The sequence below is a fragment of the Nuphar pumila genome, chromosome 14 (genome assembly GCF_984573655.1).
Source record: "Nuphar pumila chromosome 14, dmNupPumi1.hap1.1, whole genome shotgun sequence".
NCBI classification, from domain to species: Eukaryota; Viridiplantae; Streptophyta; class Magnoliopsida; order Nymphaeales; family Nymphaeaceae; genus Nuphar; species Nuphar pumila.
Genome location: NC_143262.1, coordinates 13,030,659 through 13,091,204, shown reverse-complemented (window position 1 = coordinate 13,091,204; position 60,546 = coordinate 13,030,659). Strand labels below are relative to the sequence as shown.

Here is a 60,546-nt window from a genome sequence, read left to right as displayed (position 1 = left end):
ATGACTACAAATTTTTTTATTTAAAATGTTAATATAAACAAGGGCTGGTTCCTAGAAAATGAAACATGGAGAAAATATCTGTACGGTCAAATCACCGAAAAACAATGTCTAGCATCAGTGCATTCGAGGCATGCACATCTAAGCTTTGCACACCCACCGTATATGTAAGATTATTGTTCTTCTGATAATTAGAAGCACATTTCCAACATCAACTATTTAAATTTATATTGAGAAAAACAAAATTTTCAAATCTAGCTTTCCATATGAGCACGTTTGGAAGGGAGAAAAAGTCGAGCAAATATAAGTGGAAAAGAAACAAAGTACAATATTTGCAATTGTTCCTATCCTAAAAAACCAATTTTTTTATATGAAAATTTTCACCATATTTGCTGATGATATTGTTTTGATTGATGAGTCTAGAGCTGGGGTTAATGCTAAGTTAGAATTATGGAGACAGACATTGGAAGCTAGAGGTTTTAAGTTGAGTAAGAGTAAGACTGAATATATGGAATGTCGGTTTAGTAAGCAACGAAGTAGTGATGGGAGTGTAGTGAAGCTTGGTGAGCAAGATATACCGATGAATGATTATTTCAAATATTTGGGATCCATCATTCAAAAGTATGGAGAAATTGATGGAGATGTAAATCATAGGATAAAGGTTGGGTGGATGAAATGGAAAAGTGCTACTGGAGTGCTGTGCGATCGTAGAATGCCATTGCGGTTGAAGGGAAAGTTTTATAGGACGACTATTAGACCCGCTTTACTATATGGTACGGAATGTTGGGCTGCCAAGAGACATCATATTCAAAAAATGAGTGTAGCTGAGATGCGGATGCTTAGATGGATGTGTGGAAATACAATAAAAGATAAGATTCGGAACGAAGAGATACGTAAGAAGGTAGGTGTTGCACCCATTGAAAATAAGATGCGAGAGAATCGTTTACGGTGGTTTGGATATATTCGGCGAAGGCCTAATGATGCTCCAGTTAGAAGGTTGGAGAAATGGGAAAATATATTAGTTAAAAGAGGTCGGGGTAGGCCTAGGAAGACTTGGATGGAGATGATAGGAAAGGATATGAATGCTTTGAACCTCACCGAGGACATGGCGTTGGATAGAAATGATTGGAGGAAAAGGATTCATGTGGAAGACCCAAAATGAATTTCTTTTTTGGTTCATATCGCTGACCCCAATTGTTTTGGGATGAAGGCGTAGTTGTTGTTGTTTGTTGTTGTATGATAAGATCCTCTCTCTCTTCCATTTTCACGCCTGACAAACAAAAGAAAAATTTTCATACCAAAACTTCTCGTGTAAAAATTTTCTTTTCTTTAAAAACTTTTGCTCACTTGCAAACCTGGGCGTAAAGTTCCCCAAAACACGAAAATTTTAAAAATCATATTTTTGTAGCGGGCTTTTGGAGGCTTCTAGAAGCTTCCAGTAATTATGATTGTCAGTAGTCACTTCGTTTAAAAAAAAATGTTAGTTGTCGCCAAAATATTTAGGAACTGCTCCTATGAAGTAGTGAAACGCGCTCGATCTCTGAGACATGCCCGATCCATGGACGTCTGGCAGAGAACGAGACTCTCGCTCTCTCCACCCTACGCATGGCGCTCAGAGCATGGAGGCATCATCATCCCTTCTTCCCCACACCATCTTTGCTCGAGTTCCGCTTCTCCTCCCACCGCTCTGTGCCCAATCCCTCACCTTCCAAATCCGTCTTCCACAACACCAACGCCACAAATATCCTCTCTACTCTTGTGGGTACCTCTCAAAACCCCTCAATTCTCGGACAACTCCGCTCTGTGCTCGAGAAAACCGGTGCCCTCGAAGATCGAGCCCTCCTCCGAGAGACCCTGAAGCCCGGCAGGCCGAGCGTTCTCCTCTGGAATTTGGTCATCAAATTCCTCTCTGTGAATGGATTTTCAAAGGACGTGGTTCACCTCTACGCTTTCATGAAGGGCAGCCATTGTTCGCCCGACGAGTTCACTTACCCTTTGGTGGTAAAAGCGTGTGTCGCCATTTGGGATCTGAAATTGGCGGGAGCGATCCATTCTAGCGTGGTGAAGTTGGGGTTTGAGCGTGGCTTCTTTGTGCAGACGTCGCTTGTTGATGGATATTGCAAATTCGGGCTTATGTGGGCTGCACGCCAAGTGTTTGACGAAATGGCGCTGCGGGATTTGGTTAGTTGGAACGCTTTGCTTTGTGGGTATGCTAGGAATGGGGACTTTGGTTCAAGTTTTGAAGCTTTTAAGCATATCTTGTTAATGGGTCTTACGCCCAACGTGAGCACGTTGGTGAGTCTGCTTCCTTTGTGCGGCCGGTTGGGTGCTGTGGAGATTGGAAGATCTATTCACGGCGTTTCTATTAAAATCGTGTTTGATGGAAATGAAGCTTTGGTGCCTTCTCTCATCGCAATGTACGCCAGTTCTGGATGTCTAGCTATCTGCCGTCAGTTGTTTGATCGGGCTGTCAAGAAGGACGTTGTGATTTGGAATTCTATGATATCTGGTTGTGCACAGAATGGACTGCCTGGTGAGGCCTTTGCTTTTTTCAGAGCAATGCTTTGTGCAAATGTGAAGCCTGACTTGGTCACTTTGGTGAGTATAGTTCCATCTTGTGGTAATCTCTGTAGCAATTGTTTGGGTGAATCACTTCATGCTGTTGGAATTAAGCATGGGTTTCAGTTCAACATATCCGTTGGTACAGCCCTTTTATCTATGTATGCAAAGCTTGGTGAACTGGATGCTGCAGAATGTATGTTTGAGAGAATGAGTGAAAAGAACCTGCTCTCTTGGAATGCTATGATCTCGGGCTATGTTCAAAATGGAAGGCTGAACAAGGCATTGGATGCTCTAAAGAAAATGCAGTTTGCTGGTGTAAAGTTTGATATGATCTCAATGGTTAGCCTTGTCTCCATATGCACCCAGCTGCACGACTTGCCATTGGGCAAGTCTGCTCATGCTTTTAGTCTCATAAATGGGTTTTGCGCACATGTTAACCTGTTGAATGCACTTCTGACCATGTATGCTGACTGTGCTGATATTTCTACTGCTCTAATCATATTCAGAAACATGCCTACAAGAAATGTGGTCTCGTGGAATGCCTTGATATCCGGGCATATTCGAAATGGAGAATTACTTGAAGCCCGCAACCTTTTTCAGCAAATGCAATTCACTGGCATGAGATCTGATGTTGTTACTTTTATCAATATTCTTCCTATTTATTATAATGTAGAAAACTTTCTTGAAGGGAAGTCTATCCATGGGCTAACAGTCAAAGTTGGATTTGAAGCTGATGTTTCTCTTGTGAATGGACTTATAACCATGTATACTAAGTGTGGTGATCTAGAATGTGGGTGTTTGTTGTTTGAAGGCATGACTACAAGGAGCATTGTCTCATGGAATGCATTGATCACTGGATATGGTATCCATGGCTTGTCCAAAGAGGTCATGGAATTGTTCAATCAGATGCAGACAGAGAATATGAAGCCTAATTCTGTAACCCTGCTGAATATTTTGCCAATATGCCAGCTCCATATACATGGAAAATCCATACATGCTTTCGCTGTTAGAGCCTGTTTTGTATCTGATGCTTCTTTACTTACATCTTTAATATGCATGTATGGTAGGTTTGGGAATACATATGCAGCATCCTTACTATTTGAAATGGCTGATAAGAGAAATGTTGTTGTGTTGAATGCAATTATGTCTCAGTATATTCAAAATGGACGTGCTGAAACTGTCATGGCCACCTTTAGCAACATGCACCAAATGGGTGCTAAACCTGATTCCATCACAATTTTGGTGTTGTTATCTGCCTGTTCTCAGTTAGGGAATCTGAATCTTGGAAAATGCATAACATCTTATGTTATTCGGAAGGGTTTCAATGATGACATTTATGTTAGTAATTCTCTTATAGACATGCATGCCAGATGTGGAAATATAAAAATCTCGAGAGCAATATTTGATGGTATGCCAGAAAAGGATCTTGTGTCCTGGAGCACGATGATTGCTGGGTATGGGATGCATGGGGATGGGTGTGCTGCTCTTGCTCTTTTCTCGCAGATGAAGCAGCAAGGTTTTAGGCCCGATAGTGTCATGTTTGTCAGCATTCTATCAGCATGTAGTCATTCTGGCTTGATTGAAGAAGGTAAAATGCATTTTAGTTCTATGTACACAGAGTATGGTATCCTTCCAAGAGCTGAGCACTACTCATGCATGGTTGATCTTTTAAGCCGGTCAGGTCATTTGGAAGAGGCATGTGATTTTATTAACATGATGCCTTTTGAGCCTTCTGCTGGCATGCTAGAATCTCTGCTTGGTGCATGTCATGTCTATGGAAATGTGGAACTTGGCAAAAGGATTTCCAGAAATCTTTCTATGTTGGGCCCTCAAAATTTTGGATCATATATGTTGCTTTCTAACATCTATTCAGCTGCTGGAAATTGGTTAGACGCTGACAGCCTACGGGTTGACATGAAGGAAAGAGGATTGACTAAAACACCAGGTTTCAGTTGCATTGAAGCAACTAGCAGGGTTAATTCTTTTATGACTGGACATAGAGCATCTTTGTAGTTCTGGGACTGGTGAAGATGGAAAAGCAAGGTAGTTGGAAAGAACTACTATGCAGCCTGTGTTTCATCCAACCCTGCAATGTCAATTACTGTTGCTATTATCCTGCAGAGGAACGAAGATCTGAAACTCTGAGACAAGAAGTGGTAGGAGGACTAAAAGAAATGCAGAATCCTAATCAACTTGAATCTGGAGAACTGCAATATGTATAATGCTCTTTGATGATCAGGAAGCTGCTGCATTGCCTATTCGTTTTCTGTATGTCACTATTCCCTTCTGAGTGGTAGTTTTGCATAAGACACTCGTGATTTATCAATGATGGAAAAGCAAAGGGGTCGCTGAGGGACGGTTGGAAACTTGGAAGAGCTTATGACGGTCCAACATTTATTCAATGTGGTTGAGTAGAAAGTCTAAATTATTTTCAGTTTCATACAGATAGATGTATAAGAAGCATGAAATGGGGAATCGAGTATTGCAATATGGGAAAATGACTTGGAAGACCATAAACCTTGTATATGGTGTTGCTAAATTTGTCACAGCTAGATGGACGACACCAAATGATTGATGGTAAATCTGAAGTGGAACAAGTCTTTCCCAACTGTAACTTTTTTTGGAGAAACATAAGGAGAAAAGGAAACTTTCAGCATATGAAACAAGTTGGATTCAAATACAGAGCTTGATGATGCATTGGATACAATGGTAACATACCACAACCAACAAGAAGGTGAAGTTCTGCCTGTCAGGAACCACCTCAACAGAGTTTCAACCTTCACTTAGAGGTGCCCAAATTAACGAATGCTTGTGCCTTACGTTGTAGTGGAGACTGGAGAAGTAGAAACTCATCAATTTGTAAGGCGTCAAGTTTATCACTTGGAATTAAGGCTGGGAAATGACACGAGCAGCTCGTGGTTCAGCTTGTGTTTGGCTCGTAAGGAGCTGGCTCGAACTTGTAAAATAGGCTCGGCATGTTGAACAGAAGTGTTTAGCTTGGCTGGGCTCAGTTTAGCTCAACTCATACAGGCTCGTTAGTAGTAATGAATATATTTTAGATATATTCTATACCATGCAATACAGTGTGAAAGACATAGTCAAAGTGTTTGGCTTGCAAATAATAGGTTTACAGTTTAAATCCTATTACTTCTAGCATTGAGACAATGTGTTTCTTCTCTCGAGTTCAAATCCTACTAGTTCCATTTTTTTTAGCATTGTACTTTCTTTTTCCCTACTTGGAATAAGATGAAATATGACTAAGTTCTTGAACTTTATATTGCAATTTTGGATCCCCAAGCTTTTATTGGGAAAAGTGGGAAAAAAAATTGAAACTACAACATTGGTGTCCATGCATTTTCCTTTTCAGTTAGCCAAGTATAATCTCGTATCGGGATTTTCCTGCAAAGAAAAATATGTGATATTTTGTTTTTCTCGCTATTTTACCGGGAATACCATTGCCTTAGAATTTCTTGTGATAGAATTCAAAGAAATTCAGAATATTGTCAACATTTTATGACAATGTTAAGAGTGCCAGTGGAATATAGGAGTGGATATTGGTTTGGCAGGCCCCTACCTGGCTGTGAACAGTCTAACTTGTCTATTATCGGGCTTAGGCAGGGTCTAGGTTGTTGAAATTTGGCTTAAAACTATCCTTAAGTTTATCCTTCTATTTTTTCATTTTTAACGATGTTGGTGGGTAATGGGTTCCCTACAAAAGTTTAGTCTCACGTTGAAGTTTTTTAGAAAAACTTGTTTTTATATAGAGGGGTGGTGTCATAAAGGGTAAGACATTAGATCTTGGGCTTGTACATCACTTATTCTTGGATCTTGATCTTGGGTTTAACTTTTTAATATTTTATCTCTAAGTCTAAAATCATCTTTGACCTACCCAATTATAGACTTTGACACAACCTTAAATCTTCTTCGAATCTTTCTGAATTTTATCCGGATCTATTTGAACCTTGCCCAATGTTTTTTCATGGGCATTTCCCTTATTCTTGGATCTTGATCTTAGGTTTAACTTTTTAGTACTTAGGACGAATTTAATCTTCAAGTTTAAAATTGTCTTTGACCTGCCCATTTATGGACTTTAACCCAACCTTAAATTCTCTTCGAATCTTTTTGGATCTTATTCGGATCTATTTGAACCTTGCCCAACGTTTTTTCATGGGCATTTATAGTTCAAAACAATTTACAGTCATCTTTATCCTTGGTTTGACCTATTGACTCGATCAAGGTTAAACATGACTCTTTTTAGGGTTGTATCTATCCTGTTTTGGCACTCATACATGCTTAACTTTTTGGGCCATTATGGCTGGCCGTTTTGACTTTTATGGGTGGCCTTAGCCTATATAGACCCCAACCCTCTCATCTCTTTCCCTCCTCTCTCACGAGTGCTCTCCTCTCCACGAGACTCTACTCTCTCACTCTCCCATGAGATCTAGTTTGCTCTCTCTTATCTTTTGGGTTTTTGAGATTTCATTTTGGATCCTTATCTAGGATCCAAATTCAGTTGATTGTTTGAATTCTTATCTAGGATCTAGATCTTATTATTGTTTGGATCCTTATTCAAGATTCATATCCAATTATAATTCAAATATAGATCCAAATTCAATTGCTATTCAGATATAAATCCAGTTATAGTTTGGATCTAGATCTAGTTATTCAAATTCAGACCCAGTTACGATTCAGATCCAAATCTAGTTACAGTTCGAATTCAGATCTAGTTGTTATTCAAATCCAAATCTAATTTCTATCTAGATCCATTTATAGTTTGGATTCTGATCCAGTTAAAATTCAGATCTAGATACAATTGCTATTTGGATTCAGATCCAATTATAGTTTAGATCATGATCTAGTTGCTATTCAGATCTAGATCCATTTACATTTCAGATCTTGGTCTAGTTGCTATTCAAATCTAGATCTAGTTATAGTTTAGATCATGATCTAGTTGTTATTCAAATCTAGATCAAGTTATATTTCGGATCTTGATTTAGTTGTTGCTCGAATTCATATCTAGCTATTGTTCTGATCCATATCCAATTGAAGTTTGGATCCATATCCAATTGCAGTTTGGATCCATACCTACTTGTATTCAGAATTCATACCCATACTTAGGATCCATACCCAAATCGAGCCTAGATTTTCTTATCATAATCAAGAGGTTGTACAAGGTGGTTTGTGTCGAGGATATTGGTCTCACCCACTGCAGGGTATGAACTAATTTTTTGTGAGTAGGCAAAAGCTTTGTTGTATCCTGTGAGCATAGGTGCACTAATAACCATGACACCGAGAACTTGATCCTAAGTGGGGCAACTATCACTTGAAAGAGAGTGCATATATACACATGCCTTTGGGCATACCTGGTTCACGCTCAGTTGCCTGACCCACTAAATTAAGCAGAATTCTTAATAATTTTCAAGTGATAGATCTGCAAATGCCAACTGTAAAGGTTGAAAATTAGGAGCTGCCCAAGTTATCCTAGTTTGATAGCATCAATTTCAAATGATAGCAACACAATGTTCTCATCTTCATCATGATTGCAAATGTGGTATGCGTGCTCACAAAGGACTATCTAGAATAATGGGAGGATGAAACCATTGCTAAAAACCATATAAGACTAAAGTAAAAACATGATAATTTTGTATGTTGCAAACACCTACTTAATGCACTCTTTGATACTCTGTTTGACCTCTAGTAAGAAGTTAGCACTGCAAAGTTGTGGGAAGCCCTTGAAAGCAGGTACAAAATAGAGGATCGTAAGTTTTTAGTTAACAAGTATATGAATTTCAAATTCTTTGATGATAAGTTACGGTTACCTCAAGTCCACGAGATGCAGATCTTGGCTAATCAGGTCAAGTATGAGGGTATGAACCTTGATGAATCATTCAAAGTGGATGCAATCATTAGCATATTACCCCCATATTAGAAAGATTATCGAAATGAATTGAAACATAAAAATGAAGAGTTTACCTTAGAATAACTTTTTCAACATCTTAGAATCGAGATAAGAAAGATGATATGAAAGAAGTTCGTGATAAGGTAAATATGGTTGAATAGAAATCAAAGTTCAAACCTAGACTTAGGAACAAGAATAAGAAATCTAAGTTCATTTCCAAGATGAAAAATAATGTTTTCTTTTATACTTATGAAAAATCGGGTCACTATGTGAAAGAATGCCAATACAAGAAAAAATTTCCAAGGCAACAAAGCTAGTAAATCTGATGATGGCCTGATAGTTATAGTTAGTATGATATTTATGATTAATTCAGATAAATGGTAGTATGTGAGTTTTGTATTAACAATCCATTCATACAATGATAAAAATATATTCAAAACATACAAAACCATGGGGGAAGACCATACGATCTATACGAGTGATGAACATGAAGCTAAGGTTTATAAAAAAGAGAGTGCGAAACTTCATTTTACCTTAAAAAAATATTTAACCCTCCAAAATGTGTATCACGTACCTGTCTTCATGAAAAATCTTGTATCTAACTATTTGCTTACAACTCATAATTTCAAAGTAGTATTGGAATTCGATAGTAATAAATTATCGAAGAACCACAAGTTTGTATGCAAAGGCTACGCTACCAATGGGTTGTTCAAACTCAATTTGCGTAAAAAAATTAATTTATCTTTTGTTTATATATTTGACTTATATGATTTATAGCATGCTAGATTAAGACATGTTAATTACAAGTCTTTTAAGAAAAATAGTTAACTTAGAACATATTCCTTAATGCAAGTCTGAACATTTTAGAAAATGTGATTAGATTTAATACACAATGATGTATGTCATTTGAAAAATACTCTAACTAGTGGGGGTAACAATTATTTTATAACTTTTATTGATGATTTCACAAAATATAGTTATGAAAATAAAAGATAATCATTTAAAAAATTTAAGATTTTGAAAACTGAGGTTGAAACCTCTCATAATTATAAAATAAAGTCTTTTATATCTGATAGAGGTGGTGAATATCTTTCAAACGAGTTTATTAAATTTTGTGAATTTCATCGAATATATAGACAAAATACTGGTCACGAAAAGAAAGTTTGTAAATTATTAAGGTCATTGACTAGTTTAAAACAATCACCTATACAATGACATGAAATATTTGATGAAGTAATCATTTCATATGGTTTTAGAATTTATAACTTTGATAAAAACATATATAGCAAACTAAAAAGTAGTCATGTTATAATTATTTGTCTCTACGTAGATGATATGTTAATCAAGAGTAAAAATATAGAATGAATAAATAATACCAAAAGCTTTCTTTCATCTAATTTTAACACGAACGATATGAGTTTAGCTGATGTTATACATGATATTAAATTAATAAGACATGAAAATGATTATGCATTAACTCAATCTTATTACATTGAGAAAATATAATCAGTATGATTGTAAGTGTTATTACTTTGATTGATCCTAATGTTAAGCTATCGATTAATACTAAAGGAAATATATCACAATTAGATTATGAAAGTATTATCGACAATCACATGTATATTATGAATAGAACTATACCAGACGTAGCTTTCAGAATAAGCAAGTTGATCCGAAATACTAGTAATCTAGGAAAAGAGCATTGTAATGCTATATATCGAGTCTTGAAATACTTGAGAGAAACTCTAGAATATGAAATATTTTATGAAAGGGAAGCCACTGTACTTGAAGGATGAAATGATGCAAATTAAAATTCTGATTCTAGTGAGTCATTATCCATAAGTAGTTGGATATTTACCCTTAGATCTAGAGCAGTTGCTTAGGGATCCAAGAAGTAAACTGTGATAACACATTATACAATGAATGCAGAATTGATAACATGAGCATCAACTAGTATAGAAGTTGAGTGGCTAAAAAATTTCTTAATAGAGATACCATTAGGAGATAAGTCAGTACCCCTAACAACTATGCGTTGTGATAGTCAAACATCTATATACAAAGTGAAAAATAATATTTATGGTGAAAAATCTAGACATATCAATGTAAAGTACATTTATGTGAGTAGTTTACTTAAGTACAGAGTAATCTCAATTGAATATGCGAAATCATGTTAAAACGTAGCGAATATGTTGACAAAGGAACTTTTTTGTGATATCATATTTAAGACATCGAGGGGAATGCGGTTGAAGTCTATAAAAGCAATCATCATTGACAAAAATTCAACCACATGATAAGGGTCAAACCATATCGAATGGTTTAATGAAAAAAATAAGTCTCTCAGTGATTGGATTGAATACTTTATATTTTTCCTTGCCTGATGCCAAGTGTTCGAAACCTGTGTATAGAGGTTAAGTTTGAATTGAACTCTTAATAAGATCCATAGGCCTTATGGTTGAAGTGTTTCAAACAGGTTTACACCCTTAATAGACTTACCTATGTGAGTGTGAAGGTGGAGGTCACTTTCTATGAGACTTTGAATTTTGTTTCTAAAGTACTCATGAAATTAGGATATAACACATGACCCTTAATGTTCAACTTCTATATATTGGTAGACACACTATGACTATCTGAAGTAAAAGTATGTGTTACAATGTCTGAAAGGTTAATTAGGATTTTCAATTCAAAGCTAACACTATTAAGATCTCAGTCTTAGTAAGACTAAGTAACACTAATGTGGGGGTTCAAACCCAAAAGCTACCTTCACTTATGCACTGAATCTTCATGAATAGCCTATTGAGTAGTCTTCTATAGTTTTGATTCATGTGGAGGATTGTTGAAATGTGATTCAAAACTATCCTTAAGTTTTTTCTTATATTTTCTATTTTTTTCTAAATTTGTGGGTGGTGGGTTCTCTAAAAAAATGTAGGCCCACATTGAAGATTTTTTGAGAAAACTCTTGTCCTTGTATAAAAGGGTATTGACTTAAAGGGCAAGGCCCTCAAGGGCATTAGATCTTAGGCTTGTGCACCACTTATTCTTGGATCTTGATCTTGAATTTGGACTTTAGATATTGCACTTTAGACTTTGGACCTTAGACCTTGAACCTTGGGTTTAGACTTATTTTTTTAGTATTTGTGATCAATTTAATCCCCAAGTCTAAAACCGTCTTTGACCTGCCCATTTATGAATTTTGATCCAGCCCTAAATCCTCTTCAGATCTTTTCAAATCTTATCTTGATCTATTTGAACCTTGTCCAACATTTTTATATTGGCATTTATAATAAAAAATAGTCCATAATCGTCCTTATCCTTAGCTTGATTTAATCATTGATCTGTTGACTCAATTAAGGCTGAACTTGACTTTTTTCATAGTTATTTTTGCCATATTTTGGCACCCCTACATGCATAACTGTTTAGGCTATTATGGCCGACTGTAGCCCATTAAGTTGGTCGTTTAGGGCCTCTTAAAGGCCCTTTATGGCTTTTATGGGTGGCCTAGGCTGGGGTCTATATAAACATCAACCCTCTCCCATTTCTCTCCTCTCTTCTCCTCTCTCATGAGTACTCTTTCTTCTCCATGAGCTCTACTCTCTCTCCCACTCCCACGAGCTCTAGTCTTCTCTCTCTCATCTTTTGAGTTTTTGAAATTTCAGTTTGGATACTTATCTAGGATCCAAATCTGGTTGATTCTTCAAATCCTTATCCAGGATTCAAATCCAATTGTTGTTCGGATCTGAATCTAGTTACAATTTAGATTTAAATATGGTTGTTGTTGGAATCTAGATCCATTTACAGTTCAGATCCAAATTCAATTATTGTTCGGATTTAGATTTAGTTATTGTTTGAATCCAAATCTAGATCTAATTATTATTCGGATTTAGATTTAATTACTGTTTGAATCTAGATCCAATTATAATTTGCATCTAGATCTAGTTATTGTTTCGATCCTGATCTAGTTACTATTCAGATCCAGATTCAATTATAGTTTGGATCTTAATCCAGCTACAATTCTTATCTATATTTAATTGAAGTTCGAATCTATATCCAATTAAAAATTTAATCCATACTCACTTGTTTTCAGAATCCACACCCAAGAATTCGTACCCAAATCGATCCTAGATCTTTTTATCCTAATCAAGAGGTTGTTGAAGGTAGTTTATGTCGAGGTTATTGGTCTCACCCAGTTCTGAGTGTGAACCGATTTTTCGCAAGTAGGCGAAAGCTTGAATGTATCTTGGGAGTGTAGTTGTATGAATACCCATTGCACCAAGAACTTGATTTTATATACGCTAGTCTCCAAGTGCACCTGGTTCAAGCTCACTTGTTTGACTCACTAAATTAAGCAGAATTTTCAACATAGGTCTACATATAAACCCAAATGATCTTGGGTTGTGCTGGGTTAGGTCTCTTTGAAAAGAAAAATTATCCATACTTCATCTTAGCCCGATTTCCTGCTAGGGCCAAACCAGGCCTAGGTCTTATTGGGTTTTAGGCTATGGGCCATCCTAGGTGGGTCTGCAAGCTCGTCGGATATCTGTCCCAGTTTCCACACTACCAGAATGGGTGTGTGATAAGGGTGCAACCATGTTCAAATTCGAATATGAAATGTAAACAGTTGATCTAAATTTGAATCGAGATCTGAATCAGATCTAAGGAGTTAAGGTTGAATCACAATAAAAAATACACGTGGCAATACTGGATCTGGAAAGAATAACAAAAACAAACTATTTACATGTAAAAAATGTAATCCACTCAGATTTTGAATCGAAACAGCATTGATCTAAATCTGACGCAAATCCAAAAGTAATGCAATTGAACATATACGAGTATGATCCTTATGTACAATCAGATATTACTTAAACGTTCCATATCCTAAAAATATGTCGGACTCAGGAATGGATGTTCGACGATCCCTTTGGAGCCCTATTGTGGGTTGACCATGTTTAATGTAATGTCAATTTTAGCAGCATGCCTTTTATAGAGCAGATCAGGTGATCTGTCAAACCACTTTAAAAAACTGATTTGACATCTTCACCGTCCATTGCTTCATTTCACAAGGACCTCAGGATCTTGTGTGCATTGTGGACGGTGAGGATGCCAAATGTTTTTCTACTCTATCTTGTATCTACTAATCATACAATCTATGGTGTTTCTTGTTCTTGGTATTTTCAGTTATTAATAACAACCTGCTACAATTTTAAACTACAATTTTTGTATAAAACAATAATAGTTCCAGTTTTTGTTAGGTGTTTTCAACATCTTGCAGTCTCATTCTCACAAGTTGTCATGATCTCTTAACAAGCTTTAGAACAACAAACTACCACCATGTTATTGGTTATGGCAATATGCAATCAAATATACAAACAAGTTTAGATATTGGTTCTGCACTTAAAACTTGAACTACAACAACAATCCGGTTATTAAACAATGGTTCCAAACATGGTGTCATCAACAAAGAATATATAGCTCAATAATAATACTGTTGGATATTTAGGATCAGGTCTAACCCTGACTGACCTGGTTTGACACAAGGCACTAATGAGTTAGTGGAGAGGGGGTTATTAGGTTATTATAATGTGAAGAGTTCACATTCAATATCACATGTGAAGGGTTCATATACATGAATACCATTATTTATTCCCTCAATATCCTCCCATATAAATTGAGGCATAGTTGCTTGAAGAGTGCAATTAAGGTATCCTCTTTCTCTCATTTGGGTTCAGGGTCCTGCTTACTATCGACTTGATGGATTGAGCTCATCATGGGCATCGATAGGTTGAGGAGAATGCTGTACACCTGCACCAACGTTCCTTTCATCCATGGCGTCTATCAGTATATATTCTTACTTTTAACATTTCAGTTCTAGTTTTTAGAATGCCAACACTGGATTATGGGCTCACGATGAGATGAGAAGAATGCCATGATGTGCCAACACTCTTTTCATCCATAGCGTCTACCAGTATGTGGTCTTGCTTTTAACATCCCACTTTTAGTTTTTAAACCGCCAACAAATACAACTATCTGTTGCCTATTCAAACTCAAGTTAACAACTCAGGCAATAACAAGAACACTACAAGCAGTTATAAAATGTCAAAGATCTCATGCAGCTAAACAAACAAAACTGCTCCCAAACATAAGAAGAAGCACCACAAAACTTTTAGGAGATCCTTAAATGTGTGTCGACATTTGCATACACGTGTTTAGAATGTCATCGAAGTTAATACTCAGGTGGAACCAGACTTGGACCAGATTTTTGGGTATGGTATTTGGTTTGAACCCAGGTTTAATTAGCTCCATTATAAGAAAAACTATACCCGAACCCAATAAAAACTACATGAACCAAACCCGGTAAAACCATATTTTTTTTAATCATTTTTACATTGAAAAATTGGGGGTCTTAATTGGAACACGGGTCGGTTCTGGGTCTGGTATAAAATTTTACAAACTATACCCCGCGGGTCTATGTATTGATCGGATCTTTGGGTCCGGACTTGGTTCTTAATCATGTCTTCTTATTTATCACCATATCTGAACTCTATAGGGTTTGGTTGGGGTCAGGTTCGGGTAAACCCAACCCGTTGACACCCCTATTTGTCACCCATCAAAATCAGGATCCAACCCCTCCAAGCTCTAAGTCTAACTCAACTCATTTACTATGTGTTCTTCTCTGGTTCTGGTTTGCTGAATACTCAATTAAAATTGGATCAATTCTTCCGTTATAGCTACAAACCTAAGCAGTATATTTTATAGAAATTGACTCAAACCAGAAATAATATTATAAATCAACATATATACTTAGTTTAAATGTCACCATTTATATATTTTTAATCTACTTCATTTGATATGTTTTAGGTTCATACATATTACTAATTAAAAATTTAAATTTGGATTCAAATTGTTCCCTTGCAACCTACATTGTACAATTGTGCTTAGAGTCTGTTTTGCTTTTGTTGAGTCTGATGTAAGTTGCTCGGTTTAGGTGAATCAATACCCAGATGGGGCAACTCGTGTACTTGAATTGTAATCGCCCTCGGACAAAATTGTGAATGAATTAAATACATTGAGCTTTCTTTTGTTCACCCTAGTTGTGATTGCAATTCTTCTCCCTTTACTCTCTCTTGCTCTCTTGCACTCTAATTACAAGCTTTCGCGACTGGCAAGCGAGCTGATAAGTAGGCTTGCGACAGTAAGAAAGGACCGTCGTGCCACACTAGCCTATTAAGGAAAATAGGCCCATGACAAGTGGTATCAGAGCCTGTTCTCGTGTTGGGGAAGGGACTCCAGAGTCAGTGTCGACAAACTGCGATTTGTGAGCAAGACATCATAGCGCCTTATCAAAACTTGTGCAACACCAAAGGCAAGGCAGTTGTCGAAGCTAAGGAGATGGGTTCACCTCGGGGCCAAGAAGAGTTGGTTGCAACTGTTAACAAGCTGGTGGAAGATGTGACTTCGCATGAGGAAGCGATTTCACACGTATATGAATCATTCAGTGGACTGAATGATGTGGTGGCGAGCCTGCAAGAGCAAGTAAACTTACTAATGGGGCAGGTCACTTCGTTGATGACTACAGTGACCAACTTGCAGACTGAAGTGAGGGAGCTTTAATTAAAAAACCCTATGTTGCAGCAGATGATGACCCTAAATGACAGAAATGGTGAGAGACCATCAATGATTGATGTGCTAAGACCCGCAAAATTCAATGGTTCTCGTGACAGCAAGGCCATTGAGAACTTCTTGTTCCAAGTAGAAGACTACTTGGATATCTAGAATGTGACCCTTGAAGATCTGAGGATTAAGGCTACAATGACCTTACTTGATGGAGATGCTATCACTTGGTGGAGGTGGAAGCGCAACGACATGGAGAGGAGTCAATGTGTGATAGACACCTTTAACAACTTCAAAATGGAGTTGCACAGTTATTTCATGCCAAGAAACGCGCAGAGGCAGGCGTATCAGATGATTCGTGAGCTCAAACACTCTGGTTCGTTGCAAGACTATGTCAGAACATTCCATAAGCTTATGTTGGAGATACCTAACATGCCAGAAGACGACATGCTCAACTGGTTCATTGTGGAACTTCAGCCATGAGCACAGTCTGAAGTGGAAAGGAGCAACCCCTGTATTTTGAAAGATGCATATGCGGCGGTGGAGCACTTAGTTGACACGCAGCGTAAGCCTTTCACCCCATCAACTAAAGTCAGGAAGAAGTCTGACCACGGAGGCAAAAAGGATGAGCAGTGCAATGATAAAGGTGAGGCATTGACACACCATCAATCTGAAAAGAAACAAAACTTCACAAAGCATAACAACAACAACAAGGGTGCGGTTGTGACATGTTGGTTCTGTGGCGATAGACATATTGCCAGACAGTGCCCAAAGTGCCTCGTAAAGGACAACGGGCAAGCAAATGTTGTATAAGAAGAATGCAGTGACACTAAAGCAATGCAACCCAAGATGGGGGCCATGCGATCGATTAATGCGGCTAAAAGTTGTGCGACTAAGAACATGCAAGTCAATAAGGAACTTATGTATTTAGAAGTCATTATTAATGGAAAGTCTACTTCAACAATGATAGACTCCGGAGCCACACACAACTTTGTCTCACAGAAAAAGGCAGAGCGGTTGGGCTTTAAGCCTGGGCCAAAGCAGAAGACCATCAAGACGGTAAACTCTGAGCCCAAGCCTATTCTTGGCGAAGCAAGAGATGTGGCTACTCAAGTGGAGAGTTGGGTTGGCAAAGCCAACTTCTCTGTGGTACCCCTGGACGATTTCAAGGTGATTTTGGGTATGGAGTTTCTGTGAAGCTAGAATGTTATGATGCTGCCAAAGTTTAACATGTTGACGATCATGGGGTCAGACCTGTCTCACACAGTGCAATGCCTTACGTAGAAAAACAAGTCTTCAATGTTAACGACAATACAATTGAAGAAATGTGGCAAGCATGGGGAGCAGACATTTTTAGTTGCAGTGCACACAAAAGAAGGGAAGGTAGAGGTAGCAGTGCTACCGACCCTAGACTCACTATTGACGGAGTTTCTGGGAGTGATGCCTCCGAAATTGCTGAAGCGTCTTCTGCCAATATGTGAAGTCGACCACAAGATTAAGTTGACCCTGGAAAGAAGCCTCCCGTAATGGTTTCATACCGTATGGGGCCAGCTGAGCTGAAGGAGCTCGCAGACAATTAGACGAGATGTTGGATGCAGGCATTGTTCGTCCATCAAAAGCCCTATTTGGTGCCCTAGTTTTTTTTTTCAGATAAAATATGATGGCTCCAAACGATTATGTGTGGATTACCGTGCTTTGAACAAGGTCACGATGAAGAACAAGTACTCATTTCCACTAATAGCGGACTTGTTCGATCAACTAGACAGTGCCCATATCTTTTTCAAGCTAGATTTGCGATCGAGTTACTGACAGGTGAGGATTGCTGAAGGTGATGAGCCGAAGACAACTTGTGTTACCCGCTATGGTACTTACGAATTCCTAGTAATGCCATTCAGGTTGACAAATGCTCCAGCCACGTTCACGACTTTAATGAACCAGATCTTCTACCCTTACTTAGACAAGTTTGTGGTAGTTTACCTGAATGATATCGTGATCTACAACAACAACATGGAGGAACATGTCAGGCACTTGCGAACTGTGTTTCTGGTGCTGAAAGAGAATGACCTTTGTGTCAAATGAGAGAAGTGTCTCTTTGGGCAGGAGGAGATCAACTTCCTTGGCCACGTTGTGGGGCATGGTGTGTTGCGTATGGATGGGCAGAAGATAAGGGCCATCAAGGAATATGTTCCACCAAGCAAAGTGTTAGAATTGCGGTCATTCTTTGTTTTGACAAACTATTATCAGCATTTCATCGAAGGCTATTCCCTCATTATTGCGCCCCTCACAGATTTGTTAAAGAAGAATCAAGTATGACTTTGGACAGGAGTGTGCCAAGATGCCTTCGACGACTTGAAGAAAGCCTTAGTGAGGGAGCCAGTGCTGCGAGTGCCTGATCATTCGAGACCCTTTGAAGTCCACACGGATGCCTCAGACTTTTCCATTGGCGGAGTTATTATACAAGATGGTCATCTGATCACATATGAGAGTCGTAAGCTGAAAGATGTAGAGAGGCATTACACAGTGCATGAACGTAAGATGATCGCCATTGTGTATTGCTTCAGGACTTGACTGCACTATCTTTTGGGTGTTGAGTTCATCGTCAAGACAGATAACGTGGCCACGAGCTATTTTCAGACACAAAAGAAGTTGATGTCTAAACAAGCTCGATGGCAAATGTTTTTTGGCTAAGTTTGACTTTGCCTTAGAGTACAAGGTTGGAAAGACCAATGTTGTGGCGGACGCTCTGAGCCGCAAGGCTGAACTGGCAGCTGCACGCGCAGAGTCTTCTGAAGTGCATTTGGAAGAAACATTGTTGAGCCGCATCCGCGAATGTATGCTATAGGATCCGACTGCATAACACCTTGTTTCTTTGACGCAAGCAGGGAAAACTCAGCGATTTTGGCTACAGAATGGCCTTCTTGTGACAAAAGGGGGATGCATCTTCGTGCTGCGATGGGCAAGCCTTCGTCGAGCACTGCTTAAGGAGTACCATGATACACTATGGGTCGTCCGTCTTGGTCAGGAGCGGACCTTAACACTTTTTTAGTGCGGCTACTATTGGTCATAGATGATGGACGACGTGAAGGGGTATGTGCGAACATGTCTCATCTGTCAATAAGATAAGAGGACAAACTAGAAGGATGTAGGTCTCCTTGAGCCTCTACCAATTCCAGAAATTTTTTAGGGTAGCATCTCCATGGACTTTATTGTTAGTCTGCTAAAGGTAGAGGGCCTCAGTTCCATCCTGGTTGTAGTGAATTATTTTTCAAAGTATGTCACCTTTATCCCAGCTTTGAAGGAGTGCCCTATAGAGAAGACTGCAGAGTTGTTCGTAAAACATGTGGTGAAGCACTAGGGCATACCAAAGAGCACTGTGAACGATCATGATGCTTGCTTCACGGGCAAGTTTTGGCGTGAAGTATTTCGGCTACTTAGCGCTGATTTATTGTTTTCAATAAGTTTCCATCCACAGACAGATGGGCAGACAGCGCGCATCAACGGGATACTTGAGCAGTACCTTAGGCACTTTATTAGTGTCAATAAAAAAAATTGGGTGAAGCTCCTTGACGTGGCACAATTTTGTTATAATCTGCAGAAGAATGAGTCTTCAGGCCACAGTCCGTTTGAGATAGCCACGGGGTAGCAGCCACTAACCCCGCACACTCTTGCCGTACAAGAAAAGGAAAGGTCATCTTTCGCCTATAAGTTTGTTCGCGACTGACATGAGCAGAATGACTTGGCGAAGGCATTTTTACACAAAGCGACAAAGAGAGTAAAGAAGTGGGCGAACAAGCATCATCGACCCGTAGGGTTCCAAGTTGGGGACCAAGTGTTGATGAAGCTATATCCTGGTCGCACATGCATCTTTTGTGGGCGGCACTGCGGACTGCTCAAAAAGTATAAAGGACCCTTCACCATCACAAAGAAGGTGGACAAGTTGGCCTACAAGTTGGAGTTGCCCCTAAACTTCAAGGTGCACCTGATGTTCCACGTGTGCAACCCCAAGCAGTTCCATCCAGATGATGAAGACCTAGAATGCAGTGTGCCACATCACGCTCCCATCATGCAGAATGCCCCGACAATACAATGGGCCAAAAAGCACCTCAGTCAGATCCTTCGCCATAAGGTCAACTACTTGGTTGAAGCGAAGAAATACTTGGTGCAATGGGAGGAAACAACAAAACCAACGTGTGAGCCTGCATTCCGAATGAACAACCGCTACCCGGCTAAAGTCAGGGCTTACCACAAAACAGATGGCGTCGAGGATGACACATGACTTGAAGGGGGGGGGGGGTATGTTCCCTTGCGACCTACATTGTATAGTTGCGCTTAGATTCTGGTTTGCCTTTGTTGAGTCTGATGTAAGCTGCCCGGTTTAGGTGAATCAATACTCCGAAGGAGCAGCCCGTATACTTGAACTGTAATCGCCCTCGGGCAAAATTGTGAATGAATTAAATGCGTTGAGCTTTTTTTTGTTCACCCTCATTGTGATTGCTTCTTGTGATTGCAATTCTTCTCCCTCTATTCTCTCTTGCTCGCTTGCACTCTAATTACAAGCTTCCGCGATTGGCAGACGAGCTGATAAGTAGACTTGCGACGGTAAGGAAGGACTGTCATGCCGCGTTGGTGCATTGAGGAAAATAGGCCCGTGACACAAACCAACCATCAATGAATTCAAATTTCATAAAATTCTGGTAAAAAGAGGATGCAGATTTGTTTCAATTTTTAATCATTAACTTTTTTTTATTTTACTGTATAAAAATACGTTAGGATGAAATAATATTAAAAATATTTAAAATAACAAAACCATGCAAATGGATCAGATTTGGCTGAACCTCCAATGCAAATCCAAATCATTATTTTCTGATATGCATCTCAAAATAAAATCTCAATGTGGATCCAGATCTTACTGGGATATCTACATTGGCCAAAAATACCCTAACTGAATCCATATCCAGCAGTGAATTTACAGTAGCTGACTTGACCCGTGAGCCTATTGGGTACTTGGGTCTGACCTGATTGGCTAATTGGATCCTTTGCACTAAGACCAAGCCTCGGTCCTATAGGATCTTTTTCCGACCAGTATCGAGTCGTATCCACATTCGATCCAACCCCATATTGGACCGAACTCTTATCTGCATATGTGTTCCTAAGAGTGCGTTTGAATGCCTCTGTTCTTAAATTTCTTGAATTACAAATTTGTGTCTTTGGCCGAACCCAAGCACCCTGCCGGTTAGACCAAAGATCAGCGAATTTGCACTGAAAAATGAATCACAGGTCCAAATTGAGTGCATGGGCTGACTCGATCCAATTTTAATCAGTGTAGATTTGGCTGAAAATTGTGAACCCATATGGGTTGGTGGGGTCCAAGGGCCCAATCCAACCGTTCTAGTAAATGTAATATTGTTGAAGTGTAATTACAGATGTCGAAGTAAGAATAATCATATCACCTATTATAATCATAAAATATTAATATAATGCTAACTATTATTAATATAATAATATAGCATTAAGTATTGTATGCTCAATATATAATAATATATTATTATAATCAGCAATAATGCGCATCATATTAGTATAAAATGTAACTATATCAGTTTATACTTGCTTTCAGCTAGGTTCTTCTAATTACCCAAATCCAACTACACGTGATCATATTTATTCTAACCCGCCTGAATTAGATAAGTATTTCCTACACGTCACGTAGATCGGATCCAATTTAAAACCGGGTTATAACTAGGGGTGTCAATGGGTTGGGTTTGGTTCGGACTCAAGTGAAACAAGACCCAAACCTAATTTGAGAAGCTGATACCTGGGTCTAATCAGACCCACCATAAGAGAAACCATAGCCGGATCCTATAAGGATTACATGAACCAAACCCATACCATACCCGTTAAAATAATATTTTTTATCTTTTTTACGTTGAAAATTTGTGGATCTTAGTCAGAACTTGGATCGGGCTCGCGTCTGGTATGAAATTTCACAAACCATACTCGGCTCCATATATTAATTGGATCCTTCTGGTCCGATTCGGATGCTAATCGACCCTTCTTATTTATCATCAAACCCTGACTTTATAGGGTTTGGTACGGGTTAAATCCGACCCATTGACACCCCTAGTTATAACAGCTTCATGAGTATGAAAAATTGTAGACCTGTTTGGTGCATGGGTTTGGGTTTAAATGAATCAGGTTTTAGATCGACTCATTTTGAATCAATTAATATATTATCTTTTAACATGACTATGTATTAACAAATTTCATTATAAGCACTAGCATATAGAAAAATCCTATAAAATTCACTCTTTTAATGCATGCAAAAATCTACAAATAAAAAAAAATTGAGTTCTATCAGGATTTGAATTTTCTTTCAAATTAGAATTCCAAGTTATCATGGGTCAGGTGCAATTGACTAAATTTGAATCTGAATCATACACAATGAGGTAAGATTGGATGCTGATCCCAAATATATGTGAACGTATAATCTTGTTCCATGCGAATAATATATGTAATTGGATTAGTTTGTGATATGAATATGCTCTCAAATTCAACCCAAAAGTTGATTGAATTTTCTCAAAAAAAAAAAGAACTGATTGAACCCAATTTAGAACCGAAAAACGATCTTGCTATGCAACTTTAAATCCAATCCAAATGCATATTCTGTTTTTTCGTGAGTCCAGATCAGGCGACATCACATGGCACATTTTTTGTGCCTTAGGCACCTGATAGCCCTCTATTAGGTCATGGGCCCCACACCTGACAGGCCCTATCCCCAAGATGAAGGGTGATCAGTTGTGGTAATGTTACCCGATCTTTTCATGATGACGAAGGGTGATCAGGTGATTAATGCACAAATTTTATGCCATGTGATTGCACCCGATCCTGACTCAGGTTTGTGTGGGTGTTTGAATGCGTGTTTATTAAGGATGGCAGTGGGGCGGGGCGGGGGACAAGGTTTCCACCCCCGCCCCGCCTCAAGATTTTATCCTCCACCCCCGCCCCGCCTCCCTGGCGGGGATGGATTTTATCCTCCACCCCCGCCTTCATCCCCGTTTCATGTCGTCCATCCCTGGTTCAAACGGGGATGTGGCGGGGCGGGGATATTGCGGGGAAAAGTGGTCGGGACGGGGATGTGGTGGGGATGAGGCGGGGATCGGGGCGGGGCAGGGAAAAGTGCACGTCCATCCCCGCCTCCACCCCCGGACGGGGATGGATTTTAACCTTTGTCCCCGCCTCCATCCCCGTTTCATACCCTTCATCCCCGATCCAAACGGGGCGAGGCAGGGCGGGGCGGGGCCCCGCTTTCCCCCGGTCCACTGCCATCCCTAGTGTTTATATAAAGTTGATGACATTATTATATGAAGCCAAAATACACAAGTTGGTGATGAGACCGTGTCATTCGTATCTTTCTTTGAATGATATCTGTTTACTTTATCAGGTGTTGAATGAATATATAACATGTGTTATATTACTTTATACTTTTGTGGGCTATCTTTAGATGTGGACGGTGTTATCCTCAATATTATAAAAGCAGGAGCAGGGGTAGGGGTAATAAGGGTAATAGGTGCCAAAAAATTATATGCTCCATTACTTTTTTCTTTTTTTTAATAACATTTTTCTCATGTCTTTTGACGGTGTCATTAACAATTTGTTTGCCCGTAATTTTTTATGTAAATTAAAAAAAAATTACTTACATGGTATATTTTAAATTTTTCATAAACCGATAATTGTCATTTATAACTCCACATCACTAAGTCCCATTCAAATTTGGATTTCCTTAAATTTGGCTTTCCTTTACACATGATATGCTTATGTTTTTTTTCTTTTAAGATTTATTATTATGGTATATATAACTTTTTTTTTATTTTAATATGATAACTAATTTTTGTATTTTTATTTTTTGTTCATTTGTTGAGTAATTGGATCAATAAGATAAGACCAGCTTTTTATATGTTTTTACTTGTATGTATTAAATTAAACATATAGTAAGCTACATAAAAACAACATATATTTAATTTTTGTTAGTTGTCTGTTTTAAATTAAAACATAATATAATTTGTTTCAAACACATACACATTTCCATTTTTTATTCATCTTATTTATCATAAAAATACTAATAAAAGCATAAATTATTTAGGCCCAGCATATGAACGGTTGGATTTTGATGGCTGGATTGCTTTTGATGACGGAATATCACTATTTGTTATCCAAAGCAAGTCAAGAACATAATTTGTGGAGCTTTTTTTGGGAAAAGGATGCATGGTTGGTTGAAATGTCCCAAATTTATAGAGTTTTCTTAGGAAAATGATGCATGGTTTGTTGAAATGTCCCAAACTTGTGGAGTTTTTCTTGGGAAAATGCATGGTTTGTTGAAATGTCCCAAATTTGTGGAGTTTTTCTTGGGAAAATGCATGGTTTGTTGAAATGTCCCAACCATGTATTATGGGTATGTTAATTAGGCTTTACATGTGGCTGCCATATATTTTTAGATGGATAAAGTTAAATTGGATTTAATACATGAGTAATTGAGAGAGCCAAAGTCATGTGGAAAAGTGGATTTAATACATGAGAATTAAGAGAAAGAATCACGTGGATATACTTTAGGTCTTCCACAATGCAAAATTTAAGTTCGGTGAATGGTTGTTAAACTCTTTTATATATTTTGCTTGTTAAAAAATAAAAAATAAAAAATAAAAAATAAAAAATAAAAACCTCTTATCTATTTTGGTATAAAGTATATTGGACACGGTTATATTTTGAGATGGTAGCTGGATTGATGATTTTTTCTAGGGCTGTTAAATGAGCCGAACGATCCAAACAGGACATGTTTGGGCTCTGCTTGTTTGCTAGTGAATTGAGCTTGTGGCTCAGCCTGCGTTCTTGTTTAGCCGAGCCGAGCTAGGTGGGATGAGCCGAGCTGGCTTGTGTAAAAATATTCTATGATGTTTGGCTACTAACGAAGGTACAAAACTAATGAGTTAAAAATCATAGGTGCAAGTTTTATCGACTCAATCTAACCACATAGATGTATTCAACATGGTTTGATTGCTATGGGTTAAGTCTTGGATCACGCTTTTTTGATGATGTAAAAATGTGATCTTTTGTGTTATGAAATTTTGGCACATTGTGGTCTATTGTTTGTTGGACACCACCCGAGTTATGTTTTTGACCATCCACCCTCCCATAATGACCATCCACCCGAGTTGGATGTTTTTGACCAATATACGATGTCAATTTTCATGATGATGATGATGATGATGGTAGTCATGCATGTACATCATCATGACGATGATGAAATGGTTGTGATTGTACATGATGTATAGCTGCATAGGGATGATGGTGTTGCTGCACATGATGATGATGATGATGGTGATGATGATTTTAGGGAAGGGCACCCAGATCAAGTCACAAATGCCTGAAGCAGGTCCAGCAAAAAACAACCTTGCTGATTATACTGTCCACATCTTAGACAGATGGACAACAGGACAAGTTTTAGATGACAGTCAGAACTTGGGGGCGGTAGGCCCAGAAGGAGAGCAAAGACAGTCTGAAAGAGAACATATGCTAGATACCAACTCTGACCTTTTGCTGTGTGTTTCGAACTTCGAAGAAAATACCCAAAATCAAGTTATTACTGGTTTCAGGATTGATTCGGATCTACCCATATAACTAATAACCGGGTTAGGATTTTGTTGTCATGAAAATAGAATCACAAAATCGGACTTGCATAATTTAAAATTTTTATTTTTATTAAAATCTATGTAGAATACTCGGATTGGGTCGGGTACCTGGAAAAAATCATGACCTAAACCTGGCTCGGGTTGGGTTCGAGTCGACCCGAATATTATTCGGGTCAACATTTTTCATGCCCATTACTCGTAAATTCGGGTTTGGGTACCCAGTACAAACTGGACTCGTTGAAAGCCCTAATTACTACTCCCTTCTACACTTGTGAATCAGTACATTTAGTTTCGACTTGAGGATTGTGGATCCAGTGAGTGCACCCATGGGTGTCAACGGGTTGGGTATGACCCGAACTTGATTTGTACCGAGTCTAATAGGATCCAGGTTTGGTATGAAAGAAGAAGGTCCAATTAAAAAATCAGGTTGGATATTTATAGAGTCAGATCAATATACGGACCGAGCATAATTTATGAAATTTCATACCAGACTTGCATCTGACCAAAGTTCCAATCAAGATATGTAATTTTTCAATACGAAAAATACATAGAATATTATTTTACAGGGTATTGGCCGGGTCTGGTTTATCTAATCTTAATCACACCCAGGCATGGTATTAACTATAGCAGGTCCAGCCAAAGTCTGGCCGTATCCGGTACCGGTACCAACATTTCATAATCAGATCTGGGTTCGAACCCACACATTTCTGCTGAGGGTCCGACCCTTAACACCCCTAAGTGAGGTACTCCTGACGGTAGGGTCCCTCATCCCAAGGACCATTGGGTCCTACAAATTTATTTCGAAGCCGTTGATGCTCTAGGTGAAGGGCATTTATAGCGTGCAAAATGCACAACTGAAATCAAAGGCAAACCCACGGCTTGGATGAATGGCATCATCAGGACTCCTGATTAGGGATGGCAGTGGGGCGGGGCGGGGGACAAGGTCTCCACCCCCGCCCCGCCTCAAGATTTTATCCTCCATCCCTGGCGGGGAATGGATTTTATCCTCCATCCCCGCCTTCATCCCTGTTTCATGTCCTCCATCCCCGGTTCAAACGGGGATGAGGTGGGCGGGGATATTGCGGGGAAAAGTGGTCGGGGCGGGGCGGGGAAAAGTGCACGTCCATCCCCGCCTCCACCCCCGGACGGGGATGGATTTTAACCTTCGTCCCCGCCTCCATCCCCATTTCATACCCTTCATCCCCGGTCCTAACGGGGCGAGGCGCAGCGGCCCCCGCTTTCCCCGGTCTACTGCCATCCCTACTCCTGATAGATTGCTGCAAAGGGTACCCCTAAACTAATTGACACTTGAATTTTAGAGGGAGAGAGAGAGAGAGGGCTGGCTTGAGCAAGGGACGCTCGTCTCAGTCAGACTGTGGGCCCTACAAATAGGGCTGGTAAATTAAGCTCGGCAAGCCTAGCTACGAGCCAACTTGTTTAAGTAAATGAGCCAAGCACGAACATGAGGTTCAGCTCGTATAAGCTTGTTTTACATATTATATATTTTAAATATATATTATATATATATGTATAATACATATTTCTTTATATATCATTAAGCTTAAAAATACAAATAATTCTTTTAAAAAATGAACCAGCTTGATCGACTGGACAAGCTCAGCTGGAGCTAGAGTTCAGCCCTGCTCACGAGCTGAGCTCGAGCTGGAGTCTACCCTTATGGAGCCCAGCCCGAACAACCCAAGCTCGGCTCGTTTATCAGCCCTACCTACAAACAATCATTGGTTTGTAGCACTTTGTGGGGCCCAGCGTGTTGTGCGAGGAGATGGGGGCAGCACTTTTTTTGTGCAATTACATTGCACGTGATCCGTCCTCGTCTGGCCCCCTCGCTTATCCAGCCAATTCTTTTTGGTGTTATTATTTGGTCAACAAAAAAAAAAAAACTTAACGGAATAACACGCGAGTACGGACTCTGTCACACCTGGATCTGGAGCTGCACTTCAAATCCACTTATACCACATTACCTTGGTTTGGATTTCGATAGGATCCGTTTTTTCCTGGACCTATATCACATGGACATGCTCAAAAGGACACGAGACACGCTATTTTGTGCAAGCTTTCATTAGTTGTAGTATATAAGGGATACGACACGGATGTAAAATTGGAGTGTCCTTGCGAGATAAGCCTGAAGTCAACCAACCTCATTTGGGAACACGGTTTTGCTTCCCCAAGTTCCGTGCTGACCGAAGCAACACGTGGGAAAAAAATGCACCGGTCGTGACGGATGACATGGCAAGTACCATCTGATGGGACCCACACTGTCAAAGACGGCGAGGCCAAAACTATCACGTACACAGGAGGACCGCGTAGTTAAACGCCATGTCACCAGCAACGTCGGATTTCTCTCGACCGTATAAAAGACGGTCCCCCGCACTATCCCTATTCCCCCAACAGAGCTGTGCCAAATAAGAGAAAGAGAGAGAGAGAGAGAGAGAGAGAGGGAATGACCAACAAGAGGGGGAAGCAAGCGGATAAGAAGCAGACGCCGCCGGACGGAAATTCCACCGGAGACCGGAAGCCTGCGTTGAGCAGGGACGAGGAGATGATGATCATGGTGGAGGCTCTCAAGCACGTTATCAGGGGCGGCGGCAGTGACACCTTCCTGCCGGAGCCTCTGTGCATCCCGAGCCAGAGCCAGAGCCCACCGGAAGAAGAGAGTTCGAAGAAAGCCGGGAGGAGGAAGTACCGCGGGGTGCGGCAGCGGCCGTGGGGGAAGTGGGCGGCGGAGATTCGAGACCCCCGCCGCGCCATCAGGGTATGGCTCGGCACCTTCAACACGGCGGAGGCGGCTGCCCGGGCCTACGACAGGGCCGCGATCGGGTTCCGCGGCGCCCGCGCTAAGCTCAATTTCCCCGATGACGCCCTTCCCCAGCTTCAGGTGGAATCCACGCACCAGCACGTTCAGGTTCAGGCCCATCATCACATTCAGCAGCAGCAAGATCACAGCTTCGCTTCGACGTCAGCCAGAGGCATCGTGGAGGAGTCGAAAGCCGAGGAGTATGACCACATGTGGGATTTCCTGAATGAGAGCGATGAATGCGGGCAGAATGGCAATGTGGGGAGCTCCGGTTTGGTTCTGCAGGGATGGAATGCGGAGCACAACAGCATCGATTGGCTGGACGATCCGAAATGGTCATTTGATTTCTTTCCTTGATCACTAATTCGGATCAAGAAGGACGAGTTTTGCATTCTACAGATATTTGGTTCTCTATCGTTTTTCTTCTTCCTTCGTTTTTTAAAGAGGGGGGAAGAGGTGGCCATCATTTTTTTCCGTTCGACTCGCTTCATTTCTCGCTCTGTATTTCAATGAGTGGGGAGTTGAGCTGACTATTACATTGTTTATGTATTAATAAATTCGTTTACTAGCTATTGGAAATATTTGTTTATTTGTGAATCAAGTTGTTCAGTATTGCGAAACATTTAACCCCCAAAAAAAAAAAAACGTTTCGACTCGGATGGATAGGCAGACGAATCGGATTCAACTGATTCGCAGTGGGTTGAGAACATACAATTGGCTCGGTCTAGATTTGACCAGTTTCCATAAACCGGTTCTGTTGGTGGGACCTAGTCAGAGTAGGTTGCAGTAATGCAGCCGTTTAGTGGTTAAGGGTTCGTTTGAATCTATCCGATCTCAATGTGAATCTGGGGTCTAAGATCCCAGTATCTTTAATCTGATCATTTCCCCTTCCAATCGGGCTACAGATCCATGGATTTCAAGCTCTGTTGGCCCAAATCGAGGATCTCAAATATTCTGATATGAGATCTTCGAAGGAGGGCACCTCTTCGAATTGAGATCAAGTGCAATGTGATTGTACACTTGTATCCTAAAGATGGTGGGTGATCAGGTGCAGCAGCACAATAAAAGTGTGAAATCACATTGCACCTCATCCTCCCTGCCGACACTCGGAGACCGTGCTACTGATCAACAAATTTTACGCAAACAAGAAGGAATCTATTAGCATGGAGTTCACTCCCAGCAAAATGAGAATTTAGGTCCTCACATACGCATCTCATCCGGTTGACCTTCTCGGATTTAGTATGGATCCCTCAGATAATCTAAATGGATCTTAGATCCAAGGGTTAAGAAGGCCACCTTGCTAAATTTCGGATAATTGGTCCAAGACCAAACGATTCACAGTGAACCGGTTTGTGCATAATCCGAGTGGTCCAGAGAACCGAATAAACTGAATAGGACACCAACTTGTTGGAGAATTGGAAGATTGTGACACGTGGTGATTGACAGTTGTCCACAAGGTAGAGTAGTTCCTAGGAAGGCAGTGGGACGCGTTCACACGGACGTCCTTCTCAAAGTATGGTTTTGGACTTTGAACTTGGACAGCGATGTTTCTGATTTGGATTTGGGTTGGATATCCAGATGAATCCGAATCCAATTAATTCTCGGATTTGGTATTCAGTTTTCCCGTTTGAAAATGAATCCAATTATTTTATTTGGTATTCGGACCTAACTGCGCAAGTTTTATTTGCCATACTTATGGTCGCTGTCCTGGCAGTGTAAAACGCTTGGGGTTTGTCCCTTGCACCCAAAGAATTGCACACCCATGAGATTTGAACTTATACCACCTGCCTAGCGGCCTCCTGCATACTTGATTAGCCGGCCACACATGTGGACACAAACGGGTCGGGTTCAGTTTTATATAATTGGATAGGCCTAATCATGTTTAGATTAAGATGTACCTGATCCGATCTCAATGGATGTGGACATTCACACCCTCGATTAGAGCTAAACTTACTCATCGTATATGACCTTCAACTGCTGGAGATGTGAACAAGTCTGACTTGAGTTGGATCTTATCGGATGTAAGATAATTGGACTTAGAGTATGATTAAAACTTAGATCCATAGAACTTATACGATACTTAGATCCAGTTAAAGGATATACCTTAATGATCCAACATAAACATATAATCGGTTAGGATCTTGTTGGATTTTAAGTTGGACTTTTGGTATGAAAATGGTACAACTGAATTGAGTCTGCAATTCGACTTGGATCTGGTTTTGCTTACTGAATCCGATTAAGCAGACTCGAATTTGGTTGGATATTCAACCCAAACCTGAACAGTTTACATTTCTGGCCTCACTCCTAGAGGTGGGCAACAGTTCGGACTTGGGCCTAAGTTTGGCCTGAATCAGGATGAGAGGCCGACACCGGCAGTTATGACGGTACAGTACCATCATAGAAGCGTGTGCACACACACACACACACACACACATATATATATATATATATGTGTGTGTGTGTGTGTGTGTGTGATGATTCTATGCCAAGATACCTTATGGTGGTAGGCACTGATGTTTGTATGGATCTAACCACCAAATGGCAAATTTAACCTTACAGGTGTTTATAATTTATTTATTGTGTGAGAAGGTTTTGTCATGTTTAATACATTATAAGATTTCAAATTTGAGATTGTGAAAATCAATGGCTCACAATTCGTGAAAACAAGAGTGGTTTAAAAATGGTTAAAACATGGTATTTGAGTCAACTTTAACACATGAAAGTAATAAATAAAATATGCTAAACATGATCCAATGGTTAGATTTTGCTTTTGGAGCTTAAATCTGCATACAATATATATATATATATATATATATATATATATATATATATATATATATATATATATATATATATATATATACAACAAACAACAACAACAACTACGCCTTCATCCCAAAACAATTGGGGTCAGCGATATAAACCAAAAAAGAAATTCATTTTGGGTCTTCCACATGAATCCTTTTCCTCCAATCATTTCTATCCAATGCCATGTCCTCGGTGAGGTTCAAAGCATTCATATCCTTTCCTATCATCTCCATCCAAGTCTTCCTAGGCCTACCTCGACCTCTTTTAACTAATATATTTTCCCATTTCTCCAACCTTCTAACTGGAGCATCATTAGGCCTTCGCCGAATATGTCCAAACCACCGTAAACGATTCTCTCGCATCTTATTTTCAATGGGTGCAACACCTACCTTCTTACGTATCTCTTCGTTCCGAATCTTATCTTTTATTGTATTTCCACACATCCATCTAAGCATCCGCATCTCAGCTACACTCATTTTTTGAATATGATGTCTCTTGGCAGCCCAACATTCCGTACCATATAGTAAAGCGGGTCTAATAGTCGTCCTATAAAACTTTCCCTTCAACCGCAATGGCATTCTACGATCGCACAGCACTCCAGTAGCACTTTTCCATTTCATCCACCCAACCTTTATCCTATGATTTACATCTCCATCAATTTCTCCATACTTTTGAATGATGGATCCCAAATATTTGAAATAATCATTCATCGGTATATCTTGCTCACCAAGCTTCACTACACTCCCATCACTACTTCGTTGCTTACTAAACCGACATTCCATATATTCAGTCTTACTCTTACTCAACTTAAAACCTCTAGCTTCCAATGTCTGTCTCCATAATTCTAACTTAGCATTAACCCCAGCTCTAGACTCATCAATCAAAACAATATCATCAGCAAACAACATACACCACGGTACATTTTCTTGAATTGATCTCGTAAGCTCATCCATCACTATCGCAAATAGGAAAGGGCTTAAAGCAGATCCTTGATGTAACCCAACCGTTATCGGAAAATTGGTTGTCACCCCTCCACAAGTGCGGACATTGGTTACTACTCCTTCATACATATCTTTAATTATACTAATGTACTTGAGAGAAACACCTTTCTTCATCATTGCCCACCAGAGAACGTCCCTAGGTACTCTATCGTATGCCTTCTCTAAATCAATAAAAATCATATGCAAATCTTTGTTCCTCTCTCTATATCTTTCAATAAGTTGTCTAAGAAGATGTATAGCTTCCATAGTTGATCTTCCAGGCATAAAACCAAATTGATTCTCCGATATCATGACAACCTTCCTCAACCTAGACTCAATCACCCTCTCCCAAAGTTTCATAGTATGACTCATGAGTTTTATACCACGATAGTTTGTGCAATCTTGTATATCACCCTTATTCTTATATAAAGGCACCAAAGTACTCTTCCTCCACTCATTAGGCATCTTATTTGTTCGCCAAATCAAGTTAAAAAGATTTGTCAACCATTCTAAACCTTTCTCTCCCAAGCATTTCCAAGCCTCGATAGGTATACCATCTGGGCCAACTGCCCTTCTTGATTTCATTTTCTTCAAAGCCTCTGCAATTTCTTTCTTTTGAATCTTGCGCATGAAGTCACGATTTATCTCATGAAAAGGAATGGAGAAGTCTCCAAGATCTTGAGCATGACTATCATTAAATAGCTTATCAAAATAATCTTTCCATCTCTCCTTAATCTCCTCATCTTTGACTAAAACCCTTTGCGTTTCATCTTTGATACATCTAACCATACCCAAATCCTTCGATTTCCTATCTCTCATCTTTGCAAGCCTATAAATATCCTTCTCGCCTTCTTTGGTATCCAACTTGTCATAAACCTCCTTATATACCTTAGCCCTCGCGTTTCTAACAACTTTTTTAGCTTCCTTCTTTGCTATCATATACTTCTCCAAATTCTCATTATCACGACTCTTACTTAGATTTCTATAACACTCTCTTTTAACCTTAATAGCTAATTTGACATCCTCGTTCCACCATGATGTATCCTTACCTAGTGGTGCACCGCCTTTAGACTCACCCAATACCTCCTTAGCTACTTTTCTCATACCACCCGCTATCTTATTCCACATTGATTCTGAATCCTTCTCGAGACACCAATCAACTTCCTTAACTTCCTGCTCTACAAACATTCCTTGTTTAGCTCCTTTCAGTGCCCACCACTTAATTCTAGGATCTATCCTATGTCTATCCCTTTTGCGGCATTGTCTAATTCTAAGATCTAAAATTAAGACTCTATGTTGTGTAGCTACACTTTCTCCTGGTATAACCTTACAATCGATGCAACAACCCCTATCTCTCTTTCTAAGTAGGAAAAAATCTATCTGACTCGTATTAACCCCACTTTTAAATGTTACTAGGTGAGACTCCCTCTTCCTAAACCAAGTGTTTGCTAAGATCATATCATAGGACAAACAAAAATCTAAAATCCTTTCTCCACTTTCATTTCTTTCTCCTATACCATAGCCTCCATGGATATTCTCAAATCCATCCCTACTAATGCCTACATGTCCATTAAGGTCACCGCCGATGAAAAGCTTTTCTCCATAAGATGTCTCTTGTACTACTCCATCTAAATCTTCCCAAAATTGATGCTTAATGGAATCATCTAAACCTACTTGAGGTGCATAAACACTAATAATATTAATAATATCCGTACCTAATACTAATTTAATAAGTAAAATTCTATCACCCTTCCTACGGACCTCAACTACATTATCTATAAACTGACGACTCATAACAATCCCTACTCCATTCCTATTCCTATTTATTCCTGTATACCAAATCTTATATCCCCAAGGTTCTATCACTTTAGCTTTCTCACATACCCATTTGGTCTCTTGAAGACATAAAATATCAATCTTTCTCCTACACATAACATCTACTAACTCTACCAACTTACCAGTTAAAGACCCTATGTTCCAAGTGGCTAACCTAATTTTATGGTCTTGGACTAACTTCTTTACCCCCACCCGCCCAACAAAGTGAGGGAACCCTTGCCTATTTGACACCACACCCGGGCGCCGGTGTGACGCGTCGCTTCTGGGCGACGACCTAGCAACCCTTGCACATTTATCACTGCCTCCGGGCTTAGAGAGTACAGCGCGTCGCTCAGTAGGGAACGCCCCAACGAAATTCTCATATTGGTTCATTTTCATAGGATATGACAAAGTTTTTATGCTGGCTGTCACAGGCCTACCGCAACCCTCCTCCTTTATCCGGGCTTGGGACCGGCAGTGTATAACTACACAGGCGGAGTTATATATATATATATATATATATATATATATATATATATATATATATAAAACAAAGTCTATATGAGCCAAGCTTTCCATGTTAGTGCATAGCTCATTTATGAACTGGCTAGTAGCACAACAGACCGAGCTCAATTTTTGAGCCGAGTGAAATGACTTGTCTCGTTTTCCAGCCCTATTAGTGAAGCAACAGGACATGTTATCACACATTGAGTAGGATACAGATCCAAAAATTCAATTCGGGTAGAGTATCCGATACAAACCTGACCCATTGCCAGCCCTAGGTGAAACAGTTATACTTGTTCGAGTACAAACCCAAGCTGGATATGTTGGGGACCCTATGTCTAGGGCTGGTGAACGAGCCGATAAGCTCGGGTTACCTATGTCACAAATATTGCCAGTATTTTTAAAATATAAAAAATTTATTTCTGTATTTTTGCAAACTTCAATAATACCCAAAAAAAATGTTATTTTCAAAATAGTTCCCATCATGTTTTTATCGAAACACGTGATACAACTTTTTTTGTTTAATATATATATATATATATATTGTATTTCATAAATTCCCATTTTTCTCGAGATTTAAAAAAAACATCTGATTTTCCAAAGTATCGCGAGATTTTCCTTTACCGATATTTTCTCGGGAACTAGACTTGTGACATTGGCTTAGCAACGAAGGAAAGGGAAAGGTGAGCCTTCGACGCTCACCGGCTATATCCGGTCTCGTCCCCTCACGAAACCGACATTAGTCCGTCGCTATAAAAGCCTGAACCCTTCCATTTCTTCATTTCCCGTTTGCGCTCTGAGAAGAAGAAGAAGAACGCCAGCGAGAAATCTCAAGTTTAGAGTTTTCTGTTCCTCCTCTCTCTCTCTCTCTCTCTCTCTCTCTCTCATGGGAGGATCTCATAGTCAGGAGGGAAATCTCTCCGACTCAGAAGAGGAGGAGGAAGACGTGCAATCAGAGGAGGAAAAAGAGGAGAAGAGGGAGAAACGAACCCCTCCTCCTTTCAGAACTCCGAACCCTAATTCTCCTTCTTCGTCTTCGTCCCTCGACGATATAAACGCCACGCTCAAGGCGCTCAAACTCAAGTACGCCAACACGCCCCGGGTGAAGAACGCGGTGAAGCTCTATCTGCACATTGGGGGAAACACCCCCAACGCCAAATGGATCATCTCCGAGAAGCTCACGACCTATGAATTTGTTGACGCGAACAAGGATGGCGGAGAGGGTTCGCTTAAGGTCAAGGGCAAGACGAAGTTCCAGCGGAGATGGGTCCTGAAGGTGGGATCGAAGGTCTGGGCGCTGGTGTCGCCGTCAATGCAGCTGAAGATGTTCCGCGACCAAAGGCGTGTCGATTTCGTGTGCGAGGGCGTCTGGGCGTTGAAGTTCTTCACGCAGGAGGATTACAGGGTCTTCCTCGCCGAGTTCGAGAATTGCCTGTTTGAGAATCTGCATGAGACGGATGCGTCGAACAGGGAGGATGTCTACGGGAAGGACTTCAAGGGTTGGATTGACCCCAAGGAAGCCGACGATTCGATGTGGGAGGATGCGGAGGAGAGCTTCAAGGAAACCTATACGCCAGTCCGCGACAGGCAGGATCTCTTAGAAGAGTTAGAGGAGGCAACAAACGGGGGGATTCAGGGTATTGCGATGGGCGCCCTCGATTACAGTTTTCTAGTAAGCGATTCGGGTATTGAAGCCGTTAAGAACTTGAGCCATGGTATTCATGGCAAGGGGGTTTCTGTGAAATTCAATGACAGCAAGGGTAGATTCCGAGGGTTGGATTCTCCTTCTTCGTTTGAAACCCCTAAGAAGGCCCTCTTGATGAGGGCAGAGACAAATATGCTTCTGATGAGTCCTGCAAAAGAAGGGAAACCACACGCCACGGGCCTCCATCAATTGGACATCGAGACAGGGAAGGTGGTGACGGAATGGAAGTTTGCAAAGGATAATACGGAGATAACGATGAGAGATATAACGAATGACAGCAAGGGCGCACAATTGGATCCATCTGGTTCGACATTCTTGGGTCTGGATGATAAAAGGCTTTGTAGGTGGGATATGCGTGACCGCAAAGGGGTGGTCCAGCAGCTAGATAGTCCTGTTTTACACTGGACAGATGGGCATCAATTTTCCAGTAATACCAAATTCTTGTGCTTTGCCACAACCGGTGAAGGGTGTATCGTAGTTGGCTCTGCCGATGGCAAGATCCGTCTGTATTCAGATCGCTCGATGAGGATGGCGAAGACAGCATTTCCAGGATTTGGATCTCCCATTACTCATGTCGATGTAACTTATGATGGGAAGTGGGTATTGGGAACAACAGATACATATTTAATCCTCATTTGCACATTGTTCACTGACAAAGATGGGAAGACCAAGACCGGCTTCACAGGCCGTATGGGTAATAAGATTGCAGCTCCGCGGTTACTGAAGTTGAATCCTCTGGATTCACATTTGGCAGGACAGAACAATAAATTCCATGGTGGCCAGTTCTCCTGGGTAAGAGCATTGCTTGCTGCTATTATTTAAAAAACTGCTTTATTAAGTGGGTTAATGAGGTTCTCAAAAATTGCTTTATTAAGTAGGTTGATGAGGTTCTCTTTGCTTTAGCTTCATACCTGCTGAAATCAGCCTAGTGAACTTTATCCGTCTTTGCATGTTTTGTGTTGGCTGTTCACAGTAGATTTATATGATGTATTAAGTGATCATGTTGGTGTCTTAGAATATATTCTGTTTAACGATCTGACCTTATCTATATGATGTTCTGGTTTCAAGCACCAGATACCTAAGACGTTTCATGCAAATTTCTTATAGGTGTTAGACTCTGCAGTGTTATGCACCTTGTATAGTGAGATTTTCACTCGGGTGTCTTAAAGGGAAAAGTGGGAAAAATGCTCCACATTGTGCGCATGACAATCTTCTTCTTTTTGACCTCCTTTTTTCCTTCTTTTCTCTGTAAGGGACTTTCATCCTTATCATTTTCGTTTTCATTTTCATTTCTCTTTCCTTTTTAATATAACAATTTGCCAATTTGATAAAAATATTAGGATTATTTTCATGGAAAAGGTTGAGCTGACAAAATATATGGCTTTTTGTGTCTAAAAAAAAAGTAAAACTCCTGAGTCCTGAATGACACAAACATGTGATATGGTGTTATTTATCATGTAACTTATGTTACAGTTTCATGATTACTTTTAAGAGTGAAGTGCTTAAATTTCTGATTTGTTTGCTTATTTTTCTAATATCAATATATAATTTATGTATTTTTTATTCTCATAATAAATTACCAAGTTGTCTCAGGCAATTCACGATGGTGGGATTTGGCTGATCCTAGACCAAGTGAAACCAAGTGCAGCAAAAATGTGTTAAGTTGGTCATTAGAATGTGTATTGCTGATGTTGGTACTGAGTTATAAAGCAACTTGGAGCTTACCAAGTAAGCTCCAAGTTGGAAGGGAAAGACAAGATTGTCAAAGATTAGTGGAGGTCAATGGGAAGTTGTGTAAAACTTATGGCCTAAATAAGGGTTTTACTGGTATATTTTGTCTGTAAAATGGAAGGGGGCTAACTGAGAGTACTTGGTGCCAGTTGTGCAAGGCAGGGGATATATGGGAACCATTTTTTTTCCCGGCCAGGGTGGTGTTTGGAGGTTTAGTATTAAACCCAGATCTAAAGAATCATATGGAAGTTGTCATATGATGTCCTGGAACAGAACCTAAAAGTCAAGTTGCATCATGCCATGCTGCCCTTAGCAGAAATTTGAAGGAAATATTAGAAGAAAACTTTCATATCCTACTCGTGTCAGGAGACTGCTCAGGGCTTTGTTTCTTGACACTCTTAACTGGGAGAAGGAATCATTGTCCATATGGAAATTTCCATTAAAAAGAAATTCGCAGTTGTGGAGATTTCAAATACTCGTCTCCATTGCTGGAAGATTTAAAGGAAACAGAGCATTTTAGTGTAACTGAAGTTGATCCCCTGGCAAAGAACCTAGTGTAGTCTGTGCTGATGCTAATAAGCTTGTTCAAGTAGCTATTTATGCAAGAAAGTTAATTTTGATTTTTGTTTTCTTTTCCTTGTGATCAACGTATGCAAAGTTGCTCATTCTACTGCCAATGTCTCTTTTCTTTGTCTTATCATAACTCTCAATTCTGATGCAAAGTACATTTGTTCTTACCTTCACAACTTTCGTTCCGAGGATGGTTTACTTGCTGTTGTGGTGTTTTATCTTCAAGATGTTCAACTTATTTTATTAGGTAGCCACTCTGTACAGCTCCGTCCAGACTGAGCTCTGAAGGCCATTCTGACCCTGATCCTGACACATTGTCTTTTATAATTTCTGTAGATCACAGAAGGCGGGAAACAAGAGCGGCACCTTGTTGCTAGTGTTGGCAAGTTCAGCATCATATGGAATTTCCAGCAGGTGAAGAACAGCGCTCACGAGTGTTACCGGAATCAGGAAGGTCTGAAGAGCTGCTATTGCTACAAGATTGTTCTCAAGGATGAATCAATTGTAGATAGCCGTTTCATGCATGATAATTTTGCTGTAGCCAATTCCCCAGAAGCTCCACTAGTAGTTGCCACGCCAATGAAAGTCAGCTCTTTCAGCATATCAAATAGAAGATGATTCACTGGGTGTTGAATCTCCTCAGCCTGTTTGAGTTGCGAGGGAGGTGAAGATCTTTGTGTTCTTGACTGTAAATTTTGTGGGTTCTGAGATTCCTCATGTATATGAATAGCGTTTTTTTTTTTCCTCTTCTAAAGACACTGAAATTTGTTCATGTTTTACATTATGGTGTGTTTCTGTAAAATTTCAGAGCTTCTGAAATTCTCTATGTATATGAATAGCAGTTGCGCTCAACTCCCTTTCTTTCTCTTCAAAAGGCATTGAATTTGTTGATGTTACTAAAGTATGGTGTTTCTGTAAGCTGAAGTTGCTTCATGCATTGGCACATTACATGCTTCTTGGCTCCTGTGCTTTTGTATTCGTGCATAGTCACATTATATTGTCCAATTAGGCGAAGATTAAACATAGAATGGGCCATTTACATTGCTTTGGTCTTTAGTTATCTGGAAATTGTATATTGTAATCACTGTTTTTATGCTAAAAGAAAATGTCAAAAGTTATATCTCATCATTCCTAACATTCTCGGCTTATCCATTATTATTTTAATGTGTTAACACGTGATTTTGCAGAACCTTGGACATAATTTTAGTGCAAAATATGTTTGTCGACTAATTGTCAATTCTCCCACCAGCGTGGCCACTTTGATGCTGCTGCTACTAACATTAAGTTTGTTTTCTTTCAAACCTTGCTTTGAGACAGGAAAGAAAAATGATAATTTAGGTTCCAGATGATCATACCCCTTCTAGTAGGGAAGAAACAGTGTCTAAATGCATCACTCTTAAGAGAGAAGAGAGAATTGGTTTTTGCCCTTTTCAGATAATCAGTCCTGTTTACCAAAATGTTAGAATTTTTAAAAATTTTTAAAATGATACTGAAAAGTAAAAAAAAAAATGTATTCAACAGCATTAAAATTTTCAGAGCAAAATAGTGTTAGTCTCCACAATTGAGGCAACGAACAGCAATTCTGTGAAGAGAAAGTAAGCTGAGAAAAACTTGTGAAAAGAAGAAACAAAGAATCTGAACACCTTCAGACTACAAAATCTGATTGGATTCATCTGAATGTTTGCCTGTCTTATGCTCCTCCATTGCTTTCCTTTGGAGGTGGCTTGAATCTTCTTTGTTTTTCTCTTCCCATGGAATCTATTTATCAAATAGTTGAGTTGTCAAATGGCTGAGAACTTTGATGTGTTAGTGGCGTCAAAATTGATTAGTGTCTTAAGACCCTACGCCATCCCTATTGAATTTCTTAGTGCCTGCAGCTCAACTGGATCACTGGTGTCTATACCAAAACCACACCGAAGCTATCAAGTCTCTGTCAACATTCAGTCACTTCAAGTACAGGGACTTGGTGAAAAGTACAGGTTTGGTATGAAGCTGGTGCTATAGATTTCCACTTTGCTAGCTCAAAGACTTTTATCACTCAACTTGTTCTCATGGACCAAATGGAAGGAGAAAAATATCAAGCCCTAGTAAAACACACAAGTTAATGGAAAAAATCAAAGCATCATAATATATTCACTTGAACATATCAAAAAGACCAGAATTTAAGATATTATTAGATAATAAACTTCCAGAGTTTCTCTAAAATGATGAATACTTGCATGTTTCAGAAACGTTTTTTCAAGAATGGCAATTGCATAAGCAGACATGAAGATTGCACTGTGCATCATAAAGTCTGCAATAAACATTTAGTTTGGATCAAAAAGATAAAACTAAACACTTACAAAAGAACAGACAAAAAATGTGTAGATCCCTCACACTCACTGAAAAACTATCAATACACACAGTCACCGCCTCCAAGCCAATACACCTCCCAATGAGAAAGAGGGAAGCCATCTAAAAAGCCGTGCCTTGCTCCAAAATACAAGCTTTCAGCACTAAAAGGCTTCTCCCCCAACCTATCAACGTGGTGGAGTTGGCAACTTCCATGGAAATTTCTCAGAATTTCTCGCTTCAAAGCGCTGACGTACCATTTGATGCTGGTTTAGCCACATAGACCTGCTTCATTTTAGCAGTAAAGTTCTTATCACCCCCTCCAGCATGGCTCCTGCCAGTACATCCAGTCCTCCGTGGCCACTCACTACCAGAACCCTTCTGAGTGGCCCCACTACCTCTCTGTTCTGTGTACCCGATCGGATTCAGGTACTGTTGAGTTGAAGAAGTTGGAGGCTGGGCGGATTGGGGTTTAAATGTAGAGCTAGAGCTTTGGCTTCCATGCATAGTGGCATTGATGCCACAGCAGCTGCTGCTATTGCTGCTACCACCAATACCACTACCCTCACCACCAATGGCAGTGCTTCTGGATGAGTTTTTGCCACTGCTCTGCGCCTTACCACACACAGAGCTGTAGGAACTTGGCCTGCTGGTTGAAACATGAACAGAATTGCTACCAGATGATGCATCAGCAAGACCCAGATCATCAGGGAACTGAGACACCGCATCACTTGTTGGAAAAGTTTTACTGCTGTCTGCAGGCTTGGAAGGATGGCCTTCGTGGAACCTACTCCCAGTTGACTCGACTGTTGCTGTATGGTTGAATTGTTGGGGTAGAACAACCTCTGCTTGCTGCAATGACACTGATATACCAGATGAAAGAGGAGAAACAGAATGAAGGGATGGTGCAGGAATGTGAGACCATCGAGCTTGCACTGGTAAGTCTGCAGAAGGCTGTATTATGAACCGGTTTTTAACATGTCAGTTATTCCACATGTGATTAGACTCGGTGATTTTATAGATAAAGGAAAAATCACGTTTTGATAGCAAACAAATATCATGACATTGGCCATAAGGCATTACACATCTTTTCGTAAGCCTGTATTTTTCAACTTAGTAACTGTTCAGCATGAAAAATTAAGCACAAATCTTCAACCTAAATATCCTATGTTTGATGTAAACCTAACCAAGCACCTTGAGCCTTGTCCCAATCATTTGAATATATTTAATTTCTAAATAAGTAGAACACACTATGACAAGATGCTAACCTACCTGGAATGGTGACATGTCAAACAAGCCCAAAGGAGATGCAATTGGCACAAGCGGAGACCCAGGGGGCAGATGCTGGATTGGTACAGGCATGTTGGGATCACACTGACCACGCACCATATTCAAATTGTTAATGTTATTATCATTAGGGCCCATAGCCATAGAAGATGAGGAAGTATGCTTCCAATCAGGTTGCTTCCCTGTTGGAACATATGCAGTGCCCATCAATCTTAGACCCATTTGCCCGAACTGTCCTACTGGTGCAAAGTGGTTATAAACAACCATGTGTGGAGGACCTTGAACGCCTGGGATGGCTCCAGGATGGCTGATGAAAGGACCAGAAAAGCCTGCTGGAGGGCCATAGAAGGAATCTACACCTGAATGGCATTGTTGCCAGGCCCCAAGCGACCCTGAACCAGATGCATTGCTCTTTTGCGCCTGTGGCAGGCCATTAGCTGACTCATCATGTGGACCAAAAGTGAACATAGGACCACCCAACATTGGGTTCATTTCAAAACAAGGAAAATGAGAATGTGGTGCCCCAGGAAAATGAGACAGCATCGGACTGGAAGAGCTATGTTGATTGGGTAAAGGTGGCCATAAGGATAGGCTGGGAGTCTCAACAGAAAGATCAGCAGGAAGAGCTACAGAGAACGATTCTTCACTTCTTGATTGGCCTGATAACGACAGATTGCTAGCTACAACTGCGATAAGATGAGAATATCACATTAACAAAATGGCAGTTTCCAACAAAGTAATAACAGGAGATAGTTTCGTTAATGAAGTGAGCAATGGATCTCATACCTCCTGCAGGTAATGAAGCAACGTTTGCCCCTCCATAGCTTTTAGTATTAGTGACAGATAGAGAACCTGCACTCAGCCCATTTCCAACTGGTTCATCGCTGCTAATAGCAGCAACAGCAACTGCTGAAGCAGCAGCTTCAGCCTCAGCCTCAGCTTCAGGATCTTCCAGTTGAGCACAAGACTCTTCAGAATGCTTCCCTTTGGCAAAGAACATCATGCAAGCACCCTCTGCTGTAGGAAGATTGTGTTCAACTGACACATCAGACATACATGAAACAGGAGGGCCAATACCCTTCAAAACAGCAGAGCTACCAGGGGCAAAGACTGGGGGAGAAGTAACAGCACCTGACACGGAGACACATCATGTCAGAAATTGCACCACCAGATCTTAGTTAAACCATCCAAGTAATGCACAAAGAACATGTCCTCACCAAAATGAATTTTCTCCCCAGCAAGGAGTGAATTAAGAGAGCTCGCAGAGGCAGGGAATGATTTATCCTGTGTCAGAATTGATGTTGCTCCCTTGCTAGCCTCTAGAATCAAGCTGTTACGATCAACTGGAGGAGCCACACAAGCATCAAATCCTGCAGGCTTCATAGCCTCATCAAGTTGGGTCTGGGTCAATGTCATCACCTGAAGGGGAAAAAAGGTTATCAGATGGATGGTGCAACTGCAGCATAATTAGTGCAACAAAGAACGAGAAGCCAGATGCAGATTTCAGGTTGCCAAGGTAGCAAATAACTTGTCACAACAATCACGTTTGCTTTGGACTTAAGGTTGTGTTGAATTATTTCAAGAAAAAGAAACAAGCAAGCCATAAACCCTCACACAATAGTCCCAGTCTTCCAGTTTTGATGAGATCCACCGTAACAAAGTTTCTGCAAAATTTAGATGCTCAAAAAAAGGATGGGATATTACAAGAAAACCTGTCTCACACAATCAGACATTCCATTACAGACTCAAAACATGGCCATGCTTGCAAAAAGATGTTGCCACTAAAGCATGTAAGAAAAAGAAGAAGAAATGGGTCTAGGGACGCTGAAGAGTATCTGCATCCCCTCCAAAGTACATCAAGGAGAACGGTTTGCTTTAACAAAAGTGCTGAAGTCTCCGTGGAGATAGAACTGAAATATGGTATAGTTCCTGTAGTTAAAGAGCTCAGTGACAAGAAATTCCCGACAGTTGATGTTATATAACCAGAAAGCCCACCTACAAGCAGCAGAAGTCTACCTCTAACATGTGTAAATTGCAAAAGAAAAAACCAAAATAAAGGTGACATCCCTCCAACTAAATGACTATATGGAGAAGCAACAAACCCCTAAATACACAATTACAAAATAGCATGTCAAAGGAAAAAATATAAAACTAGCCAGAAAACTAAGATATCTAGTAACCAACCTAATGAGATCTCATTTTTTTGTTGCGATTGCTCTCAATAAAATGTTACCTTTGAAGAAAGACTATTGAAACATCAATTAAAATTATATGAAGAAAAAGATGGAAGCATTAATAAAAACCAAAAAAAGAGTGGCCCAATTAGGACTGAAAACTTACACACTGACTAGCACATGCATTATTCCATGGACCCAAAGAGGGTGCTGCATTTTCCAGAACAGCATTGTTATTCTCAAATGATAAGCCTGGAACCATGTTTCCTCCATGACCAGGCATAATTGGGAAGGAACTTGCCTGAAGAGACCTGCAGAAGAATGCATTAGGACAATAAGCACTGAAAATATCACACAATATAGTGAAGCAGGGAGGCATACTTCATATTGACAGGCCTTGTATCAGCTTGAGCATCAGTATTCACAGTAGGTGTGCCAATAGGAGGTAGGGGCAACGAGGCAACAGCACCAGCAACTGGCATTGATACTTCAACATTGTTTTGAGATAAATCCCTTCCACCAGTAGTGGCAGGTTCACCATGAACCCCATTGTACGCTGATGATCCACCATCAGCACCTAAAGACATGGGGTTTTTATTAAAATTGAAAGACCCTGCACCAATCTTTGAAATTGATCGAGGTTTCCGAGATCCCTGGTACATAGAAATTATTTGCATCAAAGTCAAAACATATCATTCCATTTGCAAGTAGTTAAAAGTCAGAAGAGATTATGATGACGACAACGACAATGAGGATGATGATCATGATGTTAAAGATGACAAACTTCCACTCTATTGCCAGAAAATGATGGATGGGTTACCTTTGCAGCTCTAGACTTTGCCTTGATTTCTTTCTCCCTCTGCTCACGCCGGTCATTCAACATCTGTCTCTTTGATCGAACCTCAATGAAATCATCTTCATCACTAGGTGTCTCGATACCTGGCTGTTTAAAAACACAAACAATGCCACTCTGCAGAGGAGCAGAATCCTCCTCCTCAGAACCTATGCTGTTGAGGTTTGAAGAAACTGGTCTCTTTGATGGTGCTTCTGTACAAAGTGTCTTATCTATTTTGCCTTCAGAATTATCAGCATGGTAACTAGGGTAACCTGGACTTCCAATGGTTTCAGATCGAACTGATTGCTTGACAGATTTACCAAAATCCTTCTTTCCAACACCTTTTAAGGAAAAACTGGCTACTCTCGAATTGGATTCTGACACATCTTGGCCAGCATAGCCAGAAGAACCTGAAGCATCTGCATGCCTTCTATCAGTATTCTCTCGCACTCTGAACTCAGTGCGGTGAACGGTCCGCTGACCCCTTCTCTTAAAGCTACCACGTTCTGCATATGAAGCTTCAGGTACTGGAAGTAGGTGTCCAGCACCAGCATTTGTAGCATTATAAATAACTGTTCTCCCTCTGTTATTGGATATTGTGCCTGGAGCCAGCATTCCACTGGTAGCTGTCTCATCGGAAAAACCATTAGATAACATGGACTCACCATGAATTTGATCTTGCGAATCTCTGTTATTAATCATGGGTTTGTGTATCTTCTTTGCGACTGCATCTTTGTTGCCATGATCCCCACCCTTAGGCAGCGGTTCAGTCCTGAAGTCATTTGCACTAAAGAATGAATTTTCCACATGATTGTGATATTTATCACTCACAGTTTCCATATGGTCTATTGTTGGAGATGAGATGGGTTCAGTGGATAGATTTTCCTGCCTTAGGTCCACATATTTTGGTTGGTTGCTTTCCAGCCGATCAGAGGAGATATCTGTTGAATGTGTGTCCTGTGAGGAAGATCCATCACCAGGCTGACCATGTAGAGACACTGTTGGCTGCTGGCTTATAGGGTAACGTGCTGGAGCAGTGGGGTGAACAAAAGATACTGTATGAGGAGCCATGGGCAAGAGTCCTTGAGAGATAGGCGCTGGGTAACTCAACTGACCAAATTGGAAAATGGGAGACTGTGAAGGGTGCAATTGAGTAAGAGATGGGCCAACCTGAGGGTGTAGATGGAGGGGCATTTGTATGGACCCAATTTGAATGGCAGGCAATGGAGATGGTATCAAGGAAGGCCCGGAAAACAGGCCAAACTGTACATGAACAGGGACCTCCGTCTGGCTTGGGACAGATGAAACAACAGATAAAGGTGGCTGCACTGGATAGGTAGAAGATGCAGGGGTCATCACTGATGTCTGCAGTTGCAGGGCAGATGAGATAGAATCAGACCCTATCATTCCATTGTCCACATGATTAGCAGATGATACCTGCCCATTGGAAGCCTTCATTGGCTGAACAACCAAATCTCGATGTGCCTTGTCAGTTTCTTGAACCAATGACGATGAGGTGGATAACTGCACCAAAGACGAGTCATTCTTAGGATAATGGTCATTTTCATTAATATTTTGAACCCCCCCTGCAAGTAGAGCCTCGGATACCCTTGGTTCTGGTGCAAGATAGGGAGAAGCTTGTTGAAAGCCAACTCCACTTTCAACAACATCGTTGCAATTCATTAACCTATCTTTGGCACCATTCTCAGAACCCAAAACTGGTGAAATGATTTGAACCTGCTCTTCAAGATGCAAATCTCTGAAATCCTTTGCCAGGCCAAAGTTCATTTCAGCACCTTCATGTACTTCATACTGTTCTTGACATGCATCTTCCTCTTCATCATAATCTTCCGGATCCTGCAGTCGTTCATTGTCTTCAACCATCCAATCTTCTTCACCATGAGATACTGAAGTTGATGAAGCTGCAACGACATTGTTTGCTGGCTCTGATGCCGAAACAGTATTATTATCGTCAGACATAACAATCTGCTCATAGTCAGCATGCAAAGCATTTAAATCTCCAGCATCCTCTATGTCATCATGCGAAAGATAATTAGGCGGACTTGAGACTGACAATGATGACTGAGAATCACACCTTAATGTGTCCTTATCCTCGTTTTGGCTCATAGAGACCAGGTTCTCTGGTGGCATGTTCACCAACTCAGATTGCTCACGTTGCTGACGGAAAATGCTTCCATAATCTGTATCTGCATCTTTTTGCGCAGGAAGCTGATTTCTAGGCTCATCATCTAGAAAGGTCGAAGAGCTAGACCTTTCACTATCGATTCTTGAAGAACTTCTATTCATGGAAGTTAATGATGGAGGTGGAAGAACGCGAGGCTGCCTGACAGAGTGGCGTGACCGTCCAAAGGAAACCCCATCAATATCGGGGTTCTGAAACAATCTTTCTGCATATGGCACATGAGGACCGCCTCGAGCACGACCTTGTCCCCAACCAAGGTCCCCACATTTCTCCATCGAATTCTCAGTATATTCTACATCTGTATCAAAACTCCTACTGTAACGATCATCCCCTGCAAAGTTCCATTTCTGACCTTTGATTTGAGAGAGGTCATCAATCATCTGAGCTTCTGGTAAAGCCACTCTTGATAATCCTCTATTTGCCATAAATCCTACCCCCACATGAAATTCTCTCCTTGAGAAACCCCTTCCCCCAGGAACCACATCGCGACTTGGATTATAATAATCGTTATTGTTATCTTGCTGGAAAGTTGCTGAAGCAGTACCAGTATCATGCCCATCCCTTCTCCAAGAGCCTGCATGTTTCATTCTCTCCATGCCAATAGCATTACCGTTCCTTGAGGAGTGAGGCCGAGATCCTGTATCAGAGGACGGGTTGAGGCTAGAATCAGAAGATGCAGAACTTGTAAGTCGCTCCACCATCCTTTCACTGTCTTCCCACTCACCCGCATCAATTGCTCTCGAGTGCACTTTATCTTTCAATGGACCAGGCATTGTCTCATCACCTGTTTTCAGCAACTTTTCATCTTTTGAGGCTTCTTGCCTCCTTGCTATCCTTGCCTCCAGCTCCAAAAGCTTTTGTCTAGCTGCTTCTTTCCTTCTCTCTTCCTCCAAGATCATCTGTCTCTTCTCCTTTTCTCGGGCCCTCTTCTGCTCTTCAGCTCTTTTAGCAGCTTCCAACCTCTCCTGTTCTGCTCTCCAGGCAGCTTCTCTGGCCTCCTCTTCAAGTTTTCTTCTCCGTTCTTCTTCTTCCCTAGCCAACCTCTCCCTCTCCTCCTCCGCTTTCCGTGCAAGCTCCAGAGCTTTTGCCTGCTCTTGAAGCACCCGCTGCCGTTCCTGCTCTTGCATTTTCTGTACCCTCTCAAGTTCAGCCTCAAATGACTGTCTAGCAGGATCATAGAAATCTGCATTCTTTAGCACGTCCTTCTTCCTCTTAAATACTCTCATATCAGGAGCAAAAAGATCTCTACCATCAAAAGCAGTACTAGTAAGATCCTTCATGAAAGAATCCTCAATGTATGGCTTACCATTCTGTGAAAACAAACGCTTTTCTTTGCCAAAACTGAGAATTGGATCATTGATAGGGAGCCCTTTTGCCCCTGAAGAAAATGAGGAGCTGGATGTCATGCTGTTCCGGACTACATCACCAGAAGAAGCTCCAAGCCTGCTGGAAGAATCACTGTGCCTGCTCTGAGAAGTTTGCTCAGCACCCCTGCCACCAACTGCTCCCAAAGACTGCTTACCCTTCTGAATAACCTGTCTATATGAATCTCTATTGTAAGTCTCCCTCAACCTAGAATCCTGAGACCCATTGACAGAAACACCAGAACCATCCCAAGCATCATCTCTGGCCAATGTCTGCAATGGATTGCTCCCGTATGGTACTCGACTTTTCACGTTATCCTTATTCATACTTGGAGGCAACATCGTGTAAGCTCCACCATTTTGTTTCATTCCCGTATCTCTGGCACTATGTCCATCATTTTGCACAGGCAAACTTCTCCAAGAGCTCTCATCTCTTCCAATTCTGTTACCAGGCAATTTCCTGCCGTATATATCACCTCTAATGGCATCCCTCGATGCAGCCCTATCAGACTCAGTAAGGGCCTTGCCTCGACCGTTGCGATCAGAACTCAATGCATTCAGTGAGCTACTCTTGTGATATGAGTGAAGATCATAGCCACCGTTACTACCACCACGGGGCATTCCAGGCCTAGGAACATCCAAGTCTCTATTCCTACTACCATGAATCTCGTTTCTCAAGAACCCGCGGTCCCTATTGTGTTCTGTCCGATAACCAGTGTCACGTTCATCATCAGCCCAATCTGACGAGTAACTCAATCGAACCATGGGCAAAGGCCCAGGCAGGATCCCCTCATCCTTCCTTGCCATCTCACCATCTTTAAGACCCACTGGCTTCCGATCCAACTCACCATTCTTATCAGCACTACCGGCATTAGGCCGGGGCTTCATCTGGGGACGCATGGGCAACGATGATGGCAAGTCCATCCCGCCATCCAAAGGCTTCACTCTCTGCTCTTTCATAACATCATCGGCCTGTTTCTGCCTCTGCTGCTCTTTCTGCCGCAATGGTGATTGAGAAACTGGCAGAGATGCTCGCAGTGAAGGAAAGTCTTCACCCCGGAGCACCACCGCCTTCTCAACGGAACGATACCCAACATCCGGCGGATTGGGCGCCTCAGCTCCAGTAGTCCGAGCGCCAGGAGGCATATACGCACTACCCCTACCGCCTGCATCCTCCCCAACCAAACCCACCAGCCGGTGACCAGCCGACCCACCTGTGGAGGCGATTCTCCCAGCCTCCGAAAGCGGACCAACGTCGCCATCGCCCATCTGTAAAGGCTGCGGCTTTGTCCAGCCCATGCCAGACGAAGCGGAGCCCGGACCGAGTCCGCCGCTGCCGGGGCCAGCCAGGCCAGCGGAATTCGGATCGATCTTCTCGTGCTCCTTCCTGAGGGACGGCAGGTTCAAGGGGGGTGGTACCGAGAGGCGAGGACCCTTCTGCCCGGAGGAAACCAGGCTTCTGGGTCTCGACAGAAACACCATGCCGCCGTGGCCAGGCAGCCGGGCCCTTCCACCACCACCACCAACCGGCCCATTCCCACCACCCAAAGAGCTAGGTTTCCCGTAGGACTTGTTCAGATTCGCAGAGACGAACTTGCTCCGGATGCCGGGGTTCGCCATTCGCGGGCGGCCGAGCTCGCCCACAGCATGAAAACCCTAGAAGCCCGGCCGGCCCGGCCCGACCAGCCACAGAGCCCCAACCCCAAGGATCAAATTCCAGACAATCGAGAATCCACAGCTAAATCTACAGCAAAAACACCTTAATAGGGGGCAAAGAACGAACGGGAAGACGGGCGGCCGGAAGATACAGAAGGATCGAGTCCGATGGAGGTCTGTGCCGATCGTGAAGTTCGAATTTGTGACGTGTTCTGGGGTCGCAATCGAAGCCCCTTGCGAATCGCGAGAGAGAGAGAGAGAGTTCTGGTGGGGGGAGATTGGGCGTACCTCTGCACTGCAGGCAGGAAGACGTTGCTTTGGTGGTGGTGGTGGAGATGACGGCCGCCGTGGAGGGGTGGATGGGAGAAGGATACCGAAGCAACGTCGCCCTTTGCAGAGAGAGAGCCCTTTGCAGAGAGAGAGATTGGGTTTTTGTTGGCTTCTTTTTCGTTCCTCTTTCTCTGTTTCTTATTTTTTAATTAATTTTTTTTTAAGATGATAAAATGAAATCAATATATATATATATATATATAAAAGATCTTATTAATATTATTAATACGGGAACTAGAAATATAAGCATTTCTAACAGTTTTAGCAAATCCAACCATGACGACCGGATTAACATGGTGAATTTGATAGGAATCAACAATTGGATCATGTTTTTTAATGAAAAATATGTTTTTTGAATGCTTGAATATTTATGAAGATTACGAGTCATTGATTTTAAAGTTTTAAATTTTATTTATTTATGCATCAAAATTGAATGATTAAGTGCCTATTTTTATAAAATCAAGCATATAGATCACATCAGTACGGTTAGAGTCAAGAGAAAAGAACAAAAAAACCCATGAAAATCGCAGTTCACATATCAGTTCTCATAATCTAGTAACTATATATATTGATAGTTGCTTACCACTTTTCTAGATTACCAAGCATTTTAAGAGTTTTTTCTCGTTTTTCATAAATCTGATGGTATAAATGTGTTTTACATGCTTGATTTTACACTAATTGACTCGTGTTATTTTCTAGCAAATGGATCATGCCGGGTCAGATTTGCAAAAAAAAACCCAAAAATACCCATTCACTCTTGTAGGTTTGCAATAAGCCAGAAAAGTGGTAGGCAGCTACTATTATATATATACACAAGATGCCGTATCATCAAACATACAAATTGTTTCATGATTTTCTGACGGATTTTTGCCGTTAATCTCCCAAGATCAGTGTGAAAATTGTTGTTTTTGTAAAAAGGATGCTTTAACGGTGAAATCGCATCGGAGCCGTCCAACCCACGTCGGACATACAATACCCTCTCTCTCTCTCTCATATATATATATATATATATAGAGAGAGAGAGAGAGAGAGAGAGATTTATATTTGGTGTAATCATTTTGTATGTACAATTTAGTAAAAATTACTTTTTTTTATTATTTGTAAAACAAATTTGTTTAGTAGTAAATGCAACTTGTTGAATAATCTCTTTTAAAAGGTAAATTGTGTTACCAACAGAGATCCGTTTGTCTGGTAGGAGCAGCTGGTGCACGACAATGTGTTGGGACGTAGCAGGTTCAAAACCCAATGGTGTAGTTGTAAACTCATAGGGGTCTGTCTAACCCCAGCTTGCTTTTCAAAAAAAAGCTAAACTGTGTGAACTCAAAAAAATAAATCTGCCTAAATCTAATCTAACAAATCACTTTTTAATCAGACCGTTTCAAACATTAACTTATGGTCAATTTTATTTTTCATTAAGTATATTTTTAAACCATCTAAGTGAATCAATTCATTGCCGATTTGGTAAAAAAATCAGTCTATTTTTAAGAGGGGTCAAAGCAACACATTATTTGGGCAAAGGGCCGGTTCGATCTGAACTAGCCGTTTCAAATCGATTCTAACATCACCTTTGAGCATCCAGTAGTTGCTTTTTTTTAACTTTAATCTCTGGTTTTCTCCCAATTATTTCTTTTTTTTATTTGATTTTTGTATTCAAAGAGATTATCCTAAGTGTTTGATTTTAGCTAGTGCATGGACTGTTATAAAAGTAAGTTGCATTTCAGAACGTAAAATTGCAGTTGGAGCTTACCATACCAAGGATGAGTCACTAGAATATGAGAACTAATGTGTGAACCACGATTTTCATGGATTTTTTTTATCTTTTCTCTTGAATCTAATCGTATGGATGTAATCTACATGCTTGGTTTTATAAGAACTCATTCTTGAATAATCCGATTTTAACGCATAAATGGGATTTTTTTAAACTTTAAAATCAATAGCTTATAATCTTAATAAATATTCAAGCATTCAAAAATTACATTTTTTCATCGAAAATACACAATCCAATGGTTGATTCCTAGCAAATTCACCATGCCAAACACATCCACATGGTTGGATTTGCAAAAAAAGTGTTGAAAATGCCCATATTTCTAGCTCTCATATTCTAGTCACTCGGCCAAGGATATATGTCTTAATGAAAAATAAGGTGTGACAGTTTGAGACAGGAATACTATTTTTGAGAGTAATTAGAATATGAGAACTAAAAATATAGGCATTTTCAACACCTGTGAATGTGATTGACATGGTGAATTTGCTAGGATCGTGTATTTTTGATGAAAAACATGATATTTGAACGCTTGAATATTTATGAAAATTATAAGCTATTGATTTAAAGCCTTCAAAAAAATCTCGTTTATTCATCAAAATTGAATGATTCAAAAGCGGATTCTTATAAAACCAAGCATGTAGATCACATTGGTACCATTAGATTCAAGAGAAAAGAACAAAAAATTCATGAAAATCACGGTTCACACATTAGCTCTCATATTCTAGTGACTCTAAACTAGGATGCGAGGACACCTGATTTTTTAATTAATAAAATAGTATATTTTATATTTTAATATTCAGAGATCTATTTATTATTGAAAATATTATAAAATATTATTTTACTTTAAAATGTGTTTCATCACTTCAATGTCACTCCTCCTTGGGCCCACATCTTATGAGGCACCATGTTGGCAGACTAGCAGTTGGATTCAATTTCTCAATACATAGGTCCAAAATATCTCAATTATTTATGAGTATACAACAGTCTAACTTTATGTCCATGTTGCATATGATTCCGGCTTTTAGTTTCCACATTTTTTTGGGCCTAGAGGCTGCCTGAGAAAGAAGAAAGATATGCAAAAGGAAAATGACAATTAGGTTAGTGCAGTGGCATGTTACAACTGTTTATTCAATAAAAGGTTTACTTTCTTTCAAAAAAAAAAATAGCAGGATGTCTTTAGATTTTTTTTTCTATATTTTGCTCGAGAAACCACGACGTCTGAGATTGGAGTCATCGCCATCTCGATAACATAAAAGGCCAGGGCTAGGATAGGGATGGCAGTGGGGCGGGGCGGGGGACAAGGTTTCCACCCCCGCCCCGCCTCAAAATTTTATCCTCCACCCCCGCCCCGCCTCCGCGGCGGGGATGGATTTTATCTTCCACCCCCGCCCCGCCTCCGCGGCGGGGATGGATTTTATCTTCCACCCCCGCCTCCATCCCCATTTCATACCCTTCATCCCCGGTCCAAACGGGGATGAGGCGGGGTGGGGCGGGATATTGCGGGGAAAAGTGGTCGGGGCGGGGATTAGGCGGGGATCGTGGCGGGGACGGGGCGGGGAAAAGTGCACGTCCACCCCCGCCCCGCCTCCGTGGCGGGGATGGATTTTATCCTCCACCCCCGCCTCCATCCCCGTTTCATACCCTTCATCCCCGGTCCAAACGGGGCGAGGCCCCGCTTTCCCCCGGTCCACTGCCATCCCTAGGCTAGGACCCTCATCCCCCTATGTTGGGCTTCAACTTATGCAAGGGGTGCCACCCGTGAGAGTCAAACCTTGACCGCTAATCTAACAGCCGAGACTCGCTCCAACTACGCCAACCCCTTTGGGGTGGATGTCCTTAGAATTAAAACTCTAGAAAATATGTATACGCTATCAAAAGCATGTCATCCTTTTTTTTATATAACCTCATAAAATCTATCTGGTTTATTGAGTTCATTGGTGTAAAACCCTAAGAGCTTGTTTGGATTCTAGGAACTGGGATAGAAGTTAATGCATTTGGCAAAAAGTTGGTCAAATTATCACTGGTGGCTGTTTGGAAACTGGTAGCTGGGATGAGAGTTAATGCATTTGGGATGAAAAGTAACATTGTATTTACACTAAAGCATGGAATTGACAGCTACCATCTCTAGGATGCGGTGGCTGCCAAATCCAGGATTTGGCGCAGCTGTCACTTCCTAAATGTCACTTCCCATCCCAGCTACTAGTTTCCAAACAGGGCCTAAGTCTCCCTTGCAGGTCTTTATGAACAAAAGGGATCCAACGGATCATGAAAGGATCATCTTCTTAGGAAACAAGATGCACTCACATGTTAAGGTCGTTGGAACCTGTAGAGTGATTTTGAGAAATGGGTTTATTTTGAACTTATTTGATACATTTTATGTACCAACATACAACAGGAACCTCATTTCTATATCAAAACTGGATTCCATTGGATATTGTTTTAAATTTAAAAATTTAAAAATGACTATTTATAAGAATTCAGTTCTTGTTGGTTCTGCGAATGTATCTGATGGATTGTATCGTTTGGAAACTAATGTCCAAATTTATGAAACCTTTTCCTCAGAAAATGTGTTGATTGACAATAAACGTGGCTTATTAGATGAACAATCCTATATGCTCTGGCATTGTCGTCTGGGTCATATCTCTAAAGATAGAATCCAACGACTTGTGAAAGAAGGGATTCTTAAATCCATTAATTTCATAGTTAAGGAACCATGTTTGGATTACATAAAATCCAAGCAAACCAACACATACAAAAAATATGCCAAAAGGAGCAACCACAAGTTGGAAATTGTTCATACGGATGCATGTGGACCCTTCTCTCCTTGCTACACTGGAGAAAGGTACTTCGTCACTTTCATTGATGATTACTCCCGCTATATGTATCTCTACTTGCTATTTGAAAAATCTGAAGTCTATAATATTTTCAAAAACTTCAAGAAAGAAGTAGAGAAACAAATAGGGGACGTAATAAAAATAGTCAGATCATATCGAGGTGGCAAGTACTATGTGTGTTTTACCGAGATAAGACAACGGGAAGGACCATTAGCGTGATTTCTTAGGAAAGAAGGAATGGTCCCTCAGTACACCATGCCGAAAAGTGCATACCAGAATGGTGTAGCTGAAAGAAGAAATCGTACGCTTAAAAAAATAGTATGTGCAATGTTGAACTACTCAACCCTTCCCATCACCTTATGGGGTGAAGCTCTGCGAACAGTCGTACATGTCTTAAATAAGGTTTCTACTAAGGTTGTCTCAACAATACCTTATGAGTTGTGGACAAGTAGAAAACCATGTCTAAGTTACATGCACATTTGGGGTTGTCCTGCAGAAACAAAATTATATAATCCCTACAATAAGGCTTTTGACCCCAGGATAATCAGTGGTTTCTTTATTGGTTATCCAGAAAGGTCAAAAGGTTTCAGGTTTTATTGTCCATCTCATACACCATAAATAGTAGAAACAGATAAAGCTAGATTTTTAGAAGATGGTTCTATTGGTATAAATGCATTGCAAAATCTCTCTTTTGAGGAAATTTAGGATAAAGTTACTCTACCTGAAAATTTAAAACTTCCTTTCATTATTCATTCGAATGATGAAATAAAAGTTGATTCTATTAGTGATGCACCAACTCATGAAGAACCATTTGTGGATAATGCTGAAAAGCATCTATATGTTGATCAAGTTAGTTCACCTGTCAGGAGATCCACAAGAATTAAAAGATAAACTATCTATCCAGATTATGTGGTGTACCTATAGGGGCCCAATGATTTCATAAATATTGAGGATCCATCTTCTTTTAAAGAAGTTGTTGAGTATGAACAATCTTCATCTTGGATAGAGGTCATGAAAGAAGAGCTAGACTCTATGGTCAAAAACCAAGTATGAGATCTTGTCAAATTGCCTATAGGAGTCAAGCCCGTAGGGTGCAAGTGGGTCTTCAAGACCAAAAGAGACTCTAAAGACAATATCGAAAAGTATAAGGCAAGGCTAGTTGCTAAAGGTTTCACTCAAATAGAGGGCATTGACTACAACAAGACATTTTCTCCTGTCTCGACAAAGGAGTCAATGCGAATTATTTTTGCCCTAGTAGCTCATTTTGATTTAGAGATACACCAAATGGATATAAAAACAACTTTCCTAAATGGTGAATTAAGTGAATAGGTATACATGGAACAACCTCTAGGTTTCTATAAAGATAAGTCAGACCGTTTGGTTTGCAAGTTGAAAAAGTCAATATATGGACTTAAACAGGCCTCCCGTCAATGGTATATGAAGTTCATCAAAGTCATTTTGACCTTTGGATTCACTGAAAACATCGTTGATCGATGTGTATACCTCAAGACAAGTAGGAGTAAGTTCATAATTCTGGTACTTTATGTGAATGACATCTTACTTGCAACCAACGATAATGATATGCTAACAGAAACTAAGTAGTTTCTATCCTTTCAATTTAAAATGATAGACCTGAGAGATGTTGCCTATGTTCTCGGCATTAAGATTCATTGAGAGAAGTCTAAAGGTATACCAGGTATCTCTCAGAAAACTTATATCAATAAAGTTCTCAAAAGATATGGGATGGAGCATGGTGCTCCTACTACAACGCCCATATTAAAAGGGGATAGATTGAGCCTTAAGGACTGCCCACAGACTGAAAAAGAAAAAGGATAGATGACCATGATACCATATGCATCAGTGGTCGGTAGCTTGCAGTATGCTTAGACATGCACTCGCCCTGACATATCATTTGCAGTCGTGGTTTTTAAAAGATTTCAGTCGAATCCTAGTCTAGCTCACTAGAAAGCTGCTAAGAAAGTCATGTGCTATTTGCAAGGGACAAATGACTATATGTTAACTTATAGAAAGGCGCACCACCTTGAGGTTATCGCCTATTCAAATGTAGATCTGAGAGGTTGTCCTGACAGTAGAAAGTCTACCACAGGATACATATTTCTGCTAGCCGATGGTGCGATTTCTTGGAAGAGCGGGAAGCAGTCCACTATTGTTGCCTACACTATGGAGGCTGAGTTCATAGCTCTATTTGAGACAACTTCACAGGTCATTTGGTTGCAAAACTTCATCTTAGAACTTCAGGTGGTTGAATCCATTGGGCGACCACTAAAAGTATTTTGTGATAATGAAGTCATTGTTTCCTTCTCGAATAACAACAAAAGTACTACATCTTGTAAGCATATGAAGTTGAAGTATTTTGTTGTAAATGAGAGGATAGATAATCTTTTGGTGTATATTGATAACATAGGAACTAAGGAAATGGTAGCTGATCCTCTTACTAAGGGTTTGGCCTCAGGATTATATGCCGAACATGTTAAGAGGATGGGTTTGTTTGAAACCTTGTAATCATGTACACTGACTTTTATGTGATCACATTTTGGTAATAAAGATATAATTTTCTCTCTTTCTTTATTTCTTTTGTTGATTATGCATCAAGTTTGCTCATAAAGTTTAAGAGTTTAACATAACAACAAATTTGGACTGATAAAGTGAACTTAAGACCTATCCACATGAACTTTCACATACTCAGGTCAAGTGGGAGAATATTGGGAAATAAGGTGTCCCTTCGTTTGTGCCTCTTCACATGCATCATACATTTTGGTATGATGCATGGTGACCCTTCGAAGGTATCCCTTGGACACCTATATATACCACATGATAGGTAATGATGTTGCAAGTGAAAATTTGAAGGCTTACAAAGATTGGTCCCTACTCACCCATTGCTTGAAGGCTTGTACTCATCAACAGGAGCAGTTCGGCTGAGGAGATCGTCCGTCTCTCACATCAGCACCATGGCAGGGATATCATTCAAATATGTGTATACACAATGTGAATGCTCCTCCGATCCTCCACATGCCAAAGTATCTAAATATCTTGTTGGTAACAAAGGCACTGCCCCAACTTTTTATAATTCTAATCGTTTTCAAGTGCTAAGTGCTTCTACTATATAAAATTCAAGTGTTCTGTCTCAACCCATTTCTAATGCTCAAGAACAATATCATAGTCAAGTTGTTAAGACTCGGATTTTCAGTTCAGCTACAACTAGTTTGACAACCACCACCTCACAAGTTTCGGTGAATTTTCAGGTTTTAGCCAGCACCCTGGTTGTGCCTCTTCGTGACATCAAGAACTATATGCATGGCCATGTGACTCCGGTTGCAGCCCTCAGTCGACTCTTTTGACTTTGCTGCCCCAAATCTAGCTATGATGTACAAGGGAATCAAGAGATGAATATGAGATCCTCCTGGTTTTAAATTTCTAGCTAACCATGACAAAACAACAAAGCAATTTCCTATATCATCGCATACATTAGTTGTCCTATTGTATATTTCGCCCAACTTATCAAGGAAACATCCATCTAGCTTCTGCTGATCCCAAGGTAGAAACTCGTACTAAGTTGGTGTCTGGTAAAAAAGAACTGTAATAGGCCACTTCAGTACTCGATGGGGTCTCATGTTGAGTCGTTGGAATCTGACACCCAACCACAGAAAAGGCAATCACAACAAATTGATGAGATATTAGCCTTGCCTGCACCTCCAAACCTTCCTTAGTTGGATGATTTCTTAGGATCAAAACAGATTTCAAGATCCATGAAAGTCATTTCGTGGAATATCCGTGGCCTGGCACAACCGGCTACTCAACGTGATCTGAGGCGTTTGCTTGATTCCCAACAACCGGTAGTTGTTTTTCTTATCAGTGGTCAATTGAGCCCTCCTTCTCGAGATCAGTTTAAAAAAAGATTTCATAAATACAAACTCTGCTATAGTCTGCTCGATTCTAATGACGCTCTTATGCTTATGGGATAGTCAACAAGTTGAGCTCATCTCCTTTACTGCTTCCATCTTTTAGATAAATATTAGTTTCCTTCAGCTTTCAGACAACATTCAACTTAATGCCTACGAAATTTACCTTAATAATGATGCTCAGCGAATTAAGAAGAGCGTCTGATGCAGACCTAATTCGATCTCTTTCAGTTGAGAACACCACAGGACTTGATTTCATGGACTTCATCAGGGATGCGAATTTAATAGAGATTAGTGGATCAAATGGCCATTTCACTTGGACAAACAACCAAGCAAGGAAATTAAATGTGCAATGTAAATCGGATTGGTGTTTTGTTACTCTTCCTTGTCTTCGTAGTCTTGGAGCTTTTCCATTCTTGAAAATTTTGACAAGATCACCTTCTGATCACAACCCTCTTAGCTTTGTCTCTAATGCTCATTATCGTTCGAGATACAAATCATTTAAGTTTTTTAAAACATAGTTGCCACAAGACTCATGCAGACGAATAGTTGAGTCAAGTTGGAATGCTCGATCCTGAAGATGCCTTATGGAAAGAGTTTTGTCTAAGTTGAATGTAGTAAGAACTGACCTCAAATCTTGGAATAAGGAGTCTTTTGGAATAGTAGCAGATAGGATCAGTCAATATCAAGAGACTATGATGCAACTGGAGAGCATACAACCTTTGCTTGATGCTAGAGACTATGATGCAATTGCAAATGAAAACTTAATAAGAGTCTCTTAAATTTGCTCTTCATGAAGAAGAAGTCGTATGGCAGCAAAAGTCGCGTTAAACTTGGTTACATGAGGGTGACTTCAATACTTCATATTTTCATGCTCCAGTTTGCCAGCAACGGCGTAGGAATAACATATCTTCTATTGATTTTGAGGGAGCTATCCTTACTAAATTTTCTGCTATTCAGACTGCTGGAAAAGCTTTCTTTTTAAATTTGCTCTCCAAGGTCAGCAGTACTGACAACATGTTCCATGTAATAGCCCCGAGTTTACCTGTCTCATATGAAGAGAATGAAAACCTTCTTAGACATATTATTGTCATGCAGTGTTTGCCTCAAATATGATAAAGCACCAGGCCCATATGGCTTTACTGGGTGTTTTTATCAAAGCTTTTATGATATTAT

General features: G+C 40.4%; 4 protein-coding genes across 5 annotated transcripts; 3 read left to right on the top strand and 1 right to left on the bottom strand.

Moving 5' to 3' along the window:
• The first annotated feature begins 1,602 nt into the window (after positions 1-1,602).
• On the top strand, positions 1,603-4,572 carry LOC149816418 (pentatricopeptide repeat-containing protein At3g16610-like). Its single transcript, XM_089986886.1, has one exon. It carries the CDS (start codon positions 1,603-1,605, stop codon positions 4,570-4,572), a length of 2,970 nt encoding a protein of 989 aa, XP_089843012.1.
• A 23,411-nt stretch (positions 4,573-27,983) lies between these two features.
• On the top strand, positions 27,984-29,155 carry LOC149816417 (uncharacterized). Its single transcript, XM_089987498.1, has one exon. The coding sequence runs from the start codon at positions 28,205-28,207 to the stop codon at positions 28,913-28,915; it is 711 nt and encodes a 236-aa protein (XP_089843624.1). The 5' UTR covers positions 27,984-28,204; the 3' UTR covers positions 28,916-29,155.
• Positions 29,156-35,466: 6,311 nt separating this feature from the next.
• LOC149816416 (protein CYPRO4-like) lies at positions 35,467-39,806 on the top strand. 2 transcript variants are annotated; one of them, XR_016427654.1, is made up of 3 exons: positions 35,467-37,162; positions 37,478-37,618; positions 39,008-39,126. XR_016427654.1 is itself a non-coding variant. In XM_089987442.1 (2 exons), the coding sequence occupies exons 1-2, from the start codon at positions 35,552-35,554 to the stop codon at positions 39,287-39,289; spliced, it is 1,893 nt and encodes a 630-aa protein (XP_089843568.1). In that variant the 5' UTR covers positions 35,467-35,551; the 3' UTR covers positions 39,290-39,806. The 2 variants fall into 2 exon arrangements, 1 of the variants encoding a protein (XP_089843568.1); XM_089987442.1 differs by lacking the exon at positions 37,478-37,618 and having other exon boundaries at positions 39,008-39,806.
• Positions 39,807-40,825: 1,019 nt separating this feature from the next.
• LOC149816415 (uncharacterized) lies at positions 40,826-50,616 on the bottom strand. The gene is made up of 7 exons (XM_089987152.1): positions 45,284-50,616; positions 44,845-45,116; positions 44,630-44,774; positions 43,507-43,708; positions 43,076-43,420; positions 42,275-42,975; positions 40,826-41,956 (listed from the first exon to the last, which is right to left on the bottom strand). The coding sequence occupies exons 1-7, from the start codon at positions 50,483-50,485 to the stop codon at positions 41,243-41,245; spliced, it is 7,581 nt and encodes a 2,526-aa protein (XP_089843278.1). The 5' UTR covers positions 50,486-50,616; the 3' UTR covers positions 40,826-41,242.
• Positions 50,617-60,546: the final 9,930 nt, after the last annotated feature.

What these genes read in the sequence shown, in the direction of transcription:
- LOC149816415 (XM_089987152.1), bottom strand. Translation starts at nt 50,485, where the DNA reads ATGGCGAACCCCGGCATCCGGAGCAAGTTCGTCTCTGCGAATCTGAAC. An exon ending in CAAAGTCTAGAGCTGCAAAG is followed by an intron (nt 45,117 to 45,283) that starts GTAACCCATCCA and finishes TCTATGTACCAG; the next exon opens with GGATCTCGGAAACCTCGATC. An exon ending in TGGGGAGAAAATTCATTTTG is followed by an intron (nt 43,421 to 43,506) that starts GTGAGGACATGT and finishes TCTCCGTGTCAG; the next exon opens with GTGCTGTTACTTCTCCCCCA.
- LOC149816416 (XM_089987442.1), top strand. Translation starts at nt 35,552, where the DNA reads ATGGGAGGATCTCATAGTCAGGAGGGAAATCTCTCCGACTCAGAAGAG. An exon ending in ATGGTGGCCAGTTCTCCTGG is followed by an intron (nt 37,163 to 39,007) that starts GTAAGAGCATTG and finishes TAATTTCTGTAG; the next exon opens with ATCACAGAAGGCGGGAAACA.
- LOC149816418 (XM_089986886.1), top strand. Translation starts at nt 1,603, where the DNA reads ATGGCGCTCAGAGCATGGAGGCATCATCATCCCTTCTTCCCCACACCA.
- LOC149816417 (XM_089987498.1), top strand. Translation starts at nt 28,205, where the DNA reads ATGACCAACAAGAGGGGGAAGCAAGCGGATAAGAAGCAGACGCCGCCG.